Source organism: Silene latifolia, chromosome 6 (genome assembly GCF_048544455.1).
Source record: "Silene latifolia isolate original U9 population chromosome 6, ASM4854445v1, whole genome shotgun sequence".
In the NCBI taxonomy this organism is placed as follows: Eukaryota; Viridiplantae; Streptophyta; class Magnoliopsida; order Caryophyllales; family Caryophyllaceae; genus Silene; species Silene latifolia.
Window position 1 is genome coordinate 112,784,125 of NC_133531.1, and position 72,089 is coordinate 112,856,213.

Genomic DNA, 72,089 nt, shown 5'->3' on the forward strand with positions numbered 1-72,089 from the left:
CTCAGTATTAGTCCCATAATGGGATATTGGTGATGTGCTGTAGTTAGTTGTTGATATGATGATTGTGATTGTGATTGTGATTGGGGTTGTGTTTGTTGATGGTTCTCGAGATGCGTTCTCGGCTGAGTGGGGTCACTTGCGGGAGTGATCTCACGCCCTAGTTTCGCCCTTCGTGGAACCCGCCACGAAAGGGGATGTGCACATTAATGGACAGGGTTATCGCTCGTACGATGAGCGGGGCTTAGGTGGGAACGGGCTGCGGTCCCCATCGCGGGCTGGTCCAAAGTGGACGGTCGGATTGAGATGATGGGAGTTGGTGGTGTGTGTATGTGTGTGTGACAGTTCAGCTGTATGTTTGTCTTATTATTGTTATTTATATTGATTGTGTGATTAGTACTGACCCCGGTGTTGTTTTGTAAAACCTGCGGTGATCCATTCGGGGATGGTGAGCAGATATTGAACAGGTATAGAGATGAGTACTGGGATAGCTGGGATGGCCACGACATGACGATAGAGTCTTCCGCTGTAGTTTAGCATTTATTTACATTTCAGTTGAGAACAGATAGTTTGGAATAATGTATTGTACTTTGGTTTGGTTTTGAGGATTGTATTTATCATTAAACTATTTATAATAAATATTGTTTCCGTTTTGTCTATTTGATTATCATACCTCGGGCGACCGAGATGGTGATGTCTTCATACCTGAGTGGTCCTGGTAAGGCACTTGGAGTATGGGGTGTTACAAATGGTATCAGAGCGACGATCCTGAAACCCGTAACCAATGAACTTAATGAACATAGGGAGTCAATTAAAATGAACCCGGGTAAAAGTTGTAGGAGCTAGTGCAAAGGCTTGGGAGACGTCCTAAAGTCGCGGGGGTCGCCCTACAACTTTGAACCGGTCACATGGGGAAAGTGTTTGTCGAGTCATCTGAATGTTTGATTAACGTGTGCAACAAAGTGATGAAGTGTGTTGATTGTTTGGTGTTGAAATAGGAAGTTGAGCAAGTGAAAGGAAATGATATGTGGAACATGTTAATGAGATGATAACATGTTGAATGATTTACAATGTGGCTTTAATAGCATGATGAATTGATCTTGTTGATAGTAGAATAGATGCGTAGCATATTTATTCTGATAGCATGTGATTTTATAAGGTTAGCATGTAGCATATGACGTAACATGCGGGTAGCTTTTACGTATTGGTGATACTCGATCGAGTGGGGCCGACTCGATCGGGTCGGTTTTTGCGATTCTCGAGTCCGAGACCGCGTTTTGGCACTCGATCGAGTAACTAGGGGTACTCGATCGAGTAGGGGGTCACTCGATCGAGTAGCCTAGATACTCGATCGAGTGGGTTAGAGATCAGAAGGTCTGTTTGGTTCTGGAGTTTGGGTACTCGATCGAGTACATGGGGGCACTCGATCGAGTAGCCCGTTACTCGATCGAGTGGGTTTGGATACTCGATCGAGTAGGTTCTGGGCAGCGTGTTTTCGTGTTTTGAAGTTTAGTACGTATGTTCATATCTACCCTTTCTTATATATGTATAGTTTCAAGATGCCGCCAAAGAGAAATGCTTTGTACGCGAGGGCAGAGCTTATGACCATGGATGACATCGTAAAGATGTTAGAACACCAAGATGCTATCACTGCGACCCTAAAGAAAGTGAATGAGGACAAGAATAAGGATAAGGAGAAGGAGGTTGACCATGCTAAAGTCAGCCTCTATATTGCGAGGTTTAACCCGAAGGAGTACAAGGGAGTTGAGGAGCCTAACCTTCTTGATAGTTGGCTGAGGGAGATGGAGAACATACTAGATTTAGTTCACTGTCCTGATGAGATGAGAGTGGATCAGGCTGCATTCTATCGGAGGGAGGCAGCTGGCAAGTGGTGGGATTCAGTGAAAGTGAGTGCCAAGGAGATATATACCAACCAAGGGTTACCCGTTATACCTTGGGAGGAGTTTCGTAGGGGTCATGAGGAAGGAGTTCGTACCCGAACATGTGAGGAGTAAGTTGAGAGAGGAGTTCGACAAGTTTAAGATGATCTTGAGATGTCTGTGGTGAGTACTACAGAGCGAGTTCAATGAGAAATCTAGATATGCTGAGGATATGGGTTTGAGTGAGGAGAATCTGGCTTTGAGGTTTGAGAGAGGGCTAACCACGAAAATTATGGATAAGTTACCCGTGGGAGTCCTTACTGATGTAAAGGAAGCGTATGAGAGGGCTGGGAGAGCTGAGAGACTAGTGGAGATGGCTCAGGAGAGGTCAGGTGGAGAGAAGAGGAAGTCCGAGAGCGAGGGTGGTGGCCAATCTAATTTCAAGAAAGGCAACCACAATCGCCTAAAGGATTTTCTTCCTGGGTCCGGGTTTAGTCTTTGGGACTTCCTTTGGGCGAGGCCGAGGGAGTGTGAGTAATAGTTGGGGAGTGACCTGCTTTGGTTGTGGTGGAGTAGGCCACAAGAGACATGAGTGCACGAGTGCACCGGATCTGCTCGAGACCCGCACGAGCTTTGCGAGCAAATGCACTGACCGGGATCATGGCCAAACCGGGAGGTCGAGCTACCGAGTGGAGGTAACCGCAACGGCGGTAATTCTTATCAGAGGACACCGATGAACAACAACAACAACAATCAAGGGTCGGGTGCTAAGCCGACCGCATCACCCCAAGATCTTGTCCGGGGAGGTGGGCGGAAGACCGATGGCAAGTTGTTCATGATGGACAAGAAGGCAGCTGAGGAGGATGCGCACGTTATCACTGGTACATTCCTTGTTAATGGTATTCCTACGTTTGTTTTGTTTGATTCGGGGCTTCTCGATCGTTTGTGTCTTCGAGTCATGTAAAACAATTGGGTTTGAGAGTATATGAGTCTATTAGGGAGCAAGTTTTCATACCTTCGGGTGAGTCCGTATCGTGTGGGAGGTTGTTTAGAGATGTATCTTTGATAGTTGGGCAAGTCGACTTCCCCGTAGACTTGCTAGAGTTTCCTTTTAATGGTTTTGAGATGATAGTTGGGATGGATTGGTTAGGAAAGTATAAAGCCAAGATAGACTGTCATCAAAAGAAAGTGTCCTTAAGGGGTCCAAAGGGTGTAAGTGTGTCTTATCGTGGGTTTCTAGTCAAACCCAAAGTGAAGTTGATTGCAAATTTGTTACCTTGAAGTCTTATCTGAGGAAGGGATGTCCTTCGATCTTGTGCCATGTGAGAGATGACCGGATAGAGAGTCCGACGCTTGATGAGATACCAGTGGTGGGAGAATTTGCGATGTTTTTCCGAGAGAGATTCCGGGTTGCCACCGAAGAGGGAGATAAATTTCACCGTAGAGTTGAAGCCAGGGACGGGGCCAATCTCTAAGGCACCGCACCGTATGGGTCCTAAGGAGATGGAGGAGCTTAGGAAGCAGTTGGATGATTCGATAGAGAAGGGATACATTAGACCAAGTGTATCGCCTTGGGAGCACCGATTGTTTGTGAAGAAGAAAAAGATGGGAGCTTGAGGTCATGCATAGATTACAGGGAGCTGAACCGAGTGACGATAAAGAACAAGTATCCTTTGCCAAGGATAGATGACTTGTTTGATCAGTTGAGTGGTGCAACAGTCTTTTCTAAGATTGATTTGAGGTCGGGGTACCATCAGGTGAAGATTAGAGATGTGGACATACCGAAGACAGCTTTCACGTCGAGGTATGGCCATTATGAGTATGTGGTGATGCCATTTGGGTTGTCTAATGCGCTGCGGTGTTTATGGATTTGATGAATAGGATCTTGACGCTTCTTGGACCGATTCGTGGTGGTGTTTATCGATGATATCTTAGTCTACTCTAAGACTAAGGAGGAGCATGAGGAGCATCTGAGGATCGTGTTGCAGACTTTGAGAGATCATGAGTTGTATGCTAAGCTGTCCAAGTGTGAGTTCTGGTTAGAGAAAGTTGCTTTTCTGGGGCATGTAATCTCTAAAGATGGGGTAGCTGTGGATCCGGCGAAGATCGAGGTCGTGACAAAGTGGGAAGCACCAAAGAATGTTCTTTGAGGTGAGGAGTTTCTTGGGTTTAGCTGGATACTACGGACGGTTCGTGAAAGATTTCTCCAAGATAGCTAGACCGATGACAGCGTTGATGAGGAAAGAGAACAGGTTTCGTTGGGATGAGAGTTGTGAGACGGCGTTCCAAACATTAAAGGAGCGTTTGACCATAGCTCCTGTCTTAGCATTGCCTGAAGGGAGCGAGAATTTCGAGGTTTATACGATGCTTGAAGAATGGGCTAGGATGTGTGTTGATGCAGAATGGTAAAGTGATTGCATATGCTTCTAGGCAGTTGAAGCCTTATGAGGAGAATTACCCTACTCATGATTTGGAGTTGGGTGCAGTGGTGTTTGCTCTCAAGATTTGGAGACATTACCTTTATGGAGCAATCTTTAAGGTATTTTCTGATCACAAGAGTCTCAAGTACATCTTCACGCAGAAGGAGTTGAACATGAGACAGAGGAGGTGGATGGAGTTGATTGGCGATTATGACATGGAAATCATCTACCATGAAGGGAAAGCCAATGTTGTAGCTGATGCTTTGAGTAGGAAGAGTGTACATTCTTTGTGTACGCTCTATCTTTGATGAGGCCGAGAGATGAGGTAGCGAGGTTCGGGATACATATGATGCGAGAAAGGAGATGCCATGGGTGATATGACAAAGATGCGGCTTGAGTTTTATGATGATATTCGGGATAAGCGGGCTTTGGATCCTAAGATAGTGGAGTGGAGAGTCAGGGTAGAGAAAGGGACAGTGTCCCGGTTTTCTATTCATACAGATGGTAGTTTGAGGTTTGATGGTAGGTGGTGTGTTCCTAATGATGAGGAGTTGAAAAAGACTATCATGACAGAGGCACATTGCACACCATATTCAGTGCATCCGGGTGGAGACAAGCTTTACAAAGACTTGAAGAAAACGTTTTGGTGGCCTGGGATGAAGAAAGAGACAGCTGAGTTTGTGTCCCGTTGTTTGACATGCCAGAGAGTTAAAGGGGAATAGAGAAGACCACAAGGTAAGGTTCAGTCTTTGGAGGTGCCTGAGTGGAAGTGGGAATCCATTTCCATGGATTTCATTGTGGGTTTGCCTAAGATTCAACAAGGTAACAATATGATTTGGGTGATAGTGGATCGTCTGACCAAGTCAGCTCACTTTGTTCCAATGAAAGATACATGGACTAAGGCACAATTGGCTATGGCCTATCGAAAGAACGTGATGAAGTTACATGGAGTCCCTAAGGACATAGTGTCTGACAGAGATGCGAGATTTATATCGAGGTTTTGGAAGGAGTTGCAGGAATCGTTAGGGACAAATCTAAAGATGAGTACAGCTTTTCATCCTGCGACAGACGGGCAGACTGAGAGAAAAAATCAAGACTCTTGAGGATATGTTGCGAGCTTGTGTGATGGATTTTGGTGGTAGCTGGGAGCAGAGGTTGGACTTGATAGAATTTTCTTACAATAACAGCTATCACACTAGTATTGGTATGACACCGTTTGAGGCTTTGTATGGGAGGAGATGCAGGAGTCCAATCTGTTGGGACGATAGTGCTGAGGCAGTGGTCTTAGGACCAGAGATGGTGCATGAAATGGTGGAACAGATTAAGATGATCAGGGAAAGGATGAGAGCAGCTCAAGATCGACAAAAGAGTTATGCAGATCTACATCGTCGGGACATAGAGTTTCAGGTTGGGGACAAGGTCCTTTTGAAAGTGTCTCCTATGCGTGGGGTTATGAGGTTTGGGAAGAAAGGCAAGCTAAGCCAGAAGTTTATAGGGCCTTATGAGATCTTAGAGCGAGTTGGGGAAGTTGCTTATCGTCCGGCTTTACCAAATGCGTTAGAGAGAGTACATAATGTGTTTCATGTATCGCAACTGCGGAAGTATGTGAGCGACCCTTCACATGTGTTAGAGGCCGAGAACTTAGAGCTTGATGAGTCTTTATCATATCTTGAGGTACCTAAACAGATCCTAGACCGAAAGGTTAGAAAGACTAGGGGTGGTGAGACAGTTTTGCTCAAGATCCTTTGGTCTAACCACGAGACCGAGGAAGCTACATGGGAGGCAGAGGATATCATGAAAGAGCGTTACCCCTTCCTTTTTGATCAGGTATGTATGGTTACGGGGACGTAACCTTGTTTCTTTTAGGGGGGTAGGAGATGATCGCGAGCAGTTTCTAAGAGTTTTATACACCTTTTTATATGTTGCGTCGGTAGGTTGTCGGGATGAGTTGGGTAAGTAGCGTGTTTTATATTGAGTTTTGTTTTGGTTGTTGAGTCGGGAATGTTTTGGAGAACCTTTGTTTTTGTAGTGGTTTGAACTTCGGGGACGAAGTTCCTTTTAAGGAGGGAAGACTGTAATACTCCGTATTTATATATCTTGGGGGTACTCTATCGAGTAGCCCTTACTCTGTCGAGTATGGGCAAGTTGCGGAATAAAATAATTTCTGACCTGTTGGGTACTCGATCGAGTAGTCAGGGGCACTCGATCGAGTAGGGGGTACTCGATCGAGTGCCTTGGGTACTCGATCGAGTGTCCGGTTTTACGGGGAGTTTTCTCGGGTTTTGTTAATTACGCGATTAAGGTATTTAAACATATTCTTCATTGTTTTAAATCACTTTTTACAAAACCTAAAACCTGTTTAAGAGAGAAAGCAACTAGTTCTTCTTCCTAATCGCGTTCTTGACAATTCCGGGGTTCCAGACGGTCAGTTCGTATCGTAGTTCGTGTCGTTGGATTCCTTGCGTCGAGGGTAAGCTTTTAATATAATTTCTATAATGTTTTGTTAAGATTGATGAAACCCTAATTTAGGAATTGGGGGTTTTTATGAGTAGTATTTGAATGGTAGCATCTATGTGTTGTATGATAGGAGGAGAATTCGTAGAGGAGCCGTTTTGATACAAAAGAGATACCGTCTGCGTGTTGTGCTTTCCAGGTAGGATTTCCTACTCGGTATTAGTCCCATAATGGGATATTGGTGATGTCTTTGTAGTTAGTTGTTGATATGATGATTGTGATTGTGATTGTGATTGTGGTTGTGTTTGTTGATGGTTCTCGAGATGCGTTCTCGGCTGAGTGGGGTCACTTGCGGGAGTGATCTCACGCCCTAGTTTCGCCCTTCGTGGAACCCGCCACGAAAGGGGATGTGCACATTAATGGACAGGGTTATCGCTCGTACGATGAGCGGGGCTTAGGTGGGAACGGGCGGTCCCCCATCGGCAGTGGCTGGTCCAAAGTGGGCATCGGATATTGAGATGATGGGAGTTGGTGGTGTGTGTATGTGTGTGTGACAGTTCAAATTTGTATGTTTGTCTTATTATTGTTATTTATATTGATTGTGTGATTAGTACGACCGGTGTTGTTTTGTAAAACTGCGGTGATCCATTCGGGGATGGTGAGCAGATATTGAACAGGTATAGAGATGAGTACTGGGATAGCTGGGATGGCCACGACATGACGATAGAGTCTTCCGCTGTAGTTTAGCATTTATTTACATTTCAGTTGAGAACAGATAGTTTGGAATAATGTATTGTACTTTGGTTTGGTTTTGAGGATTGTATTTATCATTAAACTATTTATAATAAATATTGTTTCCGTTTTGTCTATTTGATTATCATACCTCGGGCGACCGAGATGGTGATGTCTTCATACCTGAGTGGTCCTGGTAAGGCACTCGGAGTATGGGGGTGTTACATTTGGCACCCACAATTTCAACTCCTAAGGTATCCGGTCATCAATGTTACGAGAATTCTATTTCCACTTTGAAAGGATTGAAAAATCAAAATGCTATCATCATCACCAAAATTGAAGGATAAAGTGGTGAGTGGAAGTCTCCGGACGAATATGAACCACATTTTATACCTTATGTTGACAAGAATCATGCGCTTGTCGGTTTGAAGCATTGCAAAGAATCAAGTGCCAAGGGCAAGGTGAAAAAGAAAATGAATGACAAATCTCCTTGGCCAAGCTTTATTTTGAAGTTAAGCAAACCATACTTATGCTTATTTGGGGCTTGTTCACAAGCTTTTGATCTCCTTCTAAGAGCCTTGAGCTCTATGGACAAAGAATCTCGACAATTTAAACTAGTTTGGTGGAGTCCTATCTCAAACCACCATTTGTAAAATATTTCTTCCCATAATCCTTGCATTGTATAATATTGTATATAATTTCGCATTTCTTACATTTCCTTAAATGAGAGTAGAGAGAGAGGGTTTCTTACCCATTTATTGAGCATATTTTCAGAAAAAGATAAGAAGGAATCACAAAAGGGTGCAAGGGAAACAAATTCAAAAGGAAAGAATAAGGGATTAAGAAAGACGACACAAGACGCTCGTCCTGAGGGCAGGACGCTCGTCCAGAGCCTTGTCCTGAGCATTAATCAGCACTGACTAAGAAGACGCTCGGATTCCATAGGAGACGCTCGTCTCAAATGGAAGACGCTCGGATAGCACCTGGGACGCTTGTCTTGAGCATGGCCATGGAAACAATATTTCACTGGATGAGAATCCGCTCGGATTCATCAGGATCCGCTCGACCCAGATGAGACGCTCGTCTCAAACAGGATACGCTCGTCCCAAGCCGGTCTCAAAACTTCCAAGATCCCTGACTAAGAATTAGCGCGTCCTCCCAGCAAGACGCTCGGATTTCTCAACAAAGACGCTCGTCCCGTGCTGAAGACGCTCGGATCTGCTCTTATTTTTGCTGAAACCTCGTGAAATCCGCCCGAGCCCAGCCCTAACCCGCTCGACTTCCACCCCTTTTTCTTTATAAACACCCCCACCATCCCTCATTTTCCTTACCTTATCTACTCAAAATCTCACAACATCATCTCTTAAAAATCCCCATCACAAAAATCAACCCAAAACCCTAACTTTTCAACCAAAAATGATGAACCTAAAGGGAATAGGCAAGAAATCATCCGAGTCCACACCTAAGAAGCGCAAGGGAACTTCTTCATCCACTCCGAGGGAGACAAGGGGTCATCACATTGTGATGATAGGAGGTGTGGAGCAACTCGAATTTTTCCCCGAGGTAATCTTCACTTGCAATGAACATCGCCAAACATTTGTTAATCTGCTAGGTAAGCATTACGAACTCATTCAGTTCATTGATACCAATGTTTTAGAGGTTCTAGGTAAAAGGTATCAAACTGAAATGTTCTTCGATGGTATGGGTCTCGGGAAGCTATTCTATGCCCATGAGGAGACCTACCTTAGCCTTACCCTCGAGTTTTTATGTAGTCTTCGCATTGTCACAAATACTCGGAGAACTGTTGCTATGGAGTTCCGACTTTGCAACCAAGACCATAGGTTAACCTTGGACCAGTTTGCAAACATTTTTGGTCTTATAGTTCCAAATGACAACACCTATAAGCCCTCCAACTTCAATGTTAACTACATTTGGAGAGCTATCTCTGAAAGGGACCTCATTCACTTGAAGCAATGCTACACCTTTGCAATTCAACATCCGGTGATTCGAATCACCGAGCGCTTCATAGCCGACACTATCAATGGGAGATTTGAACAAGATAGGTGCACTCTCCTTAACTTGACCTTCTTAGAGTCTTATTTGAATGTTCAAGGGACAAGGCCTTACCATTTTAACACGTCCCTTGAGATGCTTACAAGGTTCTTTGATTATGCTCAAGGGAACTCTAACATTAAGACCTTTGTGATGGGAGGCCTAGTCACAATGTTGGCCAATGACCTTTGCCCCGGGTTTAACCTTCATGGGACCTATGTGAAGCTCGAAGGGAGTACTTTGATTGACGAAGAGGCTGTCTTCAACCACCACCGGTTGTGTACCTACACTCAAACCGGGAGTGTGAAGTGGTTTACAAAGGGTTGTTCTTCTATTGTCCTCGCGGGGTGGAATGTACCACCTACCGAGCCACGGTTGAGTCGCTACTCGCCTACACCGAGCTACCTCCTCTATATTGAGATCCACCCCAACGAGAGGATACACCTCGTCAACCTCGTGGGATGCCGGCACAAGATATTGCACCACCAACATATGTACCCATTCCACCCTACCCCACTCAACATGTACCATACACTCCTCAAGTTCCCAATGCTCCGGACATGAATGACTTGATGAAGCTTATGCAATGGGTCGATCTTGGAGTGCACGATGGGAGGGTTGACAACTATTTGGCCCTTTATCCTCAATACTACCAAATGGCTCAACAAGGGTATATCGACCCTAGAGGCCCTCGCCCATCTTGGGCTCAACCGCACCTTTTGTTCCCTAATTAAGGGAACCAAGACGGGAATTTTGGCGGTCAAGGTGGAGGGTTCTACGGCCAAGAAGGAGGGTATGACCAAGGAGGTTTTAGCGGGTATAGATACCGCGATGATAATGATGATGACGAGTGAGAGGTGCCCGCCACACCACCTCCAATTATATGATACCCCTTCTTTCCCTACCTCTTATGTATAGTTGCATTGCATTTTAATTACCTTGCATTTAGTTTACACATCACTTGCACTTGTATTATATCATTCACCTTAGCATAATTCATATAGTATAGTTGCATTGTTATATATCTCAAATGATTCATGTAGATAGTTGCATATAGACTAAAATTCATGCATAATCACTAATGACCAAACCTATTCATTTCTACACTAGAAATAGTGTTTAAATCGGTTTGGGGAGGTTTGATCATAGGTGACTTAAGCATTTAACATGCATCATATAGTATAGTTTAAGTTGCATTCATTTGTTATATATGTCATAGAGAATTGCATTTAGTTAGAGCATGCATTCATTCATATCATTGCATTCATTTCCATAAAATCAAAAATCCAAAAACATGTACTTTCTTTTTCATTCCTACTCCTACATGTAAATTGAGGACAATGTCCAAAATAAAGCGGGGGATGAGAATTTATATTCCAAAAATACAAAAAATTGAAAATTTTTGAAAAAATACAAAAATATGTTCTTTTGTTCCATAAAATCAAAAACCATAAAAATTTGAAAAAATTGAAAAAACCCAAAACATGTTCATTTCCTTTATAATGTAGAATTGTATATATTGTATATACTTGTTTGTTTGCTTGTTTAATTATCCTTTTTCACATTGATCGACTATGCCACATCCGAGACATGAGGATATTGAAGACCGCATGGTATGATCTTTCCAATCTCCTTTTTCCTCTTTATGTTAATGACTATGTGGCTTTATTTTGATTGATGCGGTATGAAACAATATGATTATAGGGATTGAATTTAGATTATTTGGCATACTAGTTGGTAGAAGCATTTGCATTAGGTTGTATAAATGATAGTTGCATCATGGCATATAGTTGCATTTAGGAAAAATTTTGTGAAAACATCTATTTGGGAAGCTTGACAAGTGTATATAGGCCCTTGTAGATACTTTTTCTTCTTAAGACTTTGCTTGTTAGAATACTTGTAAAACACCCTAGGATGTGTCATGCTAGTATCCTTTGACCCATGGATTAAGGCCTAGTCAAGAGTACCTTATGGTGTGATAAATCCTTGGCTACCGTTTATTCCAAGGTGACCCTTGAAACCATACAACCATCATCCATGTTCTACCACATTTTGTCATCAAAAAGGGAATGGGCACAAAAAATTTTCAAAATTTGAGTTCAAGTATTGAAATGAAAATGAAAAAAGTTTGCAATTGCATCAAAAGAAAAGAGGAGTAACAAAAATGAAAACTCCTATGTTTCAAATATAAGCACTCTCCCTAAAAATGGGGTGACTTTGAAAATGTTCAAAGGAAAATGAAAGAAAAAGTTGAAATTGTCAAGTGTTGAAAATGCCAAACATCAAAAGAAATGGCAAAAAGAAAGTGTTCTCAAATGTCAAATGCCACAAATTGGGGGGAAAAACAACAACAAAAGCAAACTCCCATATGAAACTCAAAACATATTGATCCCTTTTTCCATCGAATCCACTTTTGTGCATGGTAGAGAGGGGACGACCCTTCTTCATGTCTAGGCAAGAAGGGGAATTCCGCGATCCTCCAGTGTTTCTACCACCATAGGGAGTCTACTCTTGACGAAAGCATTTAACAATTGAGGACAAAGGTACCCTAGCTTGACACAACTTGGAGGTGATTTATTGGTATCCTTCTAGGCTTAGTAGTTTGAAGAAACCGTATCTATGATGGAATGTGTACCCTTAGATTGCTTCCCTTGTAGATAATTTCCGCCACTTAGATGAGGAAAGTGGCTATTCATTTTTATTGATGCATCCACTACTTATTTTGTGTGCTTTAATGCTTGGATGTTTCGCCATTTTGGCAAGCCCCACCTTGCCTTGCAAGAAGGCACCCTACCTTATGGATGTCTTGTTGTGAGTTGAAGGGGTGGTGTGAGACCCGCTAATTGTCTCACATCGGTTATATTATTAGGATAGTTTGAATAAAGATCTAGTTCTAGTCACCTATTTAATCGGGACGAGTAAAGGTTCGGTTTGGGGATGTTTGATGTGACTCTTATTTGTGTACATTTAGTCCACTAATTGACCCTATTTTGCATACTTTTATAATATTTCATGGCCATTTTATCCGTCAAATGCTTTCTATTTTGCTTTCCTAGTGCATCTTGTATGTTTTATAGGAAAGAAGATAATGATGCGGAATTCCCGTCTCCCGTGCATACTTGGAAGCTTGTCGATGATATTGGATGGACTAGTATGAAAGAGGAGGTAAGAACTATGACCAACAAAGCAAGGAGTATGTAAAGTCTAAAGGACGTTAAGCAAGGACCACTCTGAGGAACAATCCGAGCGGCTTAGGCAGAATACGCTCGTCTCCTCCTCCCATGATCCGAGCGTCCCGTGCAGGAGACGCTGGTCTCCTCCCCTCACAATCCGAGCGTCCCCCCTCCTGGTCCGAGCGTCTCGTGGCAGCACTAGCGTGATATGCTCATCTCCTCACAAAACTTGCATTTCCCTACTTTAAAACCTAGCATTGTTATTTACTAATCTATCCTTACTTAACCTAATGATGTACTACTATATATACCCCATTTGTAATAATCAAAACAGAGGCCAATTAGACAACCATTAGACTAGGAGTAGATTAGGATAGTTTAATCTCAACCATTCCACATCAATCTTTCCTTAATTATTGTTCAAGTTTATTATTATTGGGGAATTGAAGATTATTGGGTTATTATTGGAGAATTGACAACTCTTCATCAATCAATCAAGTTCTCTTATTTTATTCTTTGCTTTATTATTTGGATCATCTCAAGTTTGGTATAATCTTTTCACCCTTTACTCTTTATTGTTTATTTCCTCAATCTCTTATCATGTTTACACTTGTTGTGATGATTGACACCATTGATGACACGTTTCCCATGATAATGAGTGAGTAGTTCTTTAGCTAGGATTAATGGGGAATTAAGGGAAACAAACAGGGGGAATGATTCATGCTTAATCTAATATGTTTTCATAATTAATTTGCTTGCTTGTTGTGATTTCAACTTATGCACATGTTATGTTTGATGAAATGCTAAGCCTATGAATCCTTGCATTTCTTACCCATCACTTATCTTTTCAAAGAGACTTGTAAGACATAAACCAACTCGAGTATCATTAGACCATGCATATAGTTGAATCGGAAGGACTAAAGTCGACTTGTAGGTGTTGTACAATCTAATCGATTCGGCTCCGGGACCCAAACCTTCTTAGGGATTGTAAGACATACACTAACTCGATCCCATCTCAATAATAAGTGCTTGCATCTAGTAGAGAACATGTTTGTATGATCAACTCCCATGAATCCCCTATGAACCCATGACATCCTAGTATCCTTTATTATTTGTCTACACCTTTACTTGCTTGTTTTACCTTGTTCCTTGCATTAGTTTAGAATACAACTACAAACCCAAATCAATCATGACACTAGCACAAATTGAGATAGATAGACTTAGAACCCAAAACACACCGTCCCATGGATCGATCTCGACTTAACCACTAACTAGTTGTTTGTTGAGAATATAAATGTGTTTGATTGGGAGACTCAATGACACTTCCATCAAAAGTAAAGTACAACTGTTCTAAAACCAAACTACAACTAAAGTAACAAAAGTATTATGATAACACAGCGGAAGACTACTATCAGACTCGTGGCGACTCCATCCCCAGCTAATCCCGCGCGCATCCATAGTATACCTGCTAGACAATTGCTCACCACCCCCGAATGGATCACCATAGTTTTTAAAACATTTAAACGCGGTCAGTTACTGATTACACAAAACACAATATAAAAGATACACACACACATTACCCAAACTCCGTCATACTCCACACACCTGACTACACACTAAAGTGTGTAGTCCTTCCAGAATACCCATCGCAAGAGATATTCCTCGCTGCCAGTGGGGGACCGCAGCCGTTCCCACCTAAGCTCCGCTCATCTCATCCGAGCGATAACCCATGTTCATTAATGTGCACATCCCCTTCTGTGGCGGGTTCCACAGAGGGCGAATCAAGGGCGTGAAGCCACTCCCGCAAGTGACTTCACTCTGCCGTGGGCGCACCTCGCGAACCACAGACAATTACTCAATCAATTATGCAACAACAACTCCAACACAAAAACCAACATGTTATAGATCAACAATAAACACTATCAACACTTATGTAACCAATAACCGAGTAGGGAAACCCTACCTGGAAAAGCAACCACCAAGATCATCACAATAGTGAATCAACAAAGTTCCTCTACGAAATCACGTCCTATCAAATACACAATCATACAATTACCATCTAGTATCAAAATACTCCCAAAACCACCAAATTACCCAATTAGGGTTTCAACTAAACCTGATGAAACGACATAAAAACTGTACAAGAATCTTACCCACAATACGATGGTCTCAACGATATAAAGAACTCTGAAATCCAACGACTCTAGCCCCATGGATTTGATAGCAATGCGGAAAGAGAATGTAACGATGTTTGTTTTCTTGTAAAAAGTTTAGAATAAAGTAAGATTGAAAAAGAAATGACAAAATATGTTTTTATAACCTTCTCGCGTTGCTATCAAAACCCGGCAATTTAACCCGTAAAAACACACTTACTCGATCGAGTAACCCACTTACTCGATCAAGTACCCATCAGCAGTAAACTGTTTTGCACGCAACACTCACTTACTCGACAGAGTAAGCCCTACTCGATAGAGTACCCAACAGCACATAAAACCGTAGAATTACATAGATCTTTGAGGTAATTAAGATAAATCTCCCTCGAATTTCTCCCTTCTAATTCTCTCTCTTTTTATAATTGGCGAGTTGTGAAATTTATGTGGAAATAGTGAGATATGGAGAGGGATTGGTCATCTTTATAGTAAAGGATGGTAGGTGATAAGCTTCTAGGAAGTTCCTTTTTCTTTATTATTATTGTTATTATTATTATTATTATTATTATTATTATTATTATTATTATTATTATTATTATTATTATTATTATTATTATTATTATTATTATTATTATTATTATTATTATTATTATTATTATTATTATTATTATTATTATTACTACTATTACTATTACTATTACTATTACTATTACTATTACTATTACTAGTACTACTACTATTATTACTACTAGTACTACTACTATTATTACTATTACTATTACTATTACTATTACTATTATTATTATTATTATTATTATTATTATTATTATTATTATTATTATTATTATTATTATTATTATTATTATTATTATTATTACTACTATTATTATTATTATTACTATTATTATTATTATTAATATTATTATTATTATTATTACTATTATTATTATTATTATTATTACTATTATTATTATTATTATTATTATTATTATTATTATTATTATTATTATTATTATTATTATTGATGGGGCATATTCTGCACCGCTGACCAAGTCAACATGATTGAGCAAGGTCAAAGATATCCACAGCAAGTCAACGACTTGGACAATCTAGCCGATGCAGCCCATCGGCCCGTCAGCCTGGGTCTCGGCATGGTAACCTGCCAGCCGGGACACATATCCGCGTACTCATATCCAAGACCCCTCGGCGGCGAGTCAACAGGATCCGCCGGCCAGCCATAGGCCCCTCGGCCGAGGGGTAGATCAGTCTTTCCACCTGCTAGCCACTTGGCCACTTGGCCACTACGTGACAAAAGGTGAAAGCCTATAAATACTCCTCAACCTTCATTGAGGAAAGGATCCCAACTAATCCACAAAACCTAAATACACTATTCATCTGGTAATATCTTCCTTATCTCTCTACAATACACATTCAGCCAAGTAACAACTTATCTCTTAAGTTTACTGACTTGAGCGTCGGAGTGAGTACGCTTGGCACAAAGCCAAGCCCTCGCCTTCGTTCATTGTTGCGGGGAGAGCCGTGAGGAACGATTGAGACCAAAGGAGAATCCAACTCAAGACATCATTCAACAAGCCAAGGGTGGTAACTATACTTGCTGAATTACGCCCGAACAATTGGCGCCGTCTCGTGGAAAAGACACTAGAAGCTAGTCACATTCATTCCCAAACAAAAAAAAAAAAAAACAACAAAAACCCACCCAAAAAGCTAAGAAGATGTCAAAACAACAAGACGCAATCGTGACCGACGAAAACCGCATTCTACCACGATGACACTTTCAACAATTCAGAGTCGTGCGGCCCTCCACCGGCGGAGTAATCCAACCGGAGTTCGGGATGCCGATAATGCGGACACGTCGGCCGCCCGACCAACCAGTCACCATCATGGGACACGTGGTTGACATAGCAAAACTAAAGATGGTCCTGGACCTAATTAGTAATACGCCCGCTCACACCGTCACGCCGACAAGAGCGGCGGAAAACGCCAGAGACCGGGGCCCAAAACGTGACTCAGAAATCAACGGAGCATTGGGAGAAGCCGACCCGCCAAGTCGCCGGGGGAGCCCAAAGTGGGCGTGGTAGACCTAAGTCCTTCCCGCACTCATGGGAGGACAGCGTCCCGCAACACGAACGAGGCTTACCCCAAAGGAACTGAGGAGTCCGACTCGGAGAGTTGGAGAAGAAGTCCGAGTCGAAGAAGAAGTCCTTCCCGCTACGAGGAGAGGAGCCGGATTAGGAATGCGAGGAGCCGATCGCCGCGCGTCGTTTGATACGCTGGTCGACAGCCCCCTCAATGCCTACGTCCTAGACGTCCAGGTGCCAACTAAGCTCAAGTTGCCACCTCTATCATACAAGGGAGACAGGTGATCCAGCCGACCACGCCGAGGCTTTCGAGTCTTACATGTCGGTATGGGAGCAGCCCGATGAGGTCAGTGCCGAGTCTTCCCGACAACTTTGCATGGGATGGCTCAAAGTTGGTACAAGGGGCTTTCCGACGGCTCGGTATACTATTACGCCGACCTAAGAGACGCCTTTCTAGCCCAGGACTCTTGCAACAAGAGAAGGGCCGTGGAGACATCGGACCTCCTAACTATCAAACGGGAGGGGCGCGTCTCTACGAAGCTACGTGAAGAGGTTCGACGGAAAGGTCCAGCAGATTCGAGAAATTAATCCCGAATTGGCGGCCTTCGCGCTGATGAAGGGCCTCCCAAGAGGAGACTTGAAAAATGAGCTCATCAAGTGCGGAGGGCTGAACTTGGACGCCGCTAGAAAAATGGCCGACCAGGCCATCAAGGTAGAGGACTATCACAAGACCAGGGTAGGCCCCGCGAGGCCGAGCACTCGAAAAAGAAGAGTCACCGGGAGGACAATCCGGATGAGAGACGCCGTGACAACAACGGGTCACGGTCCGACGAAAGACGCCGTGAGAACAATAGGTCACGGTCGAACAAACCCGCCAGGAGACAGGACTCGACGGGCGCCGGGTGGAGTTCGGGAACGTACCACCGAGGCGGTATAGTGATAAAACCCCTCTCGTCGTATCGTAGCCGAGGTCTTTGCCCCGAGCAAAAGCTAGGGCCGAAGTGGGAGAGACCCCCAAGCCAAAAAGTGACGGTGACACGAGCGATCTTTGTGAGTACCACGGCCACACCGGCCATTTAACCAACGATCTACGGCATCTAAAGAATGCCATTGAAGAGCGATCCGGAAGGGGAGCCTCGGCAAGTCGTTGCCAAAGGCCAAAAGACCGACGCCGACAGGCTCGGGTAAGAAATCTGTCTTCGAACGGATAGGAGTGATCCATGTTGTCATCGGGGGCAACGAGAACGGAGGGTCCGCTCATGGGCACAAACGGCACCTGAACGAGCTATATCAGGCCATCAACTTTGTGCCCAACACAGCGATCCCCGCTTCCAACATCCCCGATATAACCATCGGAAGGAAGGACTACGAAGGAGTCATCGCTCCTCACAGCGACCCACTTGTAGTCAATTTGGACATATCCAACCACCTGGTCAAGAGGTGCCTGATTGACACAGGCGCGTACACGAACATCATGTTCAGGGAGTGCTTCCTCAGCCTCGGCCGAAAGTCAAGGACTTGAGCCCCCGCACCAACCCACTATACGACTTCTCTGGGGGCCGGCTTGGTACCACTGGGATCAATCAGACTCCCGGTGACGTTCGGCGAAAAGAATGCGGCTAAAAATGTCCTAGCTGAGTTCGTGGTCATCGACGGCTCGTCCGCCTACAACGTTCTCATAGGCCGAGTCACCCTGAGCGAGGCTGACGCAGTGATGTCCATCCGGGCCCTAACACTGATGTATGTCTCGGACCGGGGGGAAGCACATAAGCTCGTCTCCAAAGACGAGAATGACGAGGTGGTCAACGTCCAGATAGCCGCCAGAGGATGCAACATGCAATCCCTCAAAGTGGCAAAGAAATCAGAGAAAGGGAAAGGTCTATCCTTACAACAGGAGGGCGACCTCATGGATGTAACTAGCGGCTAACTAGGACGTTGTGCCTTCGACAGGCCATTAGGACGCTGATAATCTCGGGAATAACCTATGTAGCGGCGGAGGTGTCCAAAACAACTGTGGGCACCCCGACGCATGTTTTTACCTAAATGAAAAATCATCCAAGTCTTCCATCAAAATGTTCACTCTTCCCATAGTCGCTAGAAAGCGTGAGACGCCGACTCACACTTTGTCATACCGACAAGAGCGGCAGTCTTTATCGATGCGAGATGTCGGCTCACACTTTGTCATACCGACAAGAGCGGCGATCTCATGAAGAAATAGGCGTCGTCGCAGTCACCCCAAGTAGTAGACGCCACGGCGATCACCCCAAGAGGTTGGACGCCGTCGCAGATCCTCCAGTGGTAGACGCCACGGCAGTCTCATGAAGAAATAGGCGCCGTCGCAGTCACCCCAAGTAGTAGACGCCACGGCAGTCACCCCAAGAGGTTGGACGCCGTCGCAGTCACTCCAAGTGGTAGACGCCACGGCAGTCTCATGAAGAAATAGGCGCCGTCGCAGTCACCCCAAGTAGTAGACGCCACGGCAGTCACCCCAAGAGGTTGGACGCCGTCGCAGTCACTCCAAGTGGTAGACGCCACGACAGTCTCATGAAGAAGCAGATGCTGGCTCACACTGTCACACCGACAAGAGCGGCAATCACGACCATCGCAGTTGATACTCGCAAAGCAATCAAAATGCCTTAGAAGCGTTAACACGATTGAGATACGCGCTCTAGACTGCCTCGGCCAAGCCGAGGCGGAAACAAAAGAGACACTCAATCAATAACGTAAGAAGACAACCCGCACGAAGACAGAGGCGCTAAAAGTACGGTTGAGGCTCAAACACTAGCGCAAGAAAAAGAGGTAAGGTAAAAACCTCGGCCAGGCCGGAGGCGCGCGAGAAACGAGCTCTTATTAAAAAATGTTCAACGAATTACAAGAAATTACAAGGACAAACCAAAAGACAAAAGGCTACGGATATCATCTCCCTATGTCCGCGTTGCTGCCCATCGCAGCGGATAGCGGCACCTTCTTCAAGGGGCAACCCAAAGTAGCTCCCAGCGACCTCGGCAATTCAAGACCCCGGCCTTAGCCCCGACAGCGCCTCAATCGCCCTTGCCCAATCGGCTTCCGCCTTGGCCGCCTTAGCTTTCTCGGCGCTAGCTTCCGCCTCCTCGGCCGTTTTTTGCTCTATCTTCACTCTCGCCGCCTCCTTGACCCTCTCCTCCACGGCTTTCTCCTTAGCTTCGAGCTTATCATCAAACACTTGTCGTATTTGTCCCACGGAAAGGAACCTTCAAGAGGAAAAAGCTCCTCAATTACTTCCCCGGCAATTGCTTCGGCGGATCCCGAGTCGGAACACAGGTCGGGGAGCATTTTGGTTTGGAGCATCTCAATGTCGTCCTCCTTTTGCACGATGATGGCCTCCTTGCTCGGATCACCTTCCCCGGATCTGAAATTTGCTCCTAAATTCATTCCTCTCACTGGAGATAAAGGTCGGCATGCCTCTCGAACAAGGTCACACTTCTCCAAAGAACTTTGCAACTTCGGCGCAGCGGCCTCGGCCTTGGCTCTCTCAAAGAAGGACCACCTTTTCAGCGTCCTCCCTAAGCTTTCTCTCAGCCAAGAGCGCTTTCTCGACATCTCCCCTAAGCCTTCGCTCATTAAGGAGATCCGGCCTCGCCTTCGCGGCCACCTTCTTAGTGACATCAAGCTCAAGAGCGGACTGAGCCACGGCCTTCTCTTGCTCTATAATGCGAGCACCGGCCAGCTCGTTCCACCTCGCCAGCTCCTCGACCAACCTCGCACCTCCCGCCACGAGCCGGGAGGGGGAAACCTTCTGGGATGAGGACCCAATGGCGACGTCATGATCATCAGCCTGCGCGGGTTTCTCATTCACTTGCTGCTCAACAGGAGCGGCGACTGACAGCGGCTGATCTACAAAATTTAAAGAAAGCATCAGTATCAACATACATCGACATGCCGAAAGAGCTTTGTCATCGGCAGCGCCTGATGAACCGGCTAAATCTGAGCCACCGGATAGATCAGTACCGTGCTTGGCCTTCTTGGCCGAAGGGCACATCTCCTCGTCAGCAGCAGAAGCAACGGCAGCGGTAAAGGTCGTCTGCTTTCTCTTACGGACAAGGGGAGACCCCTCCTCCTCGTCAGAATCATCCCCATTAGAGATGTAAACGATCTCCACCGTCTCCTTCGAACAGGGGATGGGGGTGGAACGATGTCGGCGCCACCACCGCCGAAGACTTTGTTCTTCGCGTACGGCGCGACGCACTTGGCTAACGACCCTCGCACGGGCTTCCACCGCATTCAAGCGTCTCGGTGGTCTATAAGCTCATTCGGCGACGTCCTGCGGTCATGGGTAAGAGCCTTGGGATGCAATTTAGCAACGGTCTTATCTTTGTGCAGCCCCATTCTCCGGAGGATATTCTCGAGGCAGTCCGGCCCAAAGCGGTCTCGCAAAGGAAACAAAGCGGGAGTTAGGTGGAAGAAATAAATCAAAGTTCGAAGAACAAGAACATTGAGAGCGATGATGGGCCTTGCACCGACCCCACTCACCCCGCGCTAGGGCAGGTATGAGACCGACATAGCAAAGCGGCTCATCCTGAAGAATGATCTGCGTCGGGGGAATCCATCTTCTCGGCACCCCACTCTCATCCGTCTCAAAGAGCCTCATCGCCAGCTTCTCATCCGCGTTAAGGTAGACACAGCTGGCATCCATCTTGAGCTTCTTGTATGAAACCCACTTGTCACGCTCCGCCTTAGTCTCGCACCGCAAATTAACCGGTCTTTGGAAGGAGCGGGGCGTGGATAGTCATCCGGCACCTTAACGTACACCCACCGATCCCTCCGGTCCTTGCGGGGTAAGTTTGTCAACAGAAGCATAACCATGCTCCGTTTGCACACTGTACCATCCGACACGGTTAGGTACTGATGGCCGGAGATAATGAAGCCGGCGGAATAAATTCACTGTCGGGGCCTCTCCCTTGAAGAGACACAGCCAAACAAAACCGACTATGGTCCTCATGGCCAACGGGTGTAGTTGGGCAACGGCAACGTTCATGGCTCTAATGATAGCCATAACGTACTCATTTAGCGGAAACCGGAGCCCGTACTCCAAATGCCGCATGTATACACCAAGATGACCCGGTGGAGGACGACAGACGCTTTGACCCTCCCTAGGAATAACGATCTCGTACCCCTCGCCAAAGGAGAAATGGTCCTCGAAGAATCTCTCGCCGGAATAACGGGCAAGCTTATGGGTCCAAGCACAGTCAAGGCGGACCTTACAAGCGTCGCCGTGATCCATAACACGCTGCCTCTCCTCATTAGGGCGAGCCTTTTCAAAGATCATCACCAAAATCGTCATCAACCTCATCGGAATCATCCCATTCCTCCAAAACTCGAGGATCAACTTCGGAGAAGGAGACCTAGGACCCCCGGTGCGAGAAGTACTAGCCCCGCGTCGACGAAAGCCATGATAGCAATAGTTACTTAACAAAATAAGAAGGAAGTTTGTTTGTTTACCTTGAAAAAAACGCTCGCCGGAGTAACAACTCTGAAGATTAGAAGACAAAGAAAACCCTTGAAAGTTTAGAGGAAAATTTTAGAGAATGAAATTGGTGGCCAATTTCACGGGATAACTGCCCTATTTATAGGGAAAAGCCCATGAAGAAGGACCAATCGAGAAAGCCCATGAAGCGTCAACCAATCAGCGTGCGGACACGTGTCGGACATGCAACCACGGGATGTCAATCGTTGCAACAGTTAGACGTCAATCAATGCAACAGTGACCAAGCGTCTTCAACACGCCTATTCATATCTCCTTGCCTATTCACCTTCCTCAACAAATTCCCAAGCATCTGCTCTCCGCCGGCCACATAATCAACCAAGCTAAAAAGCGCCGGCCGGGGGCAATCAAAAACAACCGGCACTCTCAACCCTGGTCTCGGCCAGCGTCACTTTCTTTTCCACATCGGATGCCCTTTACGCATCCATGTGGAGGGGGGATATGGTACGGCCTAAGAAAGACCAGGCCGAGGTAAAAGAAGCCGCCGCCTGAAGAAGCCGTCTGAAAATTTTTTACAAATTACTTGCGCAGAATATACGCTCAAACATACATCGGAGCCCATACCACGGCATAGACTACGCTGGGGGCAAATTGATGGGGCATATTCTGCACCGCTGACCAAGTCAACATGATTGAGCAAGGTCAAAGATATCCACAGCAAGTCAACGACTTGGACAATCTAGCCGATGCAGCCCATCGGCCCGTCAGCCTGGGTCTCGGCATGGTAACCCGCCACCGGTAGGGACACATATCCGCGTACTCATATCCAAGACCCCTCGGCGGCGAGTCAACAGGATCCGCCGGCCAGCCATAGGCCCCTCGGCCGAGGGGTAGATCAGTCTTTCCACCTGCTAGCCACTTGGCCACTTGGCCACTACGTGACAAAAGGTGAAAGCCTATAAATACTCCTCAACCTTCATTGAGGAAAGGATCCCAACTAATCCATAAAACCTAAATACACTATTCATCTGGTAATATCTTCCTTATCTCTCTACAATACACATTCAGCCAAGTAACAACTTATCTCTTAAGTTTACTGACTTGAGCGTCGGAGTGAGTACGCTTGGCACAAAACCAAGCCCTCAGTTCGTTCATTGTTGCAGGAGAGGCCAAGAGGAACGATTGAGACCAAAGGAGAATCCAACTCAAGACATCATTCAACAAGCCAAGGGTGGTAACTATACTTGCTCTGGAATTACGCCCGGAACAATTATTATTATTATTACTATTATTATTATTATTATTATTATTATTATTATTACTATTATTATTATTATTATTATTATTATTATTATTATTATTATTATTATTATTATTATTATTATTATTATTATTATTATTATTATTATTATTATTATTATTATAAAAGGATGCACGCAGCTTTCATTAAAAGAAAAATAAAAGTTTATATGAAATTGGTGGGGAGCCGAGAAACAATCTGGGCTCCCACACCCTTAGCAACAGTAAAACTAAGTCTAGTAAAAATGTAAGCGGCCACCCGAGCCCCCGCATCCTGAGATACCGAGAATTTCTGGATCCGCTTGAGCAAGGCAACAACATCCCAACCCAGCTCCCCAAGTGATGAGAAAGAGAAGGGTAGGAAACCATAACCCGCTGCCGCGCACAAATCCCCGTACTTAGCACACTAACGCTGAGCAGCATCAGCAACAACCCGGCCAAGCACAAAATCCGTCATCCCAGTCTGAGTCAAAAGAGAAGACCCTGTCAAGTCAACGCACACATCACGCCCTCTGTCCCAAGAATAAAGGAGCAAATCCGCAGGACGAAGAGAACCACCATGCCCGTCAACCAAACCGATATCAACCTCCTTTCCCGCAGAAATACCAGATCTATAGCAGATGTCGAAAAGAGTGTCACGGACGAGGTTATACCGATGTTTAACGCCCACAGTACCAGTAAGAAACAACATGGTCCCCAAAAACATCATCAGCAAAAACCCGAGAGCAAGCAGGACAAGGCCTAGATACCGTGAATAACGGAACATCCAGACGATACCCAAGCACACTACGGTAAGTCCTCCCGTTCATAGTCTGACCCAACCCCGAGATAAGTACCGCACGCAACCAATCAGAGGAGTGGGAACCCTGCTGAAACTGCCATAAAGCAAGCTGGCGTGGTGTCAAAGAGAAAACAGACTCTGAGGCCGTAGCAACCGTCGCGAAATAAATTTTTGCCAATTTCTTCATAAGTTTGGGGGCAGCAATTTCACTAGGGTTACCTAAGATACCAGAGCCTGTAGTCGCAGTAAAACCCCGCACGGCATCATCAAAAGCAGGGCCAGCAGCTACAATACCAGAAGGGCCGATGAGCTTAGCCTGCAAATCAGCAGACTGCAAACGGGACGCAATAAAAGCATAATTTAGAACATCCCTCGCCGCATAGACACCAAGACCACCAAGATGAAAAGGGAAAGTAGCAAGGCGCCACTGCCAATCCCCAAAACCCAGGCCAGACGCGGTGACGATACGTTCCAAGCTGGAACGAAGAGCAGCATCAAAAGGAAGATGGACGGACCCAAAAACACTAGGGGAGCAAGTACGAAGGGAGAAATAGAGCTTAAAAATACCAGTACAAGCTCGAAGTAGAAGCAACTCACATTGCGGGTCCTCAATCCTCGCAACCAAGTCCATTAGCTCAATGGTCTTAGTTACTCTCCTCGCCACAATCTCGCTGCCAAAACCAGGGCAAGTGCTGACAGGTCCACTCAAAACTGTAACACCACGCAAGGGCCGAGCAATAGAAGGGGAGAAAACCCCAGGAAGCCGACTCCGAGGATCCTCAACATGCCAAAACACCTCCGTCTTGGAGACATTAAGGTGCAGTCCAAAACGGGGGCCATCCGCCATAATCAAATCCAAAACCTTCCCCACCTCCAAAGTATCCCCTACAATGGTGCCATCATCCAAGTACCATGCCTGCATAGTGAGGTCAAAAGTGTCCCGGATTTTGCATACTAAGGGATGCAAAACCAAAGCGAAAAGCAACGGGCCCAAAGGATCACCCTGCTGGACACCCTGACAAGACCACATGCAATGCTCCCCATAAAAAAGACGGGCATGGCTGGAATAACAAAACTCCACCCAACGGGAAAGAACCGGGCAACGATGGCGGACTTCCTGAAGCATGGTCGTAAGATCAACAAGGTTGAAAGCATTCTGGAAATCAACCAACAACATGGAAAGTCCCACCTCAATACCCCGAGCCTCAATGAGCCTATTCAAGGCATGTAAGATAGCCTCTCCTCCACCGGACACACCCACCCCAAACTGAAGACCAGCAAAATAGGAAGATAAAGAAGGGTCAACCATAAAAGCACCAACCTTAGAGACAAGTCGTCTCCAGACAGTACCAACAGCAATAGGACGAACACCACCACCCGGTTTAACAAGCCGCGTGAGGGGGGCGCTGGCAATGTACTTACCCAGAGTGAGAGGACACCGGACATCAAGAAAAACGTTTACCACCCTAATGATAGAAGTGATCAAATCATCTGAGATAGCCACAGCAGCGCCACTCAAATAGTCCATAAGGTGCTGGGCACGAAAACATCCCTCCCACAAAAAGTACCACGTGGGAAGCTCCGAATCATATCCAAAACCACAGTCGAAGAGGCAACCAGAGGATGATGATCCCCAGTCAAAGGAGGCAAAGAAGGAGGCGGGGAGACATGATGCTTCTCATGCAAGGCCACAAGAGTGGCATCGGAGTAAGGGGCAACTCCAGAGGAAGAAAGCACCCGAACAACAGCAGTATAGTGACCGTCATAAATCTTCCGTCGACATTGACGAAGGTTAAGCTCACTCAAATCAAGATCCTCCTCCACATAGAACGAAGAAGGACCCTCATCCAAACACTCCCGTAACAGCTGCAAACCACCCCCAGGCACCCCCCAAGCGAGGATAGCCCTAGTAATACTCTCCTCCTGACGCTGGTGCCGAATAGCAGTCCTACACTCAAGATTACTCCTAGGGGAGAAGGTCCTATGTAGACAAAGAGGCAACACAAGCAAACAAATCCAGCAGGAGAGGTCACCGGGAGAACTAGCCACGTCATCCAAAGCCCCCCTCAAATCCCGAGCAAACCCAAGCCGACACTTAGGAGGTATAGATTTTACGGTGCGAAGGCCCAAAGATAACAAACGATCAAGCGAAGATATGGACCACTGAACAAGCTTAACCTCAGCATCAGACGAATAACCGATAGAGACAAAGCCGGAGGTCGAGGTATACCCTGAATGACAAAACTATGGAGGCCGTCAACACACTCAAGAGGCGCCACAATATCACCCCGACTATGCCGACATCTAGCGCGAAAGGTACGGGTTTTAAAGCACACCCCACACAGCCAGAGCCCCATCCGTCTCAAAGTACTCTCGGCATTGGAATAAACAGTCAAACTATCAGAAAGAGTTTGACGCTTAAGTCCCAACGCACCACCATGACAATGCCGGTCCTGAAAATGCTTCTGCCAAGCAGCCTTAGTAAGGCCCTTACCAAACCCATCCCAACAAGCATGCAGACTCGAAAAAGGACAATGGTAACGCACAAGCTCGGACATGAAGGAAGAAGAAACCCCACACCCAACCTGCACAAAAACCAATATAGCCACCAAAACAAACACCCACACGAAAACCACCACACAGGCAACCGCTCGAGCAAAAAGAGGCAAGACCCACTCCTGGTCAAGTTAACCACCAACACACCACCCACTCCGGTGATGGTCAACAATCAACACAAGCGACCCTATCCACACGGCACTAGCACACCGCAATACCCACCGTAAACCACAACCACAACCAGGCAGCGGAAGCAGACAGTGGCCGGTAACAGTACCAGCAAACACCAAGGCCACAACCAGCAGCAACCACGTTGAAGAAAAGCAACAGAAAACAGAACCCTAAAACGTGAAAGAAATAAGAAAAACAAAACTGGCAGAGAACTCACCGGAGCGAAACAGCGGGTTGGGCCGTCAGCCACCACAACCTTGACGGGCGACTTGAGGTCTAAATGCCAAAGGGTGGTGGCGTAGGTGTATACCGACTGCAGGGAGGCGACAGTGACCCTCGATAACAGCCGCAACACGAAATCCCCTCAACAGCAGCACCACCGCACAAACAGCCAACAACAATCACCCCTGACTGGCGACGTGAGGTCTAAAAGTCGATGTGGGTGGAGGTTGGCCGTCAACGGTGGATGTAAGTCCGTAAAAACCGATGCCCTAACAGAAAACCACCCGCAGTCACCAGCGAAATGCAGAAACCCTATCCAACACTGAACCACGGCCGACGACAATAAGGCCGGTGATGAGCAGTGGCGTGAGCAGCGGCGTTGAAGGGATGACAGTGGTGGCAGACCTGGGTAACGGCAGAAAACGGCGATGGTAGTACAATCGCAGTACAATCGCACGTTCCCTCTCCTCTCTCCTTATTATTATTATTATTATTATTATTATTATTATTGTTGTTGTTGTTGTTGTTGTTGTTGTTGTTGTTGTTGTTGTTGTTGTTGTTGTTGTTGTTGTTGTTGTTGTTGTTGTTGTTGTTGTTGTTGTTGTTGTTGTTGTTGTTGTTGTTGTTGTTGTTGTTGTTGTTGTTGTTGTTGTTGTTGTTGTTGTTGTTGTTGTTGTTGTTGTTGTTGTTGTTGTTGTTGTTGTTGTTGTTGTTGTTGTTGTTGTTGTTGTTGTTGTTGTTGTTGTTGTTGTTGTTGTTGTTGTTGTTGTTGTTGTTGTTGTTGTTGTTGTTGTTGTTGTTGTTGTTGTTGTTGTTGTTGTTGTTGTTGTTGTTGTTGTTGTTGTTGTTGTTGTTGTTGTTGTTGTTGTTGTTGTTATTGTTATTGTTATTACTATTATTACTATTATTATTATTATTATTATTATTAAATACTATCGTCACTAGAAACCACCTACCCTTAACTCATCTTACACGCCTCACCTCGAGTCATGCATTTATTTTATTTATTATTATTTACGTCTTATAACATAATTCGTAAAATATAATTTAATAAATATAATTTCATAAAATACATTTTCACATTTTACCGTTTACTAACCTTTGACCAAGTCTTAAAACTACGGGGTATTACCCTCTTCCTTCCTTAAAAGAAACTTCGTCCCGAAGTTCACCCAAGATGCTCACACATCACGACTAGCACCAACACCAACACAACACTAACTATAACTTAACAAAAGGTCTCCTTTATTATTAAAATGTTATCAAAATGCAACAAAATGTCGAGTTATTACATCATACCCCTTAAAAAAAGGGTACGTCCCCGTAACCAACTCACCTAAACAAAAAGATTGGGATATTTTTCCCTCATAGCAGCTTCAGCTTCCTAAGTCGCTTCCTACAGCTTCCTACACGTTATAATTAGTCCACAAAACCTTCAGTAATGCAGTCTCACCATTACGAGTCTTCCTCACTTTCCGATCAAGAATCTCCTTAGGCACTTCCACATAAGACAATTGTTTATCTATCTCGACATGCTCAAGCTCTTACATATGAGTAGGATCACTCACGTACCTCCTTAACTGAGAAACATGGAACACATTATAGACTTTGTCCAAAGCTGGTAGTAGTGCCAAACGATATGCTACCTCTCTAACTCTGTCCAAAATCTTATACGGTCTAATGAACTTCTGGCTCAACTTTCCTCTCTTCTCAAATCTCATTATTCCCTTCATAGGAGAAACTTTTAGTAACACCTTATCTGCCACAACAAATTCTATCTCACTTCTCTTCAAATCAGCATAACTCTTTTGTCTTTCTTGTGCAGCTCTCATCTTCTGCTGAATGATATGAACTTGATCCACCATCTCTTGGTTCATTTCGAGTCCCAACACCACGGCATTTGCTCGGTCATCCCAGAACACTGGACTCTTACACTTCCTCCCATACAGAGCCTCAAAAGATGTCATGCCAATGCAAACATGGTAACTGTTATTATATGAGAACTCTATCAAATTTAGTCTCTCCTCCCAAGATCCACCAAACTTCATCACACAGGCTCTCAACATATCCTCTAGTGTCTGAATAGTCCATTCTATTTGACCATCAGTACCTGGATGAAATGTTGTGCTAATCTTCAACTGGGCTCTCATCAAAGCTTGCAGCTCCTGCCAGAACTTAGAGATAAACCTCGAATCACGATCAGAAACAATGTCTTTTGGCACTCCTTGAAGCTTCACCACATTCTTAACATAGGCTTTAGCCAACTCAGCTTTACTTCACATGTCTTTCATAGGAATGAAGTGAGCTAACTTAGTCAAACAGTCCACTATAACCCAGATCATATTATTCCCGCTTTGAGTTCTAGGCAACTCTACAATGAAATCCATGGAAATGCTCTCCCACTTACATTCAGGTATATCTAAAGACTGAACTTTTCCTTGTGGTCTCTTGTTCTCTCCTATCACTCTTTGACAAACTAAACATCGAGCAACAAACTATGCCACTTCCTTCTTCATCCTTGGCCACCATAATGTCTTCTGATCTTCAAATCTTTATACAACTTATCTCCTCCAGGATGCACATAATATGGAGTAGAATGAGCTTCAGTTATAATCTTTCTCTTCAATTCCTCATCATCTAGCACACACCATCTCCCATCAAATCTCAAACTCCCATCATCAGCCACGGAAAACCGTGACTCCACTCCTTCCCCTACGGTCGTACGCCACCTCACGACCTTCGGATCCCCTTCCTGCCTTTCTCTGATCTCAACATACAACTCAGGTTCCACGGTCAAATTCCCTATTGTATATCCCTTCCTTATCATGCAAATACCCGTCTATTCCACCTCTTCATGCAACTTCACTCTTGACACAGCAGTACATAAAGCATGGACAAATTTTCTATTTAATGCGCCTACTACTACATTAGCTTTTCTTTCATGGTATACTATCTCCATATCATAATCTCCAATCAACTCTATCCACCTCCTTTGCCTCATATTCAACTCCTTTTGGGTATAAATGTACTTAAGGCTCTTGTGATCAGAAAACACCTTAAATGTAGCTCCATAAAGATAATGTCTCCACAAATTCAGGGGAAACACCATTGCTCCCAACTCCAAATCATGAGTAAGATAATTCTCTTCATATGGCTTTAACTGTCTCGAAGCATACGCTATAACCTTCCCATTTTGCATCAACACACACCCAATCCATTCTTAGAAGCATCAATATATACCTCAAAATTCTCACTCTGTTCAGGTAAAGCTAAGATAGAAGCTGTTGTCAGGCGTTCCTTTAAGATTAGAAATGCCTTCTCACAACTCTCATCCCACTTAAACCTAATCTCCTTACTCATCAAAGTAGTCAAAGGCTTAGCTTTTTTAGAGAAATCTTTGACAAATCTCCTATACTAGCCAGCCAACCCCAAAAAAATACGGATGTCCCCCATGTTTTTCGGCCTCTACCACTTAGCAACTCCCTCAAACTTACTTGGATCCACCGACGCATCTTCCCTAGACACAACGTGACCCAAAAAAGCAACTTTCTCCAACCAGAACTTACACTTACTCAATTTACTATATAAATTATTCTCCCTCAGGGTCTATAACACAATTCTCAAATGCTTCCCATGTTCTTCTTTATCCTTAGAATACACTAAGATATCATCGATAAAGACAACTATGAACTAATCCAAATAGGGACTAAACACTCAGTTCATCAGGTCCATAAACACTACCGGTGCATTATTCAACCCAAATGGCATAACAACAAATTCATAGTGTCTGTATCTAGTTCTAAATGCAGTCTTAGGAATGCCAGCTTCTTTAATCCTCACTTGGTGGTATCCCGGCCTCAAGTCAATCTTAGAAAAGACTCTACCCCACTCAACTGGTCGAAAAGATCATCTATCCGAGGTAAAGGGTATCTATTCTTAATCGTCACATTATTCAGCTCCCTGTAATCTATACACAGCCTCATACTCCCGTCCCTTTTTTTGACAAATAACACAGGTGCTTCTCAGGGTGACACACTTGGCCTCACATAGCCCTTATCTAACAACTACTTCAGCTGCTTCTTAAGCTCCTCCAGTTCCTTAGGTCCCTGTGACACCCCCACATACCAAGGTGCCTTACCAGGACCACCCTAGCATGAGAGACCGTCACCATCTCGGTTGCCCGAGGTTAGTATACCATCGTTAACAATCCAAACACAATTATTAAAGTATAAGTGATTAAAGTTTATATACTCTCAAAATCCAAAACCAAAGTACTGTCACTAATGTTCAACAACTAAAACTGAAAGCTAAGTCTCTTGACAGCGGAAGCTAGACTCGAGTGATTACTCCCCACGACGGCCCCATAGCTAGTGAACATCATCACCTGTCACAATCTTCTCACCATCCCCGAATGGATCACCACAGATTTTACAAAACAACAACGGAGTCAGTTACTGTATAATCAAAGTAAGACAAGTACAAAAAGGTAACCAGCTGATCATCATCCACCTCCAAAATCCCGATCTCGCATAGTAACCGACTACACACCGAAGTGTGTAGCCCTGCCAGATTACCCATCGCAAGAGGTAATCCTCGCCGCCAGTGGGGGACCACAGCCAATTCCCACCTAAGCCCCGCTCATCAACGAGCGATAACCCTATTCATTAATGTGCATATCCCCTTCTGTGGCGGGTTCCATAGAGGGCAAAACTAGGGCGTGAAGCAACTCCCGCAAGTGACTCCACTCAACAACCATCACAACAACCACACTAACTCCAATGCTCCAACAATGATCATCAGATAATCAATCGTACACAATACAAACATAATCTTAAATCAATTAACAGTAAACTGAGTAGGGAAACCCTACCTTAGCACAACTGCAATGAGACACAAGCAAAGCAATCTAGAACGACTCCTCTACGAAGTCCTCACCTAACAACAATCACATAAACTCCAATTACCATATGCAACACCCTTTTCCCCAATTCATAAATCAAGGCAAACTCTAAAAGATTAATCAAAGGAACTGATGAAATCAAGGACTTACCGACACCGACGATACAATGAAAGATGAAAAACTTGCTAACAAACCACGCACTTGAGAGAGATTTGGAGAGGATTAGAGTTACGTTAAAATGTTTAGGTTTTGTAAAAGTGATTAGAAACTGATTAACGCGTCTTATATAACTCTAATCATCTCTAAATCAAACCGCGGAAATAACACCCGTCAGACCGGATACTCGGTCAAGTATAGAGTATACTCGGCCGAGTATCCTCTACTCGGTCAAGTATTCCACATACTCAGCCGAGTATTCCTGGGCAGTAAACTGTCCAGAATACACGACACCCTTACTCGGCTGAGTAAGCCATATTCGGCCAAGTACAAGCTTAGGAAATCCGTAGTATTACAGTCTGCCCTCCTTAAAAAGAACTTCGTCCCCGAAGTTCACACTATACACACAAAACAAGACCAACAAAAGCCAAACAACTTCCACTACATAAGACAAAACACCCAACAAAATCGACCAGACGACCCAAACATAGCTAAACTAACACAAACCATCACTAAGCCAACTAAGCCTAACTCAAAACAAACATGCGACCATCTCCTACCCCCCTAAAAAGACAACAGTTACATCCCCGTAACCAAACATACCTGATCAAAAAGGGTGGAAAAACGCTCTCTCATAGCCTCCTCGGGTTCCCATGTGGCCTCTTCCATATTATGATTAGACCAAAGCACCTTGAGTAAGACGGTCTCACCATTCCTTGTCTTGCGTACTTTGCGGTCTAAAATCTCTTTAGGAACCACGACATAAGATAAGGACTCATCTAGTTCGATGTTCTCAACCTCAAGCACATGTGACGGATCACTCACATACTTCCAGTGCTGTGAAACATGGAACACGTTGTGGACTCGATCCAAAGCTGGTGGTGTAAATACCTCATTCCTACACCTTCCGCCAACCACCCAGTTATGAGTGGGCCGCATGTTTGGTACATGGAACGATTTATGACAATCCGTAAGTTTACCATCAAGTGATAGCTCAAACACTTATGTCTACCCCTTGGTCGTCATCTACGCACCGATACGGTCATTTTGACAGTAATTAGAGTTCATTTGGAGTCCGGGTCAAAAACCGCTTCATTTTCTAAGAAACCGTTTAAAATGCCGAGTCGAAATGTTCTAGAATATTCCGGATATTTATTCCATAATTTAATTTTATATCTTTTGGTAAAATATCATCCATAAATCATATTTTACGGAATAAGGAAGTATAGATCTACCGCAATTCCATAATAGAAACACGGAAATCTTTCTTCCGCAGGAGGAAACCTTTGGGGAAATGACACAGCAGGTGTTGCGCCACTTGGAAGGACCGCAGCAGCTGCTGCGCCTCTTCTCCAGCCCTCTTTTGATGTTTACGGAAAATTTCCGTGATTTCTTTCCAAAGTTTCGGTCATTCCATAACTCTTCACATTGTTTAGTATAAATAGAGACCTCCGGTCTCCATATTTTTCACGCGAGTGTCCGCCCTTCTCTTCTCTCTTTGCATTCTAGACTGTGCTCTAAGTTTTCGACGCCTACGTGCTTGATCAATCGACCACGTAAGCTCAGATCATTCTGAGTCCCAGTCACGTTGCATGACCGACCAATTTGACCACTACACATCAATCAATCAATTAATCAAAAATTCTCCAACGAGGGCACTTTCTACATACATTCGAGTCGAGCAATCACTAAACATTAACTTAGTTAATCTCGTTTCGCCAAACATGTAAGTATGAGCGTCTAAATCCCATCTTTTTATTGTATTTTATTTTTGTATCAATTAATGTAAGATTCACGTCAAAAATACATTTAAAACCGATTTTAAAAACCTTTATTACAAATTGTTTTTATGAAACAGCAGTTACCAGACGTCGAGGAGAAACGTAGCAGCAGCTGCGCCTCTTCGAAAGATCGCAGCACCTGGTGCGCCTCTTCCAGAGGCTGCCGCTGCTCCTGCTCTTCTTCTTCTTCCTCGGGTTTCTGTGGTTTTGTTCTTTTTATCTTATTTTCTTTCATTCCTTTGTACATAGACCATGTTTTCTCCTTTCAGTCATAACGCTTTATTCTTGACTTAAATCCCTTATAACTCAATATTTGCGGGTTTCGTCATAAATTCAAACTCGGATTTTAGACACTTGATTTGTCCATATCAAGTTTCTGGAATTCGTCCTTTGTACACGTCTTCTTTGTTTAATTCCAGATTGTTTTGTTCTTCCCAAGTTCGTTCCTTTTGTGTTTTCCTTCATCGTAAATAAATCTAATTTGTATTTAATTCGTTTCTAACCCGATTTAATTTGTTTTAATCCGTGTTTATCACTTTTATGATGGTTCCAGAAGTAATTAAACTGCTAAATCACTTTCATTTGAGTACAAAGTCGATAATTGATGGTAAAACACACCAACGAACATTAACTACCCGTGGTTCTGACTTCACAGTTAGAGCTCAACTCAAGAACAGACGCAGGAATAGCTGTGCTTCTTCTAAGGGACGCAGCAGATGTTGCGCCTGTTCTGAGATGATCTGTGTCCCTGAACTTCCGTTCTCGTTTTGACGTAGCCTTTAATTACATAATTAATTAACTAATAATCGTAATATCACCCTCAATCTGTCCTATTTTGTCACCTTAATTTCTAACCTTTTTTTTCTTCTCTTCAAATTTCCGTTTCGAGTGTATTTTTGATGTAAATCAATTAAATCATTGTAATTCATTGTAATTTCAATTATCATTATTTATTTATCATTATTTGTTTATTGTATTTATTTATTGTATGGTTTATTTACTTGTTTTCACATGTAACAAATTCTTAAATCCCAATTCGACATAATTGATTATTAAATTTTTTGTTCACCGACATAGTTTAATCTCACATGGTAGGATTAATCTATTGTTTGTTGCATTGCATGCATATAATCGATAACATATCGAATATGAATAATTTCCCTAATCATTAGTAGAGGCCGCTATCGAGGCGGGCGGGATTAGGTGTTCAGTAAAAGGATTTCCTAATACGTACCCTCACCTCTTACTCCAGATCTCTGTGAACATCCGTGTTCATTGACATCCATGAGAGTCATTCTAGACATAGAATGCTAAGGGTAATGAGTTCTTAGTGTTCATGTCACTACTTTGTGTCTTGACATGACACGAGGTTTTCAAACGGTACCAATTTCCCATAAAAATTGGTAGCGACTTCACAAATGCACGCTTATTCGAGAGCTTCCGCGCGCGCCGCTGTGTTGCCCATGTCCACAGTTTGGCGACTCCGCTGAGGATTATACACTTACGTGTTACCCAGGATGAAACTTGAACGAGGTTAGCGATTAGTTTATACGAGACAGTTGTCGGTTTTCATTACTCAACCTTCTTAAGTCCTTTTATTCGGCCTTCCTAGGCTCAACCCAACCCATTCGGCCAATCGTCCCGTGTGGACGGTCCAAATTCTTATCTGGGCCTAAGGATAGATAGCGATTGACGCCAACCATACCGTGGTACATACTCTTATTTGTATTAAGGGCTTTCACTACTCGAGGAAATGGACTAAGAACCGACCTTACTCTTGTTTGGCACAGACCTCTCCATAGACCAGGGTTTGATTGCTTGGTATGGTAACCCACCTTTTAAGTCCAAACCCTTTAAATGCACTCAGCATACCGTTATAATGCTTGTATGAATGCTTGTATCATATGTGATCACCATTTTGTAAACAAAACCATTTTTTCTGTAAAATCAAAATCCCTTCAAAATGTAAAAATTTTCAAAAGTGGCCTAAAATAAGCGTAAAAGGAGTCGAAACTCTGTCCAATTGTCCAGTCAAAATTCGGGCCTCAAAACCCATTTCAAAAACTCACCTCGAGTCAACACTCCTACAACTACACTACAATTGGCTAGGACAAACATTTCAAAATTTGTCATTTTCAAACCTCACTTAACACAGTGGCACATTCCCACTTCACAAGTCGAGTCTTTTTTGAGTAAGTGTGCTAAAATGGTCGATCGTGTTTTGATTCGTCGTTGATCTCTTTTCCCAGTTTCCAAGATGCCTGGAACTAGTCACGCAAGCGTCAATGGTCAACTCCAGCAACCCGGAAATGGTAATGATCTAATCCTAGTTGCGCTCATCCGTCTCCAAAGAAGCCAAGACCAAGCTTATGCTCGCCTCAATGCTATTGAAGGCCGAATTGTCGCTGTAGAAACTAGGCTTCCTCCTGCAGAGAACGATGTTCCTGACATGAGCGTGCATGATAACCTTCCACCCTTTGTTGGACAACCAGAAGTCAACCCCCTACTAGGTCCTACTGAAGCTGAAAAGCGACTCCAATACTTGGAGGAGCAACTAATGTACCTTAAGGGAGATGACATCTACAGGGAGAATAATCGTAAGTATGAGGCGTAAATGCTCAATTGCTAACCAACTTCAACATAACTGACATGCCAAAGTTCAAGGGGCACGAAAATCCTTTGAAACACATTCGTGCCTTCAAAGATTATATGTCTATCAAAGGCATCAAACCCGAGATGTTCCTAAGGATATTTCCTTCATCTCTCGACACTATTCCTAAGCAATGGTTCTATTCTTTGGAACATAAGAAAATTGCCACTTGGGACGATGCCACAATTGAGTTCACTAAACAATACGCGGATAATGTTGAGATCCAAGTCAACATGCGCACTCTAGAGATTCTTACCCAAAACGAGAAAGAAGGCTTTACCGACTTCCTAAGTAAGTGGAGGAAGACTAGCACACAACTTGTTGAATGCCCAGATGAAGCTACCCTTGTGGAAACGTTCGTGGATAATTTGAGACCTATTTATGCAAACCATTTGAGGTACCAAAACATAAAGTCTTTCAAAGACCTGACCGTGCTACGAACGAGAATTAAAGACGGCATCCATAAAGGACTCTTGTCCAAAACGGTAGGTCGTGGATATCAGGGTTCAACGAATCGTTCTTATGGCTCCACTAGCAAGACCGATGAAGTTAATCTTGTCGAATCTGCTAAGAAGAATAACCCGCAAAGGAAGTTCACGAACATTAGTGATTCATATTCCAAAGCTCTGAAAAGGTTGATGAAACAAGGTAAGCTCCAGCCCATAGGACCTACGACTGACCCAGAGAATAAGTCTAAGTTCTGGGATCAGAATGCATACTGCGAATATCACAGAGGCAAGGGACACGATACGGAGAAATGTTTTAAACTGAAACATGTCCTTCGGGATATGATCGAAGATGGTCGTTTACCCATACCTCTCGGAGGCAAGCCTAACAATACACAGAATCCTCTTGGAGTTTTGATGATCAAAGATGAAGAGTCCACCTTGGATTGTTCACACCTCATTTCTCCAGTCGAGGATGATATTCATGCACTAGAAGAGGAGGGGAGTTATTCCACCATTTCTCCTACCATTGCCGATTTTATCGCATGGGCAAAGAGTGTGAGTAGGCAGGTTTCAGAACTAGAAGCTGTAGTGGCATCTCTACGCAATGCAAGCACCATACCTAAGGGAGACGCGCCATTGACTCCAATTCTATCTCAAGAGTCTATAATGCAATAGGTAATCGCAGTAGTTGACAATCTAGTCCAGCAAATAGTCACTCTGGAAGCTGAAATCATCAGGTTGAGAGAGCTCAGTATCGTCAATGGGATATGGGCAGATGATGATGAGGACAAATACCTCACAGGACACTATCTAGTCAAGGTCAGTGAGGATATAGTCAAGGCTAGCGAAGGTATAGATATAGACCACCTTACTCGCTCAGGGCGTCCATATCAAAATGTCTCTCAGAACGGTCCTACCGTTAATGCTCCAGTTACTAACACCAACGTCATCACACCAAATGATGGCGAAGATACATCTACTGACCACTTACTAAAACAACTCCAGAAGACAAAGGCTGATCTTTCAGTCTGGCAATTAGTTGCGTGTTCAATTCCCCATTGCCAAGCTTTACTGCAAGCATTGGCTAAATTGAATGTAGCACACAACTCTACGCCTGACAACGCAGTCAACCTAATCTTCCGAGACTCAGTTAAGCTAAGTAACCAAGTTACTTTTTCAGATGAGGATTTGCCTCCTTTCGGCACTACTCATAACCTCACTCTATACATTACAGTCACGTGCTTGAAAAAGAACGTACCAATGACTTTGGTAGATGATGGCTCCGCAGTCAACGTCATACCACTAAAGACAGCATACAAGTTGGGCATGAAAGAATCAGATTGGACTCCTACCAACCAAGGTGTTCGAGCATACGATGGAACACGACATAAAGTAGTAGGGCTAATTAACCTCACTATAGCCACAAGGCCAATCAAGCAAAAGGTTAATTTTCAAATAGTGGGCATCAAGGCATCCTTCAATATACTTCTGGAAGGCCTTGGATTCATGCTTCCAAAGCAGTAACATCCACCTTGCCCCAGAAAATCAAGATTCCTCTAGATGGTAAAGTAGTGACGATCACTTCGTCACCTATCAAGGATGTGATAGAGAAAATGTCAAGAAATCAAGTAGTCACAGACCCAGTATACGAGCTTGGGGGATTTCAGAGCATAAATCTTGTAAAGAGCGAACTGGCACCTCTATACTTCAACCCATACTCCAATTTGGTGGTCAACCACATACCCAAGTCCCAGGGATACTTCCCAGGAATGCCATTAAACCCCACCAAGAAGAATACCTTTGCACCTTACAAAGAAGGAAACTCTCAAAGGATACCATTAGGATTGGGATACAAGCCCACGAAAGAAGAAGCCTTAGAAATGCTCACTCAGTTTCAAAACCGTAAAAACAAAACAATCCAAATGCGATCCTATCTCCCTACCCTAAATGGATACTTCGTTAGAGAAGGGAGTCAGGAGTACTTTCACGGGTTTCCCGAACCTTGGCATTATAAGGGAACGCGACTAGATGGAATCGATGTCTTCCACGATTGCTATTTCATCCCTTCAGAAACGGTTCCTACCGTCAAAACTCGTCAAGCACCTTGTTTAGACGAACAAGTTGTTAGCCTTCTGTTTGGAGAAGACCGATTCGTCAGGGCAGCGCAGGATGAGATCATTACCATGATACTTCAAGATGACCATTTCAACCCAACAACGCTAATTACCGACACCAGTTCGAATCAACAGAAAGGATGGAGGAAGTCGATCAAGTGGACTAACAACCAAGGAAAGCTCTTCAAGGTCACTACTGGAGAAGGAGAGATGTTCAAAGGAGAACCTGAAGACAACGAATTCGAGTCAGAGTCGGAGTCCGAGTCGGAATCAGAGTCTAAGTCTACAGAAGTCGCTAGAGAGTCTTCTTCTGTCGTCACTCCCACCGCTTTGTTTCTCCTAGCATAGCATCGAATAGTAACAGTAGCTTGGGAAATGTCCCAGCAGCTGTCCCTTTACCACCACTGACTACTGAACAGATGACTTCTTTGTTCAGCTATTTTCAAAATTTAATATGAATAAATCAGAGTCTGCTTACTCTTTGTGTGTTTTTGAATGCAATTCTATTTACGATGATAATGAGGATGATCCTAACCCAGGCTCAGTCGAATTACCTCCCTATATAATTAAAGAGATACAACAAGAGGGGGGAAGGGGCACCCGTTATAGAGAACACCGTACCCATCAACGTAAGAACCGAACTAGAACCCCAAGAACTTAGGATAGGGACGACCTTAAACCCAACGGAAAGGGCAAATTTTATCGAGATCCTACACGAGTTCAAGGATGTTTTCGCTTGGTCTTACTAGGACATGCCAGGGATCAACAGGGATATGGCAGAGCATCGAATTCCAATCAAACCAGGTTTCAAACCCGTGAAACAGAAGCTTCATCGGATGAGGACCAAATGGGCTCTTAAGATCAAAGAAAAAGTCGATAAACAATTCAAAGCCGGGTTCATCAAAGTTTCCGAGTATTCAGACTGGGTGGCTAACATAGTCCCCGTACCAAAAAAGGATGGGCGAATCCGGGTTTGTGTTGATTTCAGAGACTTGAACAAAGCGAGTCCAAAGGACGTCTTCCCTCTACCACACATCGACATATTGGTAGATAATACAGCAGATCACGCGTTGTTATCCTTCTTGGACGAGTATGCAGGGTATAATCAGATCAAAATGGCCATAGAAGATATGCATAAGACAACCTTCATCACTCAGTGGGGCACATATTGTTATACAGTTATGCTATTCGGGCTAATCAATGCTGGAGCTACATATCAGCGCACTGCGACCACATTGCTACATGACATGATGGATAAAGAAGTAGAAGTGTACGTAGATGATATGATTGTCAAATCCAAAGATAGGAAGGGGCATATCGATAATCTTCGCAAATTCTTCCTTAGATTGCGCAAGTACAACATAAGGCTCAATCCTCAGAAATGTGCATTCGGAGTAACATCCGACAAACTTTTGGGATATGTCGTCAGCCAGAGGGGAATAGAAATTGATCCATCCAAGATCAAAGCCTTAATCAAAATGCCACAACCTCAAACAGAGAAGGAGGTTAGAGGATTTCTAGGCAAAGTGCAGTATATAAGCCGATTCATATCAAAGCTTACTATGATCTGCGAACCTATTTTTAAGAAGCTCAAGAAAACAGATCACACCATATGGGACGATGATTGTCAAAAGGCGTTTGACAGGATTAAGGAGATACTGGCTAAGCCACCAGTGCTAATGCCTCCCCAACGAGATCAACCTCTTGGTTTATATCCCACAGTCACCAAAACAGCCATGGGGGCTATGCTCGCACAGACTGTTGGGAAAGAAGAAAGAGCTATCTACTACCTTAGTAAGAAGTTCCTAGAATACGAGTGTAAATAAACGCCTCTTGAAAAGACGTACCTCGCTCTTGTGTGGGCAATAAAGAAGCTACGCCACTACATGCTTAGCTACTCTGTCAAAGTGTATTCTAAAATGGATCCTGTCAAATACCTCTTCGAGAAACCCGTTTTCAACGGACATTTGGCAAGGTGGACCTTAATGCTCTCAGAGTTCGATCTTAAATACGTACATTTGAAAGTCATAAAGGGACGCGCCGTTGCCGAATTCTTCGTAGACAATCCTATCAACGATACCCAAGCAATAGACATGTGGTCATTTCCAGATGAGGACATCCTACAGACCAATGTAGACTCTTGGGACCTTTATTTTGATGGAGCGTCGAATTTAAGAGGCTTTGGAATAGGAGTGTTGCTCATTTCTCCTGAAGGCGATCATACACCACTTTCTGTCAAACTCGACTTCGAGGTGACAAATAACGCAACAAAGTATGAAGCTTGCCTCATTGGTCTACAAGTAGCAGTAAGTTTAGGCATTAAGAATCTTCGAGTTCACGGAGACTCATCCTTGATAATTAACCAAGTTACAGGTTCTTGGAAAATTTGAAGTGAAAGTCTAGCACCTTATCAGGCTAGGATATATCAAATTGCCCAATTCTTCGATCAAGTCACTTATCTACACCTACCTCGTGAAGAGAATCAATTTGTAGGCGCTCTTGCGAAACTTGCAGCCTTGATCAATATGCCAGACAACATGGTCGAAATGCCTTTATGCATCGAACGGCGGTCAGAACCAGCCTATGTACACTTCCTTACATATGAGGAAGAAAGCCCAGAGGAACCCTGGTTCCAAGCCATTCTAAACTTAAAACTCAATGGTACATGCCCACCAGATATGGATAAGAGGGGACAACGCGCCATACGCCTACTAGCCTCTCAATACCTCCTCATGCAGGGAGAATTGTACAAAAGAACACCTCTTAGTGTTGTCTTGCGTTGCCTTGATCAATCACAGGCACAGAAGGTAATGGAACAAGTTCACGAAGGAGAGTGCAGTCCTCACATTAGTGGACCCATGATGGAAAAGAAAATCACGCGTCTGGGATATTACTGGCGACAATGGAGTCAGATTGTATTAAATACGTCAGACATTGCCATAATTGCCAGATTTTCGGGAATGTGCAACATGTTCCTCCCTCAATGCTTTATACCATGACATCTCCTTGGCCATTTTCTGCTTGGGGAATTGACATCATCGGGAAGATTACTCCAGCCGGAACAGGAGGTCACTGTTTCATTTTGGTAGCTATCGACTATTTTACCAAGTAGGTCGAAGCAGCATCCTACACTGCTCTTACAGCTAAACATGTGGCAAAGTTCATACAAATCAATATCATCTGTCGATATGGTTGCCCACATGAGATCATCAGTGACAATGGATCACATTTGCAGGCCGAAGCTGCATAATTTCTAGCCAAATACAAAATCAAGCACCACCATTTCTCGCCCTACAGGCCTCAAACTAACGGCACGGTGGAGGCGGCTAACAAGAATGTCGTCATGATCCTCAAGAAAATGATTGACAATTATCGAGATTGGCCTAGCAAAATACCTTTTGTGCTATGAGGTTATCGCACTTCAGTTAGTACACCCACTGGGGCTACTCCTTTGTTTTTAACCTATGGCATGGAAGCTGTGCAACCAGTTGAATTAGAAATCTCATCCCTACGCATTTTGCTCGAAAGTCAAATCCCAGAAGCAGAATGGAATTGGGATCGTTATGAAGAACTCATCCTCTTTGATGAGCGAAGGTTGCGCGCACTACATAATGTGCAGACATATCAGGCATGTATCAAACGAGCCTTTAATAAACGGGTTAAGCCCAGAAACATCAAAGAAGGAGATTTGGTGCTCAAATCAGTCAGAGCTCTCCTACCCGTCGATCCACGAGGAAAGTTTAAGCCTAAATGGGCCGGACCATTCTTAGTCAAGTCCATACTCTCAGGGGGTGCGGTTAGGATTACAGACTTAGATGGGAATGAATTTTCTAATCCTACCAACTTAGACTAATTGAAACGGTACTACCCTTAGCATAGGACAGAAAACGCGCCTCGCGTAACCCACATGCCGCTCATGCGACACGAAATAAAACCGGCCCCTGGCCAGCTAAAGCTTATGTCTTTATGCTCTTGCATTTTGACATCCTCATATCATCAAATAAATTGAATTGCACCTCCCATGGGAGTAAGTAAAGCGCATGCTTTTTTTTTCTAAAGTTCATCATAAGCTCTTGCTTCGAACAATTATTCCTTTACATTTACTCGAACTACGCACAGGGTTTGATTTCATTTTTTCTAATGAATACATAGGCAATCCTTTATAGGATACAACCTGTTGGAATATGTGTCCTCCGACAATAATGCGATCACGACTGTTGATCATGATGATCACATGTTTAAATCTCATTATAAAGAATACAATTGGGAAGTAATATTATTCACAATCGTCAACATATATCGGTAATGATTGGTGACTAGAGTTTGACATTACTTTGTGTGTGACGGTGGTGATCAGTTGACCCCCTAGGTCATACCTATAGGGCAACACTCTTAATTGATTATTTAATTAATCGTATAATGTTACGAGTTAATTAAATTACTTGAAAATTGACGGATGATTTTGGAAGTAAAATTTACGTATCATATTAAAATGTGATTAAATGAGATACGGTCTGAGTAATTGAATCGTATCATTACTCGGATGAAATTATTGTTTACAGAAACAATTAAAATTTGAATGAATTATTATGAATACGATTTATAAATGGAAAGATATTTTGGTGCAAGTAATTATGAAATTACTAAGTCAATTATTGTATATGACGTATTTTTTTTATTAATACGTTGATTTTTAATATGTTAAAAATACATAACAAATTTATGTTACATATGACATGTGACATATTGACAATTGACAAAAATAAAATGGATTTCATGTTATCCATTTGGACCGAAATATTGGACATAATTAACATATTCTTGTAATGTTAATTAGAGTAGTGGAAGATGTAATCATTCTTTTTACTACTAGGCATGCATACCTAGTGCTTCTTGTGGAAGAGCACCTAGCCCATGCATTGGCCTTCCTCTTCCTCCCAACCGGTTTCACCTAGAAAAGAACAAGGGTTCTTTTGCTTAAATTATTATCATTCACTATATGCATGGGTTGGTAATAATTTTTATTCATTCACTTGACAAAAATTATTTTTAGAGAGATAAAAATAATACACTTCCTCTCCTCTTGTCCTACCCGGTTTTAGGAGCCAAAAACCAAATATTTTGGGTCATTTTTCTTATAAAATTAATATTACCTAGTATTCATAATATTGATTTTAATTAAGAGTAAGTTTTGGGTATTAATCCTAAGGAGAGATCCTACACTTGGATCTTGTTCTTCCATCTTAGGAAAGCTCAAGAACAAAAGAAAAGGAGGTTTCTTTTGTGCCCAATAAAACCGAAATCACCAATGTAAGAACATGATTTCTCCTCTATTTTATCATATTGTTTGCATCCATAAAATCCACATTTAATTTTATGACAAATTAATTAAGACATATATGAGTATGTTAGTATGTATAAAGATCTACATTTCCTTCAATTGGTATCAAGAGCCACGGTTGTTTGCATGCAAATCGGTTAAAAGTTTTTCCGAGTTATAAAAATAACATATAAAACTTGTAAAATTTGTGTTATTATGATATATCACGAAATTAATTCATGCATGTTAATATTTCTGGTCCTAAAATATTTTAGGATATTTTTTTTAATTTTATGGATTTTTACTGTTCATATTATACAATAATGGCATTTAAATATGATTTTATGAGTAAAAATGTCATTTTTGGTCTAAAATTAGCTATACTTCGAATTTTCCATTGATTTTTGGATATGTTGTCATATATATTATTTTGAGATAACCTGTAAATTTTCATAATTTTTGGACTTGTTATGCTCGAAAAATGGATTTTTCATTATTAAATTCGGATTTAGGTGAAAAATAGGTTAATGTGAGTTAAATTTCGAATATGGTCATAGAAAATTAATATGTTGTCACATGCAATTTTACAAGATGTGTGTAAAATAATTGGCTATAAAGAAGTCTTTTTGCATGATTTATGGATTTTTGAAGAAAAATAGCATAAATAGTGACATTATTAGTGAAAAATTAATAAAACATAATCTATGACTTAGGAAAAACGTATAATGTTGTATTTTATTATCTTTTTCAGATCTAAAATTGAAAAGTTAATGAAAATAATTTTTTCCATGTTTTTATGATTATTTTATTAAAAATCGATAAACCGCAACATTGTTTTTCCGGAAAATTTTCGAAATTTTTAACCTAAGATTTTGAACATTATGAGTGTCATGGTAATTTTCAGAATGTTCATGAGTTTAAATTTCAAATTTTTAATTTATTTGAAATTTTGTGATTTATTTGAAGTTTAATAGCTTATTTTTGTAATTTTTGGTCCATTTATGAACAATTTTATAAAATATGGGTTAATTATGGTCAAATTATTAGTGAAGACTAAATTTTGAGTCCTAAGAGTTTAGGGTAATTAACTTATGCATAAATATGAGTTTATGTATTTTTGTGATTATAAAAATGTTGAAATCACGCAAATCCGTAAAAACCGAGTAATATACGATATTGGCTAATTAAAGGCGATTTAGCATAAAATTGAGCATGTTCATACATATTATAATGCTGCATTTTTCCTTTATGATTGTCATAATTTTAATTTATGTAATTTTGAATTATGTAATTTTACTTAGTATGGCCTTAGATTTTAATTGGTATTTCCCGAAATGTATGGGAATATCGATTCGGTTGTAATTTTATTGTGATCTCGTATCACCGTTTTGTAATTTAATAGATTTATTTTTATTTTAGTTACAAATGTATAATAGGAAATTATGTAATTTATTATGTAATTTTATTCATTCCGGAGTTCCCAAAGACGGATTTCTTCAAGAATGGCGATACATAAAGACGGTGCTACCTCGAGATCGTGCCACAACAAATCAAGTTCAAGGGACCAATGGAGTTGGTTTCCGAATATGTAATAGTTAAATAGTTTTTCTATTTTAGGAAAGGCCATACTAGGATTTATTTATTTTATGCTTGCATTTTATTTATATCACATGCATCGCTAAATCGCCATAACTAAACATGCATTGTCATTTTATCGAGTTTATCGACCGTGTCAATTAAAATTATCGTAGTTCACCGCTTTAGTTCACTTAAAACGTGATAGATAATAAATTGACATGACCTCTCGCTAAAACAATCAATTGAGACATAGCCTTACCAAATAGTAGAAACCATGAAAACCTATTTCGCGAGGGAGTGCACTCGGCCCTACCGGGGTACAAACCTTGTTACGTAGGGGAAGTGGGTGATGAATGTTAATCCACCGAATTCATGTTGATAAGGGATGAATCGGCCCTACCGTGCCCAAGTTGATATGGATTTGGATCATGGACACATTTATTCGAAATTTGGATTGAACTCAACAAAAGTTTTTGATAAGGGATGTATCGGCCCTACCGTGCCCTTGTCGAATGTGTTTTGGGCTAAAGATAATCGTTAAATGTAATATTATCGACCAAGAGTTCTAAAAGTAGAATCGATTAAACGTTAATCCACCGAGTTATATTGATAAAGGATGAATCGGCCCTACCGTGCCTAAGTCGATATGAATTTGGGTCTTGGAATCATTTATTATAGTTGGGTAGAGGTCACTATATAAATGTTCATATCTTGTTAATTTGCAAGTATGATTTAAAAAGACAAATGTTAATATTTCCTTTTCCTCCATATTTGTAGTTCTTTACAATGAATCCATCAAATGCTACCGCACCGATAACTATTGAGTCATATCACAATGTTCTTGACAACATATGCTCCAACAACGATTTCGATACAACTAGAGAACTTCATTTTGGGATAGGTTCGGATGGAAACCTTAACTTTATCACTTCTTCTAAACCACCTACTACTACTAGACCTCGTGTGAGTCCGTCTCAGGAAGACTACCTCATACAATCTATAGGGTCTTTGTCTCTGGAAGATAAGGATGCCAAAGCTAGTGGGAGCTCAAGCAATCAAGCTCTTGCTTCCAAGGGCAAAAGGTTCAAGAAGAAAGGAAAGAAAATCAAAAACTTCAAGCAAGTTAATGATGAGTGCCATTATTGCTATGGCATGGGACATTGGCTTAGGAATTGTCCCGTATATTTGCGAAATATAAGGGAAGGACTCATTACTCCAAAAGGTACAATTCCTAAAGAAATTTATGTTATTGATATAAATTATACTTCCACTACGACATGGGTACTAGATACCGGTTGTGGTTCTCACCTTTGTAATCATTTACAGGGTTTAAGAGATGTGGAGAGGCTTAGCAAGGGAGATGTGGATCTACGCCTTGGAAATGGAGCTCGAGTAGCGGCCGAATCCAAAGGAACTTATGTTCTAGCTTTGCCAAATGGATTTGAGTTGTATTTACATAATTGTTTTTATGTGCCTACGCTCTCTAAAAACATTATTTCAATCGCCATACTAGACATGGACGGTTTTTGTTTTGTCATTAAGAACAATCGTTGTACTATTTCTAGGAACGACTTGGTTATAGGCCAAGCTTCCTCTATCAATGGCATTTACATTTTAGAGACCTCAAATCCGACTAATGATATTTATAACATTCAATCAAAGAAACTCAAAACAAGTGACCCAAGTGAAGCGTTCATTTGGCATTGTCGATTAGGTCACATAAACGAGAATCGCATCAAAAGATTAATTTCAACTAATGTGATTACACCATTTGATTATCAATCATTTGGTGCATGCGAATATTGCCTACTTGGCAAAATGACTCGTAATCCTTTTAGTGGTAAAGGGACACGAGCTAGTGAGCTATTGGGACTCATACACACCGATGTGTGTGGACCAATGAGTATCACCGCTCGTGGTAATTATGACTACTTTATAACCTTCACCGACGACTTGAGTAGACATGGGTATGTCTATTTAATGAAGCATAAGAGTGAAGCGTTTGGGAAATTCAAAGAATTTCAAAACGAAGTAGAGAACCAATTGAACAAAAGGATTAAGGCACTACGATCCGATCGTGGTGGTGAATACCTTAGCCTTGAATTTGATTCACACTTGAAAGGTTTTGGTATTATATCACAACTTACTCCACCCGGAACACCACAACTCAATGGTGTTGCCGAAAGGAGGAATCGAACCCTACTTGATATGGTTCGATCCATGATGAGTCAAACCAAGTTACCGAACTCGTTTTGGGGATTTGCGATTCAAACCGCAATTCGATCTTTGAATAATAGTCCCACAAAGTCCACCGAAAAGACTCCATATGAGATGTGGACGGGAAAAATCCCCAATATATCCTACATGAAGATTTGGGGATGTGATGCTTACGTCAAAACTAAGAACGACAACAAGCTTGCCCCAAGATCCGAAAAATGCATCTTTGTAGGTTACCCCTCGACCTCTCGAGGATACTACTTCTACAAACCTCAAGATAACAAAGTGTTTGTGTCTTGTGAGGCTGTCTTCTTAGAAAGAGAATTTATTTCTAAGAGACAGAGTGGGAGAAATTTTGAACTTGATGAAGTTCAAGAGCCACAAACCGAGGTAGAGACGCGAAAAAGTTCCTTCGTCATCTAACGCGGTTGTACCTCCTCCACTAAGAAGGACGGGCCGAGTAATTCGCCATCCAGATCGATATGTGGGACTTATCGAGGAAGATGGAACACTCGATGTGTTACTTATGGAAAGTGACGAGCCCGCCACCTACAAAGCCGCAATCTCTAGTCCAAATTCCTCCTTATGGCTTGAAGCCATGAAGTCCGAAATGGATTCTATGCATGAAAACCAAGTTTGGGACTTGGTAGATTTGCCTAAAGGGGCAAGACCTCTTCAATGCAAATGGATATTCAAAATCAAGAATGGCATAGAAGGACATGACGATGTCTACAAAGCTAGGCTAGTGGCAAAAGGATTTACCCAAGTCCAAGGTCTCCATTATGATGAGACCTTCGCCCCCGTAGCCATGCTAAGATCCATACGGATTTTGTTAGCGATTGCCGCATTTCATGATTATGAAATATGGCAAATGGATGTCAAAACCGCTTTTCTAAATGGGCATTTAGAAGAGGAGGTGTACATGATACAACCCGAAGGTTTTGTTGATCTAAAAATCCTAACAAAGTGTGCAAGCTTAAGAGATCCATTTATGGTCTTAAGCAAGCATCTAGAAGTTGGAATCATCGATTCAATCATGTTATAAAAGAAAATGGTTTCACTCGAAGTGTTGAGGAACCATGTTGTGTTCCTAATCTTGTACGTCGATGACATACTACTCATTGGAAATGATATTCCAATGTTGTCTTCTGTTAAGAAGTGGTTAGGTAACCACTTCCAAATGAAGGATTTAGGAGAGGCACAACGCATATTAGGTATCCGGATCTATAGAGATAGATCCAAGAGGATATTGGCACTAAGTCAAGAGTCTTATGTTGATAAGATTCTTCGACGGTTCAGCATGGACAAATCCAAAAGAGGTTTGGTACCTATGGTAACCGGGACGATATTGAGCAAGACTCAATGTCCCTCCGAACCCCATGATGTTGAACGCATGAAGTTGATCCCTTATGCTTCCGCTGTTGGATCAATCATGTATGCCATGATATGCACACATCCTGATGTCTCGTATGCCTTGTGCATGACGAGTAGATATCAAGGAAATCTAGGTGAGAGTCACTGGATTGCTGTCAAGAACATCCTGAAGTACTTGAGAAGAACTAAGGATTCTATCCTTGTGTTTGGAGGAGACACTGAGTTGCGTGTTAATGGATACACGGACTCAAGTTTTCAAACAGATAGAGATGACTTGAAATCACAAGCTGGTTTCGTGTTTATACTCAATGGTGGTGCCGTAAATGGAGAAGCTTCAAGGAAGTCAGAATCATGATTCTACAACGGAGGTCGAGTACATCGCAAAGATCGAAGGCGCTAAGGAAGCTGTTTGGATCAAGCAATTCACGGAAGGTCTAAAAGTAGTACCTACCGCCAATGATCCCATCACTCTCTATTGTGATAATAGTGGGACGATCTTCCAAGCTAAGGAGCCGAAGTCTAGTAATAGATCTAGACATGTACTTAGAAAATATCATGTAATAAGAGATTTCATTGAAAGAAAGGAAATTGCGATTTGTAAGGTTGGGACGGATGACAACATAGCCGATCCGCTCACCAAGCCTTTATCGCAGGCTAAGCATGATGGACATGTTACGTCCATGGGACTTAAACGTGTACCAAGTTTTTGTTAGATTTTGAAATGAAATAAAAGTGTTGTTTTCGTTCATGTTCATAATCACATTTGTCTTTTATCTTTAATTTATACATTGTTACATCCAAACGGGTTGTAGAGACAATTGAACCCCGTTAAAGTGAACATGGATTAACATTGTATTTGCCCATAGTTACTTGTATGAGGTGACGTCTCGAAGTGACTAGAGTGTGATGCGATTGATGGCAAGTTCAAGTGCCATATAGTCATGTGAGATGACTAGTCGATTACATAGGCAGACTGTTAGGAACATTTTGTCGGGCCTAATGACCGCTTATAGAGTTCTGGCAAATTTATATAGCCTGGTCGTGGCGAGAGCTACTATAGTATTCAAATGAGTCGATTCTTTTGACTAAAGACTATTCACCTAAGATGGCACGATTTGAGATTAACTTTGATTTGTGTTACTACGACCTTCGTAAATGGGGTCAAATGGGCATATTTTGGGTTATGATGGCTGTGGCTAGTCGAAGGGAATGAGTGCGATAGGAATTGTCCACCCCTAGTCGGGGTTATAACAATATCTCGGGGCCACTCGAGGAGTAATGAATCGAAAATGCGTGGCCACGCTCGGAAAGTATCTGTGATAGATAAGTCCGGTCAATCAGTTATTCTCCAGATCGAGGAAACCACTCTTGATATGATCACTTGCAAGTACGACCTGAAAGACACCTTGCATTGAGTGGGAGATAGTAATAGGACAAGAGAATTGGTGACGCACACTTGTCGAGGACAAGTGGGAGATTGTTGGAATATGTGTCCTCCGATAATAATGCGATCACGACTGTTGATCATGATGATCACATGTTTAAATCTCATTATAAAGAATACAATTGGGAAGTAATATTGTTATTCTTCAATCGGTCAACATATATCGGTAATGATTGGCTGACTAGAGTTTGACATTACTGTCGTGTGACGGTGGTGATCAGTTGACCCCCTAGGTCATACCTATAGGGCAACACTCTTAATTGATTATTTAATTAATCGTATAATATTACGAGTTAATTAAATTACTTGAAAATTGACGGATGATTTTGGAAGTAAAATTTACGTATCATATTAAAATGTGATTAAATGAGATACGGTCTGAGTAATTGAATCGTATCATTACTTGGATGAAATTATTGTTTACAGAAACAATTAAAATTTGAATGAATTATTATGAATACGATTTATAAATGGAAAGATATTTTGGTGCAAGTAATTATGAAATTACTAAGTCAATTATTGTATATGACGTATTTTTTTTATTAATACGTTGATTTTTAATATGTTAAAAATACATAACAAATTTATGTTACATATGACATGTGACATATTGACAATTGACAAAAATAAAATGGATTTCATGTTATCCATTTGGACCGAAATATTGGACATAATTAACATATTCTTGTAATGTTAATTAGAGTAGTGGAAGATGTAATCATTCTTTTTACTACTAGGCATGCATACCTAGTGCTTCTTGTGGAAGAGCACCTAGCCCATGCATTGGCCTTCCTCTTCCTCCCAACCGGTTTCACCTAGAAAAGAACAAGGGATCTTTTGCTTAAATTATTATCATTCACTATATGCATGGGTTGGTAATAATTTTTATTCATTCACTTGACAAAAAATATTTTTAGAGAGATAAAAATAATACACTTCCTCTCCTCTTCTCCTACCCGGTTTTAGGAGCCAAAAACCAAATATTTTGGGTCATTTTTCTTATAAAATTAATATTACCTAGTATTCATAATATTGATTTTAATTAAGAGTAAGCTTTGGGTATTAATCCTAAGGAGAGATCCTACACTTGGATCTTGTTCTTCCATCTTAGGAAAGCTCAAGAACAAAAGAAAAGGAGATTTCTTTTGTGCCCAATAAAACTGAAATCACCAATGTAAGAACATGATTTCTCCTCTATTTTATCATATTGTTTGCATGCATAAAATCCACATTTAATTTTATGACAAATTAATTAAGACATATATGAGTATGTTAGTATGTATAAAGATCTACATTTCCTTCACAACCCACTATTTATTTTTATTTTTAAATGTAAATAGAAGGACATTTGCATTTGCATTTGAAATTCGACAAGAATAATAAAAGAAAATTACAACAGTTTCATAACTAATAAATCTTTTATTTTATTGTTCCATAAATAATAATAATACGCCAAATACATATAAAATAAAATGCTGAAGTAAATGCTAGGCTAGGATTCTAAAAACCCCACCGTTTATTACACCTTAAATAATAATAAATAATACTATAATAATGACTGAGGCTATTCTTCCATTTTCCCTTTGCCTTTGTCACCTTGGTCATATTTCTTGTTTTGACCACGAGCTGTGCGCTCTTGCGCTGCCTCCGACCTAATTACCAACGGTCGTTCTCGCGGTCTAGCCTTACCATTTCGATCCATCATCATCTCTATGACAGGAGCAGCTCTCGGTTTCTTTGGCGAACGAGCAACTAAGAATCCGGCTTCTTCTTCTGCTTCAGTCAAATACTTTTGATTCTCCTTTGTTACTTCGCGAATCTTGTAATCCACAGGCTCGTGTTTCCTCAACTTTTCACGTTCCTCGGGAGTACCAGCCTTTCTCCATTGCAAGTATGAGTCAGATACCCATAGAGAGCCAATAGGAACTGGTATGAACCACATGTTCCTCTGAGCCCACCTGATTACCCACTCTCGACAAGACTCCGTAGTATGTGCCAATGTAGTCTGAGGAATGGTATCAAGTTTCGGAATATTCTGCCTAAGGCCCACTTGCCTCATCAATCTCTCCGGAAAAATGCAAATCATGAATTCCAAGCCAGGAATACAAACTGACCGTGTCGGGTCCAAAGATGAAACTCCAGTGACTAACCTGAGATGCCACCACGGAACAATCCATCGAATCAAGGGACCACCTTCGCTCTTCAACTTATTTTCCCAATAGTTGCATACCCGAGTGAAGTCCACCATGTAGAGCCTAGTTCTCATTACAATTGATCGAGCATAGTATCCTGGCACATTAACTGGGGGCTCGATCAGCCGCAGCCATTCCATTAGCCAAACCTGCAAAAGAAGACGGGAATTAGTACCCGTTAATCAACCGAAAAAAAAAACGAAAAAAAGAAAAAAAAGAAAGGACGGTTGAAAAAGAAAAGTAGTAGGTCCTTACCTGCAGAATGACGGGACTTCCCAAATAAGGAAGCTCGCGGTTGGCCTTTATGTTATCCAAACCAAGAATTGTCTCCCCTAAGCAAAGGCATGCTGGGCTCTTGCGCAGTTCCATTTGTTCCACTAGGCTCAGAAAACGGGGATCACCTCTCATATCATCATCAACATGCCCTCAAAGGACATAACAATGCAGTAGACAAAACCCGAAGGCCCTGCGTCTTGCAACATAAGAAATAGTAGGGTCCTCCCTATTTATAAATCGGTCGATAAAGTCAAACATACGGACACATTTTGAGGTCACAAGATGGTCCACTTCAGCCTTGGCTAATCCAAGCAAGTCCCTAAATTTATTTTTATATCCTTGAGAGCTAAGGGGTATAGCTGGTACATTTTCTGGGTCCTATCCTCCAATAGTAGCTATTTCTTCGGGGAAAGGACAAATATCGCCTCCAGGAAAGGCAAACAGGTGAAAATTTGGGTCCCAATACTCAAGACAAGCATCCAAGAAAGGCTTCACAACTTTCACTAATTTGAGACTCAAGATCGATCCAAAATTAAAAGCACCCATGTCATGTTTCTCCACATTTGTGAACTCATTAGTCCACTCCTTGAGACGGTTTTCAAAGGCATCCATAATTTTGGGAAATTTGTTGAGAAGATATGAGAGCTTTTATGTAATAGACGGAAGAAAGAAGAAGGAATTGTGTGAATAAAAGCTTCTCCGAAGTTTCTATTTATACTATTCGCTATTTCCTAATTTCTGTCGAGGTCTGCCAAACTGGAGATATGACGCAGCATCTCCTGCGCCTCTTCGAAGAGTCGCAGATCTTGCTGTGCCCCTTCCCCAGGCCCTTTTCCGTGTTTTTCAGCTTTGGATCTTTCCTAATTTGCTTCCGGCTATAATTTCCTATTCCTATAGGATCTAAATTTGGTAATTCCGTCAAATTACCGAGTTTTATGTTTCCTATTTCTTTTCAGGTTCACTTTTCGAGACAAAGTGGACATTTTCGCCAAACGAGCACACTTACCCATTTTTTTATTCATTTTCTTTTTTTAGGGGAATCATTTCACTCCCATTTTTTTCACTACATTTCACACTTAGACATTTCTTTTTAATTGTTTTATTAGGGGGTAGCCCTGCCTACTGTCCGGTAATTTTTACTCATTTCTGGGCCTTTCTGCACATTTTCGAGCATTTTTTGTCATTTTTTGGACATTTTTGTCGTTTTTGTTCATTTTCAGGCACTTTTTTTTTGTTTTTTTTTTTTTTTACTTTTTTTCATTTTTTGCGCCAATTTAGGCCACCTATATGCTATATGTTTTACGTGTAAATTCTATGTAAACTTCGGCAGCATGACGGCACAAACTGACACCTACCAAACCTGTTTTTAAGCTAACCTGCAGGAACAGCAAACACCCAGCAGCAAAGGCACTCAGGCCACTATGTACACAACTAAGAGGCAATATATACATCAAGCTGGGGGCTTTCGCCCAAAACAGAGTCTGAAAAGTCCAAAACGTATATACAAGACAACAACAAAAAAGAAGGGCAGCTGGTCCTGGTGGCCTCTCAACTCAGCCACGGTCGCCTCAAGGGAAGCGATCTCAGCGTCTCTGACCTCGAGCTCCCTCAACAGATGAGTCGTCTCCTCCCGAGACTGCGCCAGCTCGCGCTCTAGGTCACGCTCGTGCTCCAGGCCACACTCTCCCTGCATACAAATGAAGAAATGCCTTATTTCAATCATTTTCAGTAAAATGAAGCAACACTTTCATTGCAATAAAATTCGAAATGTCAATGAAATGAAATAAGTAAGGGAATGAGAGGTTCATACCTATCGTCCTCGGCCACCTACGAGTGCCTCGATGGCCGTAGCCCGCAACTGATGGGCCATCCTCCACTGCGCCACGTACCGAGACGGTGCCACCTGCATTCGAATAATAAAGAAGATTCAAAAGGAACAAAAGCATTCTTATTGAATAAAACAAAAAAAGACAGCCAATGCTGGGGGCTTACCCTCCTTACCAAGTGCTGCCACTCCTCCAAACCCGCGTCCGTCACCTCCTCGCCAAAGTCGCGGATCTCCGAGATCGTCGTCACGCCCGACGCGTCAGTGTACTCGAGTGTCTCTGGGTAAGCTTGGGGTTCGACGCCTGCCACCTCGATCTCCTGTAGGGTTCAAGTGGCTCTTTATTTGATGATCGTTCGTCATTTATCAAATCAATTCAAAAATAATAAAAGGTAAATACTTACCACGACCGGCCAGTACGCCAACCTCCGGTGAACGAACTCGGAGTACTCCTCACCAGGAAGAAGGAGGGCGTCACCACTCGCGTCAGCCAAGTCAGCCTCTCTCTCAGCGTCAGAAGGCTCCCTAAACATCGTCCGTGGAGGATCGATGGGAACCGTAAAGGTGTCGCGAGAGCACTGCCGAGTCAAGCACTCGCCCAGGTACCACACAGGGCCCATGGGCGTCCTCAGCAACAACGGACTCAAGCTCCTGGGACGAAGAACCTCGGCCACGAAAGCTGGAGCCTCAGGGTAGTCCTCCGAAGGTCGAGGCACCCACTAAAATAAGCAAACAAAGGGTCATTCCTATACCTATGACCGACTCTAAGTGGGAAAAGGGTCATTCCTATGATCACTTCTAAAGAAAAGACAGAAAAAGAAATAACCAGATAAGGATCAAAGGCACTTACGTCGCCCAACTTCAGGGCATTCACGTCCCTCCGACAAACATTGTAAGAAGAGCGCTGACTATTCCTACGACACACTACCCAGTCCCTCATGATAGGGTACGCCCTCGGCTCGGGGTCCTCTTGGGCGCGAAATTGGGAAAGTAGGAGTACACCCACGCCTGTAGACAGAATAATCATTTATTTTTTCTACGATAATGATATTTCATAATTCAATAAAATTAAGAAAGAAAGAAAGAAATAATGATCTTTCATAATGCAAATAAAGGTTCATACCTCCAACAAGAGTCCAGGTCCGACAATAGCAGGAGAAGTCCCCTTCTCCATCAGCTCCGGGCGTACCATGGCCCTCATGTAGCGAGTGAGGACTGCAAAGCCAGGAGTAACCCAGTCCCACCGACCCAGGCTACTCAAGTCAGACAGAAAAGGAAGAAGCTTCGTCGACAGCCTCTCCCCCTTGTCTCCGAGGTAAATCGAAGACAAGAACCACCACAACCACAGACGAGCCCTCTGCTCAACAGTGCAAGAAGGAGGTGGCACCTTCCTCTCATCCATCATCACCGTCGCCGGGGTCCTACCCGCAAAGTAGTCCCTAACGTAAGAACTCGTCACCAACCCGGGAATGCTGGCAGCACCTGCCGCCAGGTTCCAGCCAATCAGCTTCCTCGCCTCGGCCGAGTCTACTCTCATAGCCGTCAACAGCCACACCAAAGTCTCCTCTCCACACGGCAGACCTGAGATCAAGCTGTAGTCCTCCAAGGTGACCCCGACCTCTCCAAAAGGCATATGGAAATTCGAGGTTGTGTCCCAGTACCGATCAAGGAAAGCTCGAATCAGGCAAAGGTTAGACCGAATCTTCCTTTTCCTGATCGCCCTCCAAGCTCCCACCAAATTCCCGAAGGTTCCCAACTCAATGAGGGCCTTCTCCTCCTCTGACAGTCTCTCGAAGGCTTCCATCATCGTCGTGTAACCGGAAAAGGACTTCATCTTCCCGGCCTCATATATCAATTCAAAGCAAAGCTATCTTTAGCACAAGGCAAATGAGAGATAAAACGGCAAGCAAATAGGAAATGTAATAGGAAATGACAAATTCGAAACTTACCAGACTCCTCGCCGTCCTGTAAGACAGTTGGCTTTCTGCCGCCGAAATGAGATGTCTACCATCCCATTTCTCGGCCCAATCGGGTGCACCCACAAGCTGGCGACCACCTCGTCCCACGTTGGCCCTCCTCGGGACCTCCTCAACCTCCTCCTCCTGTCTCTCTCCACCCACGAGAGCAAGATAAGGGTCGACGTCTACGTCTATGGGAGCCCTCCCCGACGTAGAAGGTATGTCACCTGCAACATCAAGGTAAACCAAGCCGTGTCTAGCCACAACAAGCCTCGGTGAGGTCATTTCAAGCACTTTCAAGCCCTAAAAGTAGCTTTTCTCGCCATCTTTGGCCATTTATTTCAAAACCCGACCACACACGTGGAGGGTTGGGGAAAGTCAAGTCTAAATTAAAGCCTAGTTACGGGTTTGAGTCGAAATTTCGGCAGCATTTTGCTACAATAGCGATTATGCCCTAGAAAAGTGTTCTAAAAGAGTTGTCGCAAATCGAAAATTCGACATGGTATCAAGTTTACCCATTACACAAGGGTTCCAAAACACCAAATTTCATCAAAAATGGACAATACTAAGGGTATTTTCGAAGCAATTTTCGAAACAGCTGGGAAACCGTCTCATTTTCGCTCAAATGCTCAATAATTGACGAAAATTCAAAAAGAATACATGGTTATGTTCCTAATATTGCCAAATATCCATTTCTAATGTCAATTTTATCAAACAAATCCGTTAGAGGCAAAACCCCAATTTTTCGACATTAAGGAGGGGGAACCCTAATTTTTCGGCCCTACTTCAATCAAAAACGCAAATTAAAAGCAAGAATGTGATAAATACCTCGATTAGTCATGATTAATGACACGAATTGATCAAGTTTTTGACGAGTTTTGGTAGGTATTTGAGAGAATTTGAGAAGATTTTGTGTTTTGTTATTATGAATAAGACACGGTTTTTAGTAGGGGTTTTTACCCAGACAGGGACAAGCCCAAGAAATGACGCAGCATCTGCTGCGCCCTTTCCAAATGCCGCAGCTCTTGCTGCATCTGTTCCCCGGCGTCTTTCCAGCTCAAATTTTGAAAGTTCATTATAAATTTGTTATTTGTGGGCCCAAGATTTGTGCGCCTCTTCTCCAGCATCTTATATCATATATTTGGTTCTTTTGGGCGTTCTTTTCGTCCGGACCCGTGTTTTCTAAACGGACTGCGAGCCATTAGGATGTCTTATCTCCTAGCAAGGATTTTTTGTTGAACCCGGCTCACGAGCTCATCAGTTATTATCGGAATTTTGTTTGCAACAACCGAGCGGATTTCCGCGGTGCTTAGGATGCGCCACTATCAGTCAAGCCTTTTTATTTTCCTCGACGGTGTTTAAGACATAGCTTTGTCAATACATTTATTATTCGCGCGACAGTCCATGACAGCCGATGCACTTCTCGAGAAGTGGAGTTTGTTTGAAAGCAGATACAAGCAGATTTCCCAGGAATGATTCAATCCAGACAAAGTCATCCATATTTTCCCCAACGCAGCAGTATTTTGCAGTATTGCTCACTCAAGGTTTCTTCCATGACGATCAAGATGTTTCTAATCGTCAATATACTTCCCAACAGTTTCTACCGACGTCCTGCTGCCCTCAATATTATTTGTTTCCTCACAGAGTTCGGCAAAGATGTCATGCTCCAGAAGTTATGATACCAGTTGTCTTTTTAGGTTCATATACCCATGTTCATACACCTAGCTCCTTTAGGGTCCCACACCCTAGCACAATCCTTATATTTTTTTAGGTCTTACCCTTGGCTCCTATGCACCTCCGGAAACATCTCGGGAAAAAAGTCTCAGTTATGGTTTCTTCTTATGGCTGGCGAGCTTCCTTACGTAGTCTAATAGACTTTAAATGACCCTCCCCGATAGTTGACAGACTCTAAAATGTTCCCGACGACGGGTCCTTGGTTCAGACCCCTTGAACCGCCTCACGACGTCATAGTCATCAGTTTGTAATCTTCGATTGACCTAATGGCTATACTTTGATTTTCGCCTTGTCCAAGCCTCATTCAAAGTAGGGGCTCTGTAGATACCTCAATTCTACACCTTCCGCCAACCACCTAGTGATGATTGGGCCGCATGTTTGGTACACGGAACGATTTATGGCAGTCCGTAAGTTTACCGTCAAGTGATAGCTCAAAAATTTGTGTCTACCCCTTGGTCGTCATCTACGCACCGATACGGTCGTTTTGACTGTAGTTAGAGTTCATTTGGAGTCCGGGTCAAAAACCGCTTCATTTTCTAAGAAACCGTTTAAAATACCGAGTCGAAATGTTCTAGAATATTCCGGATATTTATTCCATAATTTAATTTTATATCTTTTGGTAAAATATCATCCATAAATCATATTTTACGGAATAAGGAAGTATAGATTTACCGTAATTCCATAGTAGAAACGCGGAAATCTTTCTTCTGCAGGAGGAAACCTCTGGGGAAATGACGCAGCAGGTGCTGCGCCTCTTGGAAGGACCGCAGCAGCTGCTGCGTCTCTTCTCCAGCCCTCTTTTGCTATTTACGGATTATTTCCGTGATTTCTTTCCAAAGTTTGGGTCATTCCATAACTCTTCACATTGTTTAGTATAAATAGAGACCTTCGGTCTCCATATTTTTCACGCGAGTGTCCGCCCTTCTCTTTTCTCTTTGGATTCTAGACCGTGCTCTAAGATTTCGATGCCTACGTGCTTGATGAATTGACCACATAAGCTCAAATCATTCTAAGTCCCAGTCACGTTGCATGACCGGCCAATTTGACCACTACACATCAATCAATCAATTAATCTAAAATCCTCAACGAGGGCACTTTCTACATACATTCGAGTCGAGCAATCACTAAACGTAAACTTAGTTAATCTCATTTCGTCAAACACGTAAGTCTGAGGGTGTAAATCCCATCTTTTTATTGTATTTTATTTTTGTATCAATTAATGTAAGATTCATGTCAAAAATACATTTAAACCGATTTTAAAGACCTTTATTACAAACTGTTTTTACGAAACAGCAGTTACCAGACGTCGAGGAAAAACGCAGCAGCAGCTGCGCCTCTTCGAAGGATCGCAGCACCTGCTGCGCCTCTTCCAGAGGCTGCCGCTGCTCCTGCTCTTCTTCTTCTTCCTCGGGTTTCTGTGGTTTTGTTCTTTTTATCTTATTTTTCTTATTTTCTTTCATTCCTTTGTACATAGACCATGTTTTCTTCTTTCAATCATAACGCTTTATTCTCGATTTAAATCCCTTATAACTCGATATTTGCGGGTTTTCGTCACAAATTCGAACTCGGATTTTAGAGACTCGATTTGTCCATATCAAGTTTCTGGAATTCGTCCTTTGTAAATGTCTTATTTGTTTAATTCCAGATTGTTTTGTTCTTCCCAAGTTCGTTCCTTTTGTGTTTTCCTTCATCGTAAATAAATCTAATTCTTATTTAATTCATTTTTAACCCGATTAAATTCGTTTTAATCCGTGTTTATCGCTTTTATGACGGTTCCAGAAGTAACTAAACTGCTAAATCACTTTCACTTGAGTCCAAAGTCGATAATTAATCGTAAAACACACCAACGAACATTAACTACCCGCGGTTCTGACTTCACAGTCAGAGCTCAACTCAAGAACAGACGCAGGAATAGTTGCGCCTCTTCTAAGGGACGCAGTAGATGCTGCGCCTGTTCTGAGATGATCTATGTCCCTGAACTTCTGTTCTCGCTTTGACGTAGCCTTTAATTACATAATTAATTAACTAATAATTGTAATATCACCCTCGACCTGTCCTATTTTGTCACCTTAATTTCTTACCTTTTTTTCTTCTCTTCGAATTTCCGTTTCGAGTGTATTTTTTATGTAAATCAATTATATCATTGTAATTTCAATTATCATTATTTATTTATCGTTATTTGTTTATTTTATTTATTTATTGTATGGTTTATTTACTTGTTTTCACATGTAAAAAATTCTTAAATCCCAATTCGACATAATTGATTTTTAAATTCTTTGTTCACCGACATAGTTTAATCTCACATGCTAGGATTAATCTATTGTTTATTGCATTACATGCATATAATCGACAACATATCAAATATGAATAATTTCCCTAATCATTAGTAGAGGCCGCTATCGAGGCGGACGGGATTAGGTGTTCATTAAAAGGACTTCCTAATACGTACCCTCACCCCTTACTCTAGATCTCTGTGAACATCCGTGTTCATTGACATCCACGAAGTCATTCTAGACATAGAATGCTAAGGGTAACGAGTTCTTAGTGTTCATGTCACTACTTTGTGTCTTGACATGACACGAGGTATTCGAACGGTTCCAATTTCCATAAAAATTGGTGGCGACTCCACAAATGCACACTTATTCGAGCGCTTCCGCGCATGCCGTGGTGTGGCCCATGTCCACAGGTGGTAAGGCTAACCTGTAAGCCACCTCACCTACACGATCCAAAATCTCATATGGACCGATAAACTTCTGGCTTAACTTACCCTTCTTTCCAAACCTCATTACTCCTCGCATTGGTGACACTTTCAAAAGGACTTTGTCACCCACTGTGAACTCGATGTCCCTGCGGTGCAAATCAGCATAACTCTTCTGGCAATCCTGACCTGCTTTCATCTTTTGACGAATTAGCTGAACTTGTTCAACCATATCCTACACCATCTGTGGCCCTAAAACCACTGCCTCCGCGGTGTCATCCCAACAAACTGGACTTCGGCACTTCCTGCCATATAAAGCCTCGAAAGGTGCCATCCCGATACTAGTATGGTAGCTGTTGTTATACGAGAACTCGATCAAATCCAGCCTGTCCTCCCACCAAACTCTATGGCACAAGCTCTCAACATGTCCTCCAAAGTCTTGATAATCCTCTTAGTCTGACCATCTGTGGCAGGGTGAAAAGCTGTACTCATCTTTAGGGTCGTACCCATCAATTCCTGCAACTCTTACCAAAACCGTGATATAATCCTTGCATCTCGATCCGACACTATATCCTTAGGTACACCATGTAACCGAACCACATGTTTTCTGTAACTCAAAGCTAGCTGTATCTTAGTCCAAGTATCCTTCATCGGAATGAAGTGAGCTGATGTTAACCGATCGACGATCGCCCAAATCATATTGTTACCTTGCTGTGTCCTTGGTAACCCAATGATAAAGTCCATAGAGGTCGACTTCCAAATCCACTCAGGTACCTCAAGTTACTGAATCTTCCCTTGTGGTCTTCGCTGCTCACCCTTGACTCTTTGGCATGTCAGACACCTAGCCACGAACTCAGCCACATCCCTCTTCATATTAGGCCACTAAAAAGTTCTCTTGAGGTCCTTATAAAGCTTGTCACCTCCTGGGTGAACCGAATAAGGAGTGCAATGAGCCTCTGTCATGATTACTCTCCTCAAGTCTACATCATCCGGAACACACCATCTCCCATCAAAACGAATACTCCCATCTGTGTGGATAGAAAACTTAGAAACTGTGCCACTCTCTACCCTTGACTTCCATTTTTAGATCTTAGGATCATGTTCTTGCTTTCTCTTAATATCCTCATACAAATCTGGCTCGATCGTCAAATCCCCGACGGTATCCCTTTTTCGAATCATATGGATCCCCATCTTGGACATCTTATCCCTCAGCTTCAGCAAAGACATAGCTGTACACAACGAATGAACACTCTTCCTACTCAAAGCATCTGCAACAACATTAGCCTTACCCTCGTGGTAGATGATCTCCATATCATAGTCCCCAATCAGCTCCATCCATCGTCTCTGTCGCATGTTAAGCTCTTTCTGAGTGTAGATATACTTCAGACTCTTATGATCTGAAAACACCTTAAAAGTTACCCCGTAGAGATAGTGCCTCCAAATCTTAAGAGCAAAAACAACTGCACCCAGTTCCAAATCATGAGTAGGATAGTTCTCCTCATACGGCTTCAGCTGCCTCGACGCATAGGCTATGACCTTCCCATTCTGCATCAAAACACATCCCAACTCATTCTTTGAAGCATCGGTAAATACTTCAAAGTTGTCACAACCCTCAGGTAAAGCTAGGATAGGAGCTATGGTCAAACGCTCCTTTAAGGTCTGGAATGCCGTCTCACAACTCTCATCCCATTGAAAACTGGTCTCTTTCCTCATCAAAGCCGTCATAGGTCATGCTATCGTAGAAAAGTCCTTCACGAACCTCCTGTAGTAACCAGCTAGACCCAAGAAACTCCGAATCTCAGCAACATTCTTCGGTGATTCCCACTTGGTCACTACCTTAATCTTTCTAGGATCCACTGACATACCCTTTTTAGATATCACATGACCTAGAAAAGCCACTTCCTCTAACCAAAACTCGCACTTGGATAGCTTGGCATAAAGTTGATTGTCTCGCAAGGTCTGCAAGACTAACCCCAAGTGCTCCTCATGCTCTTACTTAGTCTTAGAGTAGACTAAGATGTCATCAATGAAGACAACCACAAACTTATCCAAGAATGGACTAAAAACCCGGTTCATCAGATCCATGAAAGCTGCTGGTGCATTCGTCAAACCAAAAGGCATCACTACATACTCATAGTGACCATAATGAGACCAGAAAGCTGTCTTGGGAATATCCTCATCCGCTATCCTCAACTGGTGATAACCTGACCTCAAATCGATTTTAGAGAACACCCCTGCGCCACTCAGCTTGTCAAAAAGATCATCAATCCTTGGCAAAGGATACTTGTTCTTCACCGTGACAAAATTCAGCTCCCTATAGTCGATGCATAGCCTCATGCTTCCATCTTTCTTCTTCACAAACAACACTGGTGCTCCCCATGGTGACATACTAGGCCGGATGTACCCCTTTTCTAACAGATCATGTAACTGTTTATTCAACTCTTCCAGTTCTTTAGGTGCCATACGGTATGGTGCTTTATATATAGAACATGTTCCCGGTTTAAGCTCCACATTGAAGTCAATATCTCTCTTAGGTGGTAACCCCGATATCTCATCTGGAAAGACATCACTAAACTCTTCCACCACATGTATATCAGATGCTGTCAGCTGTTCGACATGCCGATCTCTCACTTGGTAAAGAATCAAGGGACACTTCTACTTCAAACATGACTTTAAGGTCATTACCGCGATGAACTTGCACTTAGGCTTCACAACAAACCCCTTATATGACACCCTTATACCCTTGGGACCCTTTAAAGACACTTTCTTTTGTCGGAAATCTATCTTAGCATCATACTTACCCAACCAATCCATCCCGACGATGACCTCAAACCCATCCATAGGAAAATCTAGCAAGTTGACCGGTAAGTTTACCCCTCCAACCAGCATGGACACATCCTTATACAACTTGACACAAGACATCGACTCCCCGGAAGGTATGAACACACTATCCTTTACAAGCTCAAACTCCCCCAAACCCATAGACAAAGCATGGCCTCTAGACACAAAAAAGTGTGTTGTCCCAGAGTCAAACAAAACAAAAGACGGTGTATTATGAACAAGAAAGGTACCGGTAACTACATGAGCATCGTTCTCAGCTTCCTGTTTGTCCATCATAAAGAGCTTTCCGCTGCTTTTCTGGCCTCCACCCTGGACCGAGATGTTAGAAGTAGTCGGCTTAGCTGCCGAATTCTGAGTCACACTGTTGTTCGGGCGCTGATAAGATCCTCCACTATTGCGGTTAAAGCCGCTATTGTTGTTCTGCCCTCCACGATTACCCCACGACCCAGATGGCATGTTGCTAGCAAAACTCTGACTCAGACCCTGCAAGAAACTTCCCTGATAAGCCCCTGATGCTCCTCTAGGTTTGGCACTGGTACAGTGGTACCTCTTGTGGCCTATTCCCCCACAGTTGAAGCAAGTAAGATTGGAGTTATCACTAACACTCCGACCACCACCCCTTCCCCAAGCTCGAGATCCCCCAGAAAACCCTGATCCTACCGAAAAGGCTTTAGACTGACCATAATTGCCCTTCTTGTGGCTCGACGGATTGCCACTCTCACTTCCTGCTTTCCTCTTTTCAGTGGTGGTTCTCTCTGTAGCCTCTTTGGATAAATCCACCAACCTCTCAGCTTGTCTGGCCCTCATGTACACATACTTCAGATCGGTGATAACCCTGGCTGGTAACCTATTCATGATCTCGGGGGGCCAATCCCTTTTCTAAACGAAGAGCTAAACCCCGCTGCCCCAGCTGCATGTCCTCAGCATAACATGACAACTCAAGGAACCGGTGATAGTACTCCGTAACTGTCATGTCGTTAGTCATGGTGAAAGAATCAAACTCGGATCTCAACTTGTGACGGATGTGTTCCGGCACGAATTGCTCCCTCATGGCACTCTTCAAACCCGACCACTGTATAGCACCGACCCCCTCATCCCTGTAGTAAGCTCTGGCATCTTCTTTCACATTCTGCCAACACACTGCAGCCTCACCCCTTAGGTAGTACACTACCTGTTCAACAGTTAACTCCGGCGGACACTTCACTACTTCAAGAAGACTCTCCATCTCACAATGCAAGTTATCAAGCAGCTTAGGTTCTCCGGTGCCCTCGTAAGTAGATGGGTTGAAGCGGGCGATGATAGTGCTCAGGTGGGTAGCATCCTACAGTTTCTCCGCCCTCTTACTCACATTCTTAAGAGCCTCGAGGAGTGCATCCTGCTGCTCGATCATACGGGCTACCTTATCTGTGGTCATCTCAGATGCTTGGACATACGCGGCCGGCCTCTTTGGCGGCATTTTAAGCTGTTAAGAAGCAAGGAAACGTAAGCACATAGCCTACGGCTCAAAATAAACATGACCCTCCACCAAAGAAGCACTCGGTCGAGTATGGTAAGATACTCGGTCGAGTATGGACTACTCGGTCTAGTATTACTAATACTCGGTCGAGTATTCCATTCCAGTAGCCAACGTCAGAAACACAGAAAACATATTCGGTCGAGTATGGATGATACTTGGTCGAGTATGCTCCACTCGGTTGAGTATTCTCTAATACTCGGTCTAGTGGTCACAACCAGTAGCTACTGCTACGTACACCCCAAACAACACTCGGTCGAGTGCTTGGTTACTCGGCCGAGTACCCCCTACTCAGTCGAGTACCTGCCCTGCTCGGCCGAGTTATGCCAAAAACGAACGGTAACTATCGTAAACATACTTAAACATGCTTTTCTATTAAGATATACACGTATGTACCTGTAGATACCCAGTATCTACTGAGACTCCAACAAACACCCGATGGTTATCGGACTACAACATGTTTTGGAATCGCGGCATTTGAACGACAGTTTGTGTACAACTTTACGTCGGAAAACTTAAAACAATTTCGAAAATAAAACTTTTCGAAACATTTCAAAAATACCTGGAGTGTTTAATGCACGACGACGGGGTCGCAATGACACTAACTAGAGTCTAAACCGACACCGGACCAAAAACCGACTCAAAAATTCAAATCCCGACTCCAACAACGAGTCAAACCGAGTCAACCACCAAAAATAAAACATTTCAAACCTTCTACCTTAAGTTTTCCCGGATTTATGTTTGGTCAAGTACCAAACATATGACTACAAAACCTAGTATAGAACAAATCATGATTGCATTTTTGTGAAAGCGACAACTCACCTCGAAGACCCGCGACATGGCTCGCGCCTCTTTGAGCAGTCCAGGTGGCCACGTCGCTCAAAACTCACACAACCACTCATTCTCCTATAAATACCCCTCAAATGCCTCCCATTTGAGACTTACACGAGCGTCCGCCCCCTCTTTTCTCCCTTAAAATTCTCGACTCGACTTCTTAAGTCACAATCCGACGCGTATTTACGACCTAAATACAAGCCTTACACATTGTTTGGTACCGTCATCGTGCATTAAATCACTTGACCGACCACTTCGACCACTACACCGTCACTAAACTTAAAACACTCTTTTTACTTACCAAAACGGTTTTAAACCGAGTCTTTTCCGACCAAACGAGTTGTTACACTTACGTCGGTCACTCGCCATAACCAAACATGTAAATATGAGGGTGTAAAAATCCTTCTTTTATCATGTTTTCATTTGTTTCACGACTATAACATGCTAAAACGTGCATAACATGAACCAAAACATGGAACAAACGAGCCAAAACTGATTTTTGGCCTGAGACAGAAGCCCCTTGGTTCGCCGGCTAGCCCGCGCCTAAATGGGGTGTCCAGGTCAGAGATCAACCGTGTTTGTTCTCGTCATTTCCCTTAAATTCATTTTCATATTTGCAATTGGTTTTTACCATTTCAAATATTTTCAAACCCTTTCTATTTTATTTCCTTTGTTTTAACCATAAAACCTTTTTCACTCTTGGTTCCTCACACCATGACGGTTAAATCCTTGTTTCGGTGATAATATTTGGTTAATAACATTTAAAAGGTATTTTAAAACTTTTTATTTCATTTCTTTACATTTCCAAAATAAATATATTAGTCACCAACACAAAGTCATCCTTGGTTCTACATACCATGCCGGATTTTAACCCGGGTACGATGATGAGTATCGACTAATTATATTCAAATGAACTTAAAACAATTAGTTCATAATTATTTTCAAAGCTATTCATGTCAAGTTTGTCAAATCGAACCCGACACCGAATATCATCAAAACAATGATGATTATTCGACTCTAGTTCTTCAAATCAACAAATGCGGTCTAAACGACCCTTTCAAACCAAATCGGGTTAAAACACCCATTTTTCAATACGTTTCATAACGTTTTCAAGAGGTCAGAACACGGCATATAACCGTAGGCTGGCCCGCGCCTCAAGCATGCCTTTTCTTTCTCATTTTCAGAACCAGAGGAGGCCCCTTTACACCGCCGGTTGGCTCGCGCCTCATGTAGCCGTCTGGTACATGGCCTGTTCCCTTTCCAGCATTAGTCTAGGATGATCCTGACTCCGGTTAGCCCGGATATAGGATGGATCAGATGACTATTTGTTTATTCCAAAATCACATTTGTAAAATGCCTTACTAAGACAAATGGATCACGTTATGCACCCTAAACCTAATACGGTAAATGGATGTTTAATTTCTGTCTTGCATGCAAATCAATCATTAATCCAACTCGACATCTTATACTTGATACTTGGATTAAATCAACCGACTTAGAAAGCTCTCACATGTTAGGTTTAAATTATTGGATGCGCATTCATGCATTCAAACCGTTTTATCAACTTCTGCATTCAACCAACCAAGATCGATCAAAGGCCGCTACCGCGAGCGGGATTGGATGTCTGATTAAAGGGCTTCCCAATACGTACCTTCACCTCTTACTCAGAAACTTTGGATAGTGGACGACCTTATCCAAGGGCGTACGAGAGTCATTCTAGAGATAGGATGCTAAAGAGGGACGATTTCCTTATCTTTAGTACCTATGCCAAACGCTGCTTTGTGCTTCGATTTGACCGAGGTATAAAGTGTAATTCGAATTGGTTCCAGGCATCCCACAAATGCTTGGTGGCGACTCCGAACATCTCTAATCGTTTCAAGACTCTTACCGAGACAAAATCGACCGACATAAAACGATCCGGTCGAAAGCATTTTTACGCCGCCGAGCGTGGCTTTCAAAAGACCGCGGCACGTCCACAGATTAGGCATGGCGTGCAGGTGGCCCGTGACTACGGACCGGTAGGTGGCCCTCAAATCCACAGACCGAGACGTGGCCCACGTCCACAGTTTGGGGACTCCGCTGGGAAAAACTAGGACACTTACGTCTTTGTGATCCCTAGATGGTGAGACTCGAACGAGGTCTTGGTTGGAATACATTAATTGATATTACGGTCACCGTCGGGTTCCTTGTCCGAGCCCACAACCTAACCCTTTTCGACCAATTGGCACGTCTCGTCGGCGTGAGTTTTTTCATCCCCGCGTTTCGAATCCCGATTGAGTCAAGCATACCATTGACGTTACACATTTCTGTTTCATCAAAGAGCTTTCATCACTTTCGAGCACGAGGCTAGGGCACCCTCCTTACACATTTTGTTTGGATTGGTATCCCTCTCGCAAATCGGGGTTTGATTGCTTGGTGTGTAACCCACCCTCTTAAGCCAAAACCCGTGTCAGCATAATGCATAATATAATGAACTGTGAGTGCTTATGTGCTAATTGATCATAAGTCCTTCCGTGTCATTTTCAAACTTTCAAAAACACCTTTTTGCGCCGTTATAATGGACGTTTCAAACCTCAGTCTTTCGCCGACCGTTGCACGCCTTTCTACGCCGTCGTAATGACGATTTTTAAAACCCGGTTTTTATAACCATTTCAACACGCCTTTCTAGGCCGTCGTAATGACGATTTTCAAACCCGGTTTTTACAACCATTTCAACACGCCATTCTAGGCCGTCAGAATGACGATTTTTAAACCCGGTTTTTATAACCATTTCAACACGCCTTTCTAGGCCGTCATAATGACGATTTTCAAACCCGGTTTTTTACAACCATTTCAACACGCCTTTCTAGGCCGTCGTAATGACGATTTTTAAACCCGGTTTTTCACAACCATTTCAAATCACCTTTTTACGCCGTTATAATCGCCGCATCTAGACATGGATTTTAACCTGTTTCGCGCCGACAATGGCTCTTTCAAAACCCGAGAAAAGCACACGCCCTTTTCTCGAGACACTTTCGAAATCCCGAGGACCATGCACCGTCCCCGAGACCTCTTCAAACATTTCAAACCCGATTTTCAAAACATACAATTTTGAATTTTAAAACCGTCTTGGGAGACAATACACTGTTTTCGGAGCCGATTCAAACTCAAAACCGTCTTTTGCAAATAAACTTAAGACAACCCTTCCAACTGATCGACTTATGGAGATCTCTATCTTCGGAAGCCGTCCATTAAAGCGACAAATGAATCTTTTTGAAAATTTCTATTTTCGAAAACTTCAGTCCACCATTCCAATTCCGCCCCGTGTCTATCGAGTCAAAGCAAACGTACTTATGGGTCTTTACTTATGAGTCGTCTCACCACGAGACCCGTCCGATGGCGTCGCGCCGTTATGTTGGACTCGTGTCAAAAGTTGGGTCAACATCGTCACGTCATAAATCGAGTCAGCACCGAGGAACCACACACAGTCACCCTCGTCTTTTTGAGTCTGATCTTTGTCTCGTCCTTTGCGTTGTCTGCGTTCAGTCTTCGAACCGTGTCGGATTGAGTTGTAATGTGAGCCGTTTTTCTGCCTCAGAGCCATGGCCCCGTCTTTAACTTCGTCTGTCAACAACAACAACAACAATGATAACAACAGAGACGTCACGACTGATCAGCTAGCCAGCCTGCTTACGGCTCTTAAGGTCACCCTGGATCGCGTCGAGACCCGTATCGACGCCCTGGAAAACAAAGAAACTGGAGAACATAATACTCCACCTCTGACTGAAACTGGGAAGAGGCTAAAGCTCTTGGAAGAACAGCTCCTAGCCCGGGGTAACAATATCCATCTTGAGAACAACCGAAGGTTCGAACCTGTTGGGGATCAATTGCCTGAAAACTTTACCCTAACTGATGTGCCTAAGTTCAAAGGAGTGGAGGACCCGCTCAATCATATCCGTGCCTTCAAAGACTACATGGCCATTAAAGGGGTCAAACAGGAACTCTTCACCCGGATCTTCCCGTCCTCTTTGGAACCGATCCCTCGTCAGTGGTACTACACCCTTGATCCGAAAAACCTTACTACTTGGGATGAGGTCGCAGTTGAATTCGCCAAAAAATACGCCGACAATGTTGAAATCCAAGCCAATACCCGTACTCTTGAGGTTCTAACCCAGAATGATAAGGAAGGGTTCACCGAGTTCTTAACCCTTTGGAGGAGGGTGAGTACTCAATTGGTCAGTAAACCAAGTGAATCGACTTTGGTGGAAAAGTTCGTCAACAATCTCCGCCCAGTGTATGCCAATCTACTAAGGTATCAAAATATCAAGATCTTCCAGGATCTGCAAATTCAGGGGACACGCATTGAAGATGACCTCCGGAAGGGTGTCTTGGCCAAGACTACTGGCGGAGGCTACCAAGGATCCACCTCAACCGGATCTTGCCCTTACGGCCAGACAAACAAAATCGATGAGGTCAACCTCGTTGAACCATCTGCTAAGAGAGCTGAGCGCCCCCAGAGAGTGTTCACTAATATAAGGTCAACTTACGCAAGTGCTCTGAAGAGGCTCATGGACCAGGGAAAGTTACAACCAATCGGACCCACCCCGGATCCGACCGATGCTAAGAAATCTCGCTTCTGGAACCCCAATGCCTATTGTCAGTACCATCAAGGGAAGGCGCATGATACTGAAACCTGCTTCAAACTCAAACACATCATCCAAGACATGATTGATAGAGGGGATTTGCCTTTACCCCCACCGACTAAGCCAAATAACAAAACAAACCCTCTGGGAATCCACGCCATCTCCG